The sequence below is a fragment of the Pseudomyrmex gracilis genome, unplaced genomic scaffold (genome assembly GCF_002006095.1).
Source record: "Pseudomyrmex gracilis isolate BER0280 unplaced genomic scaffold, ASM200609v1 scaffold_112, whole genome shotgun sequence".
NCBI lineage: Eukaryota > Metazoa > Arthropoda > Insecta > Hymenoptera > Formicidae > Pseudomyrmex > Pseudomyrmex gracilis.
The window spans coordinates 347,362-409,729 of record NW_018020696.1 but is presented as its reverse complement, the minus strand read 5'-3'; the positions used below and the strand labels follow the sequence as shown (position 1 = coordinate 409,729).

Below are 62,368 nucleotides of genomic sequence, written 5' to 3'. Positions count from 1 at the left end.
ATTTATTTATTTTTATATTTATTTTATATTTTTATTCTTATATTTATTTTTTTCGTAATATTTTAAATTAGTTTGGAGTATTCGGGATCCTTCATATATGTGATGAAATCCTAGCATCCTATATGATTTTAAGAATTGAAATCTCAATTCAAAAAACTCACTCGTAAAAATTTACTTGTGAATACATATACATATATATATATATATATAGGGTTGTAAGAGCCGTTTATATTTATTTTATTTATATTATTATTTTTTATATTTTTTTGTATATTTATATTATTACTTATATTATTCTCTTTATATCTTTTAAAGTATATATTATAATTTTTTACAACAACTTTTCTTTATTTCTCTCTTTGCAGTTCCTTCGGATTTCGCGGCCGTTCTACAAGAGTACACGTCCGAAGGTTACCGAGTGATAGCTCTCGCGCACAAATCCCTGAATCGTCTTCCGTACACTAAAGTGCAGAGGATAAGTCGCGAGGCGGTCGAGACCGATCTGACATTCTTGGCGCTCATAATCATGGAAAATCGACTGAAACCGGAAACCTCACCGGTTATCGCCGAGTTGAATACCGCTTGCATCAAGATGGTGATGGTAACCGGTGATAATATGCTGACCGCTCTCTCGGTAGCCAGAGATTGCGACATCGTGAAGCCAGGCACGCCGGTGATCGCCGTCTCGGCGATCTCTCTGTACAATCAGATGAAACCGCAAATCTACTTTACGAAGAGCGACAGTCAACCGTCACCCGCGTCGCCGAACGGTCAGGCCGATCTCAGCGAGATGACAGATTTGAACAGTGTCGTTAGTCTGGAAACTGTCGAAAGTGGTTCCTTTGGCAACACCAAGCTCGAAAACGATATCAATTATCTCTCAGATGAGTAAGTACTTCCTCTTCCAACACTGTGTAATTGAATTTACTAGAATAGAGAGACAAACATAAATATCTCACGACTTGTTCGTGAATAATTGCAGCGTGCAATATTCCAAGAACAAGTATGCGTTTGCATTGACGGGAAAAACGTGGGCGTTGATAAAGCAGTTCTACCCGGAACTAATATCCAAGGTGGTTACTCGCGGTGCCATCTTTGCGAGAATGTCACCCGATCAAAAGCAGCAGCTGGTTCAAGAATTGCAGTCCTTAGGATATTATGTCGGTAGGAGCAGAAATCTTTCCTCTTAAAATACATCACAAACAAAGCACCATGAATAAATGTAATAAATTATCACTTGGAGCGATTGATAAATACCCGAAATGACGCATAGTGACAGTAGTATCACATTGTTGTTGATAACGAAGTTTTTTTATCTTTCAGAAGAATGTCAATGTCACTGCTGGCTCATTATCGGACGTAGTGTGACGGCTCGCCTATTTACGACATCGATGACTTCATTGTTGCTCGAAAATTTCTTTCCACCGAGCCATTTTTTCGGAAGTAAATCGCATCGATATCTGAACGGTCGAGACAGTGAATTCGAAAACTCATAAATTTTGTTCACGATTGAAGCGTGACCTTTTATGTTTACAAAAATCACTGAAAGCTTCCTCTTCGAACGAGCTGTCACTCAAACACTACTCGTGCGATAATGAGCCAACGTTCGACATTTGTTCTTCTGAAACTTGTCAAGAGCAATATGCGATATCGCTATCCTATGCGCGTCGTTTCGGATAACAATCGCGTCACGTACAAGTTATTCTTAAAAATATTCACGTACCTGGACTAAAAAAAAAAAGTTCTCGTCTTAAAGGTAATCTGATAAAAAAAAACTTGATATTTTGTTTCTTGCAGCGATGGTGGGTGACGGAGCTAACGATTGCGGCGCGTTGAAAGCGGCGCATACCGGAATCTCTTTATCAGACACAGAATCTTCTGTTGCCTCACCGTTCACCAGCCGCGAGACCAACATTTCCTGCGTTCTGACCGTGATACGAGAGGGCCGTGCCGCGCTAGTGACTTCGTTCGGCATCTTCAAGTACATGGCCGCTTATTCCCTCATACAATTCATCTCGGTGATGCTGCTTTACAGCATCGAATCCAATTTGACGGACATTCAGTTTTTGTACATCGATCTCTTCATTATCTCCATATTCGCCTTCTTCTTCGGCCGCACCAAGGCTTACGACGGCCCGTTGGTGAAGATGGCACCGCTCAATAGTCTCATCAGCATGTCGCCGATTCTCAGCTTGATCACCCAGCTCGTAATCGTAGCAATCTTCCAGTCTACAAGCTTCTGGCATCTGCAACAGATGTCCTGGTACGTGCGGTTCAACGCGAGCGAGACTGAGGATAAGGACGACGTCGCATGTTTGGAAAATTACACAATCTTCATCGTCAGCGCCATGCAATACATTATACTGGCGGTTGCTTTTTCAAAAGGTCCTCCGTACAGGATGTCGCTCTTCACCAACTACGGCCTACTCACCGCTTTTGTGTTTCTAAGTCTGTTCTCTATTTATCTGGCAGTGTGCCCGTTCGCGTGGTTGGCTAACTGGTTCGAGCTCGTGCTGCCCGACGATATGGGCTTCCGTTTCATACTCGTCGGCTACGGTGTGTTGAACTTCATAGTCGCATTGCTGGTCGAACATCTGTTCGTTGAGTACCTCGTATTTGGCAAGTTGCGCTATCGCTGGCACGACGTGGACAAGTCGCGACGAAAATTTCTGGCGATTGACCGCGATATGGCGCGCGATCTCAAGTGGCCGCCGATCTCTCAGGAACCACTGCCGGAAGCTGTGCCGGATCTTCCGTTACGGAAGCAGAACGTTACCGAGATCAAGATCGAGAAACGGATAACCGAATCGTGCCTTCCCGCCGACAACAGCTTCATTAACAACTCGCCCATCGCCGGTTTCAAGCATTTTGGTTCCGCTCGCGAGGTCACTCTTAATCCTCGATCTCTCTTCAACGATTGTCGAAATACAGTGTCGATGCAGACTGTGCCGTGCTTCGAAGACAAGGACTCGTCGTCGAAACAATCGACCGCGGAATCTCCCGTTAAACGACGACACAATTCGGAATCGGAGAACGGAATCAATCGTTCGTACGAGAAGCCCTACAACATGACTCACAACACCAATCCCATCGCCACTCTTCCCAGAAATCCGAATACGACTCTGCAGCCGCAAAAGCTGAAGGATTTTCGAGACGTCGTGGTGCACAAGAGCGACGACCAAGTGTCGCCCAACACTCAGAGCGTGCTTGAACTGAACACCATACCGTCCTGAGGACCGAAGCGCTCGCGAGATCGGTCTAATGGTAGCTAAGTATTTTGACGTTAACAATGTTGAATACAAAGTATTACTGTTGTCGTTTGATACAAAAAAAAAAAAAAAAAGTATTACCGGAGGTTGTCTTCGCATATGTGATATCAAGCTCCGTTTTCGATGAGCGTATGATATGAAGAACGGCAGAGTGGCGCGATACATAGTGATCGATAACAAAGATTCTGAACGAACCTTGTCCGGCAGTTACGTAGTACGGGTGCTCCTGTAATAATCTCGATTTCTTAATAAGCTCTCCTTCTATCCGGTGATATCCATACCATTTATGATAATAAATTAATAATATCATATAATAGGTAATGGCGCTTGGCTCAATCTTGATTATACAAATTTTGAGTCGATGCATTTAGGGTTTCTTTTGCTGTCGCTGCATTCACGACTTGGTGACTGATGACGTTACTTAAACACAACACGAGCGATAACATATGACACGAGCCGAATGTTGAAACGATACCGAATTTGCGGCTAATACTTTTCTAGTTAACAGAAGTACAAGTATTTAATTTTCTCTCGCTGTCATAAAGTCTTTCGCACGTGTGTTTTGTATAAACCGTTGATACTTACCGTTTGTAATTTATATAAAGTTTATTTTACCACTGCGTATTTATTTATATAGATATTATTAAAAAAAACAACGTAATCGCATGAATAATGACACATATTTTTACCGCGAAGGCGCGTGATTTATTTTAAACATCGGCTTGTTTATATTTATCGACTCGGTTAACCAGGGTCCCTTTTGACCCAGTCCTTCTTTGTTCTCTCGTCATCTTCTTTCTCCCAATTTATTAGTATTTGACAGCAATTTTCAATATAGAGAAGTATTATTGTTATTTATCTTAGAATGTGCATATTTATTTTGTAAAAAAAAAAAAAAAAAAACGGAGGAAGAATCCTCTTAAAACGGAGCGCGTATCTTAGAAACAAACACACATGTAGATAATTAACATCTATATAGATAGATGTTTACACACAGGATCTTAGAGCTAGAAACAGAGCTCGGCGTGATAACATTTGTCTTTTTTCACTGCGATTTCAAATGGAGATACTTAAACGAGAATTTGTTTAATTTAAAAATCAACCAATCTCTGTTAGCCGCTGCTCTTCCCGAGCGCATCAACTCGTTTCTCAATGCATTTGCGCACTTTTGTATTTATTTGTGTGTTGTTTTTCTTTGTTTTTTCGAACTAACGCAATTAGTTAATCATAATAAGAAATATGGATATGTGCATTGCATTTTGCGGAAAAAAATGAAATTCGATCGCTGAATGTTACAAATATACTTATAATTGCTAACGAGTCACACGGTGACTTTGTAATTGCTGCCGCGTTGAAAAAACATTCGCCTCGAAAATCATTCCACGCGACCACTTGAAACTGAGAAACGACGTGTGATGTTGTCGAGGAAATCGGCGGCTGCACGAAGTGCGTGTGTTACGTATTATAATAAAATAAATTTCGGATTATATCTTGAATATATTTCGCGATATATATTAAAATAGGTCGCAAGACGGAAAACGATAAGGTTAATGCTAGCACAATCTTATCGCGATTCGTCAAAGAGTCGATTCGTATTGTTAAACTAACTGTATCGAGATAAATGTGTACTTACGAAATATGCGCAACGGAAATAGATACTTAACGTGTTGATTTAATTGCGGCGCTATAGCTTGTGTTGAGACGTAGCGGTTGTAAAATAAAATATGTTTTTAATGTAAATGCTGTTTTTTTTTATTTATTTCACCGTGATATCTTCCTTACTTATTACGTAACGAAAATCGTGTTCTCAAAATAATATCTAAAATTTTGAAAAAATTAATAATATCTAACATTATTTAATGCTGTTTATATCATCGCGTTATTTGCCCGTTTATAACTTTGTCTATTAAAATATATTAAAATTTAATTGGAGGAATTAAGAATCAAAAAAATAATCATTTAACACTGAAGTCGAAAACATAGCATTTATTAATCGCAAATCCATACATGTGTCATACACGCTTTAATTTACAATACATTCGCAACGGTAAAATTCAGCACACTTGCGCCGCCCGCTTGTGTCAACAGAAATACTTACGTAATATCATGGTACATATATGGAATGTCGATTCTCTTTATGAGTTTTTTTTTTCTTTTTTTTTACGTGAACAATATTAACAACGCGGAATCGCACTCGCTAACATATCGAAGAAAATCTTTTCGCAACTTGCGCGACATAGATTTTATTTAAATAATTTTTACATTTCTGTAAAAAGTAAAATGGCTATGATAACTTTGTATGATGTGTGACTATAACCTTGTTTAAACAGTTCTTTCTTAAAAGTCATTTAAAACTACTACGTTCTTGTTTTAAACTCGACCGTCCTTACGTTATTTCTCACAATCAGTCGCGATCGCAGGTCCTAAGAACGTTCTTCCTCTCTCTTTCTCTCTTACTCTCTCTCTCTCCCTCTTTTTTTTTTCTCTCTCTCTCTCTCTCTCTCTCTCGGCACGCAGAATGCTCGAACTTCGTGTCATACAAAGTTCAGCTCAAACAAAGAGAATATTCAGGTTTCTCCTGAGAGCAACTTATCCTGTGGTCGACGGCTATGAGTTTATGACGTACGTGATCCAGTCGACGGTCTTGGCCACGCGATGATAGATACCTGGTTGACCCGGTTGTGCGCAAGAGTATCCGGCGGAAACGATGCCGATGAGATACCACCGACCGGTTTTCTCTAACATCAACGGTCCGCCGCTATCGCCCTGCAAGGTTTAAGAGTGGCTCGTGTTATACCGCGTGCTCGAAGAAAGAAGGAACAAAACGACTCATCGTTCAAACATAACACACCCACGTGATGATGACACCGCTCACCTGACACGAGTCTTTACCGCCGCCGCGGTAACCGGCACACATCATCTCGTCGTAAATGACAACGTTGATGCCGTTGGATCGATGCCACCGCTCGCAAACGCGATTATCGATCACGGGCACGTCCACCGCCTGCAGCGTCTTGGGTCGCAATCTCGAACCTAAATAAGGAGTGACATACACGAAGAGTGATATAACAGATAATTTAAAATAAACATTTATGCACTTTATTTATTTATAAAATAAAGATTAATTTTCAGTTGAGGGTAATGTGTCATTTTCTATATTTTTTCTTTTTTTCTTTCTTATATATTCAAGAGATTTTTATATTTTCTGAAACAATTTTTTGTTTTTAAAATTATATGTTTTGTCACATGATGTGTGTGCGAGTAGAAAATATAATTTTATAAATAGAAAATTACCGGCTTGCAAAGCGCCCCATCCAGCTGCCCAGCCGTACTGCCCCAAGAAATCTTCATTCTTCTCTGGTAAGCATATAGGTGCTATATGGGGCAAATAATGAACCGGTCGATCCAATCGAAGAACGGCCACATCAAATCTGATCGAAGTAAGATACGAGATTTAATGTGTTTTCACAATATAATACCACAAATTAATAATATCGAAATTAATATGGAAATATTAATAATTGTTGATGTACCTAATAAAGCGCAAAAACATACCTATCCGCTTGCGGTGTAAACTTAAAGTACGGATGCACTCTGATTTCACGTACTCCAAAAGTGTAGGCCGGCAGAGATTCACTCGCAGAATTGACTACGTAATCGCCGAGAGTGACTTGAACTTGTCGCGCCGACGCTCTAGAATTTAAATTTGTCCAATACTTTAAATATATATCGTATAAAAATTTCCTTATAATATTTCTGATACTCTATTTATAAAATACAATTTAATATTTAAAATATAATATTTCAAAATATACAATTTTGTGCTTTACTTACTTCGCAACGCAGTGCCCAGCGGTGACAACGTGAAACCGATTGACCAGAGTGCCGCCGCATCTACTGGATCCGATGCGTATATAAGCCTATCGAAACACAAGCAACATTTTTTTAACGACAAAAATCCCGCGAAAAAAATCAAAATAAAAAGTTGGCTCTATTGTCGTGTCTGACCTGCCACGGAAAACTACCGAAACCGGCGTCGTCGCCGCCAACAATCCTCCTCTGAGCGATTTGCTTCGAGACAACCGGTATGCCGCAACCTGCAAAACATGCAATTGTCTGGATTCACGCGAGCAGTTAAATTTCTCTCCGTTATAATTTTACGTTGTCATCTAATTATTCGGAGCGACGAAAATTGCGCGGGAGTTGCCAAATGTTCTGTTTTACAAAAAGAATTTTTTCTTTTTTTCCGGGAATCAAACGAACGAACGATATTCCGTGCGCGTAAAGAACTATTTAACAATATAGTTAAAATAGTATTATTTTATTGTGATAGCAAGCGACAAGTTTATAATTTTTACAGAAGATGTTAAAAACAATTTTTGCTAAAAACTCTCTTTAAAAAAACGCGAATTATATCAATCGAACAAAACACATTTGGCAATTCTAGCTCGGCCGTGTCGAGTAAAATTAAATTAACATGCAATTGCTTTCAACTCTCTCCTGCACTTAACGACTTAGACTCAACAACTGGCGCTGCGAATGGACTACAAAATTAAGTTTCTTTCTCTCTGTTTTCTTTCGTCGCTGAAATTCTGAAATTAGACTTGGAGTGATACGATGATTCGATTAATATAGCGCTCCTTCCACAATTGTCCCTCTTTTCGTGAAAACCGCACGGCAGATGTAAGAAATATATCGTTTGCGGTTTTTTTTTTTTGCAAATGTTAGCCGTTAGGCGGAAGCTGCTGATGAGAATAATCTCGAGAAAATAGTAGCAAGCATGATGTACCGCATTAATACTCATACCTGTAATTTATATTTATAAAAAGCAATATAGAAATAATAATTATTTTCAATAGCTGACAGACGCATAATATTTTAACGATAATTATTACAATTTTGTATATATTTTTGTACAAGTCATGCAACGTTGTTATTATCTTTCCTTTAGATATAACGCATTGAGAAGAGCAAGAATTCAAAATCTATGTTAATTCTATTAGTAAATCAGAGAGAAGATCCACGATTAATTTACACAACGATAAAAACCGCAAAAAACAACGTCAACTGTTTTGATTCGTTGGATTATTAGAAAATTAATGTTGTCTGTTTTGTTCAGTAAACGTGTTTCTTTTGTCTTCGAGTAAGTTGTCGTGCGCTTATTGGTAGTGCTCGTCGGCTTTGTACAAAGTAAAAGTGTTCTCGTGCAGAAAAAACGGGTGTTGTTGCGAATGCAACGGAGCGTGTTTTCGTCGCATCGAATTGAATGAGACGAGAAAGAGACGAAAATGCAGATGCGTCCGATGAACTCAATCTTGCGAGTCAATTCTCAACAGAGAAACATTTGTTGTTTGCGTTTCTCACTGTCAAGAAAATTGATCCGCGAAAATAATGACGGTCATTATGACGACGTTGATATTTACAGTCGCGCGTTTAGCTGTGATTTTCGTCGTTTTTGATGTTTCATTTCATCGTGCATTTGACAGCACATTTGACGTGCACACCTTCGTGTTTCAGGCTAATTTCGTCTATAAACCGTATCTTCACGTTTGCGGCGAAAAAAGTGGGATCGAGGAAAGTTGGCTTCTTTTACAGCCGTCGTAAAAGGCGTTTACGGGGATTTGGATGGAAATAATAATAATAATAATGTGTGTGTGTGTATGTGTGTGTGAAAATACATTCACAATATATATCGATGCGAGTAATCTCCGGTCGATCATGCGTGGAGAGACAAGACGCGTTGTGTGTGTATTTAACGTGCCCGGATTGTAAAAGGAGAAAATTGGAGAAAACGTGAATTTTATTTTAGTTAATATTTTACAAGAGAGAGAGCATGCTGGTGGTTTAAAAGACGATAAAACAAACGAACCCACATCCCGTGAATTTCCGATAAATTTGGGATAAAAATATTGTGGAAGAAAATGATTGTGGAGCACATGCTTGTGGTTTACATGCTCGAAGTGTGCGTATACACGTACGAGGAGACAGCGGAAAAAAGACTTCTAAAAGTGAGACGGTGAAAAACATGGGAAGAACGCGGGGAACTGAAGAAACGAAAGGAAGAAGATGCTCATGCTTGCGAAGGTGCGAAGGTGTGAAGAGAATATTGGAGGACATGCTTTCCAAAGGAAGGACTTACGATCGTCGCTCGAGGTCTCCGTGTACAAATCCAGCGGAAGCGGCCGAGATTGATCTCTAGGCGACTCGATCAGGTTATTATCATTGAGAGCTTTAGGATCTTTCCGGTGACAACACGCGAACATAATGCCGCCGCAGCTGCCGTCCAATAGGCCAGCAGTCATCCAGCACATTAGAAAAAATTCGCAGCTCCGTCCGTCCGCGCACAATGTATCGTCGCCTTTCCACAGCGGTCTTTTTTGTTGGCGCGTCTCTGCAGAAAATATGGAAACCCTTGTGTCTTTCGCGGCTGTCAACGTTACGTATGATTGTCCCGCGCGATGCAGTTGCACTTCCGGTCTAGTCGGGAAAGTCCGTTTGATAATGCGCGCTATATTGTATAAGTTACACTATTATACTGGTGGTTACGCTCTACCATGATGCGGTTACATTATCATCGGTATTGTGGTCACACTCGCGCGATCTGTAGAATCGTTCGTATCATATAATTTTAAATCGAAATTTAATAAATAGAATTTCTGCGAATATTTTTTACTCTTCTCAATCAAACGTTATTTTTGTTACAAAGTATGTGTTTATTTACTAAAAATATGTTTGTTAACTAATAATATATATACATACATATATATATATATATATATATATATATATATATACATATGTGTATATAATCAATCAATAGTCGCAGGCAACGCGCAGCTGTCAAATTACTCCAAGTCTAAGTTCGGAATACGAAAACGGTTGCGAATTAAAATCCAGAGTAGATTTGAAGATTAAACGTAGAGTACAAACTGATATTAAAAGTTAAATTGTTTGAAATTATTATAATAGACATATTTTCTAATTAAATTAGACGTTTGTCCAAATTAGACGTTATTTATTCTATTTTTTAATTAATTTGTTTTAATTTTTAATTATCTTTCTTTTTCAAACATAATAGTTACAACAATTGACTCAAACATATTTCTGTATTCTATCATGTAAATCAAAGAAATCATGTAAAATAATTATCATAAAACTTTTTTTTTTTTTACTTAAATACTGAGAGTTTAAAATTTAAAGACTTAGGTCGTTTCTACTGAACTTATCACAGCGGAAATGCAATTACGAGGTAATGAGTGCGATCGATGGAAAAAGCGTTGATAATCAACTGGCACTTGTTTCTGTTCGACAACGGGCTCTCTTATAGGCGTTTGGGTAATTGCAAGAGGGCTTTTCCCGTACCAGCCCGGCATAATGACGATCTATCGTTCGGCGGCAATGTGCAGCGTCGACGATGTCGTAACGATTTCCGTGTCTCGAACACCGACGGAAATCGTTGTGGATGTGGTGGAAATAATTTTCGCGCACCACTATTACAAAGTGGGACGTTGCGCGACTAACTGTCGAATTTTTGCGGAGGTACGGCGAGAGGAATCACTGGAGCGATTAAAATCCTCGAAATGTAAATGGAAATCGGGAGAGCGAACACTTGGGAAGAATTGAAAGTTCTCTTAAGCGATATCGTTAAGAAGAAGTCAATTATTGGTTTTCCAAATCCTCGTCGACTAATTGCACATACCTGTTTCTAGTCTGGGATAATCCTCTGGAATCTGCTTCCGGTGATCTAAAATAAGAAAGGTAAAAAAATATGAAGTTTTTTAAGATCGTTTCTGATAGTTTTAAAAAGAAGTTAAAATTAGATTTCTTTAGAAAATATAATTAAAGTAAATATAAAATTAGCGCGCGCGGTGTTTAATTTAGAAATTATTATAATAAATTGTATTTATCGTTTCATAATTATAGAAAAAATTAGAGCAAAAAACTATTACATATGTGAATAAATTAATAATTTTGTTCGAACTTGTTTGTCTCATTGCATTCACACGTATTTTATTTATAATCGCGTAATATTTCATTTGATTACATATATTTTAATTGCTCTTAAAATGTTTAAAAGTTTCGTATAATGTGCCGTCATTTACATTTGCACGCTTCTCTAAACACCATTGACGAAACGCTATTCACACATCAAAGAGAGGTTTACAGAAGCAATAAAATTACGCGAGCGCGTAAGGAAAGTGAGAGCGAAAAGTACTTAAAAGGCGCTCCAACGAAAACAAGAGATAAACACGTACTATTATGTTAAACGATTCAATCGCACGGCATAATGTGTGCATAATTTTAAATATTGCCGCTCTTTATGAGCAACATAACACACTATATCTTTGATGAATATTTCTGCTCTGAACTATTACAAATTAAATTTATTAAATATTAAAAATGATAATATTTAGACAAAATTTTGAGTTGTGTTTTAATAAAAAAATTTTTTCTAAAAATTACGATTTAAAAACAAAAAGAATAAAACAAAGATGATACTTATGTTACAAGCTGTGTGTAAATGTGGGTTAAACGAACAAAAAATTATTAAATCGTTAAACCGAACAGAGAAAAATGTATGACATCTTACCTCTGGCATCATCTTCGAAATCCGGTAACTGATTGGTCTGTTGGAAGAAGGAGGCGGTGTTACCTCCGATCGGCGGCAGGAAGTCGTTGTCGCGAAATATCAGTCGCGGCGTCCGATGGGACATCACCGGTCTGTTGTAATCGGCGATCACGGGGCTCCTCCACAGAGATTTATGCTGCCGCCACGAACCGGGGAACTGAGTTTGCGGAACAAGACGCCCCGCAGGATGTGGTCCGAGATTTCTGCCGGTTGCCGGACCGCCGTCGAAGAGATAAGCGGGTCCCGTGGGAAATCGCACGTATCTGCGCCGACGAACAGTCGTCACTTCTGTGCGATTTGTTTCATCTGTTTGTCCTTCAACGGCCGAGGAATCTAAGCTTGCGAGTTGCTGCTGCTCGCTTGCCATCGAGCTCGAAGAGACAGTCAGAACGACCGCAGCGAGAAGCCAATGACACGACCTCAATGCACCCATCGTTTTACTGAAAAGTTAAACAATAAACCGTTCATTAAAACTTTATTTTAAAACAACACCATACACATATAAATACCGCTTGTTATTATAAACATATAACGTACTTGATAAATTATTCATGAGGTTTCTTTGCATTCGTAGAAAGATATATTGTTGCGCTTCTGTAACAAGACCTATATTTTACGTCGGTACAGTGTCTCAAATATATGTACACACACACACACACTTACATGCACGCGCACAAAAGTGAAACGAGACTAAGTGATGTTCTATGTATATGGAATAATACTGGGAACCCATAATACAATCGTAGGGCGGAGCTGAGGTGAACAACTTTTACTCGAACTATTGTAAATCTTCACACAATGGATTAATGAGAATTGTTTGAAAAGGTAGAATATTTATCGAGGTCAAGAAGAAAGCATTCGTAGATTCTTAGACTATTGCGTACATAGGTAAAAATGTACGTTGAATAAAAAAAAGTCAGAGTGATAATGTGTCTTAGCCATGAGGCACACTGAGCTACCCCGTAAAAGTTGAGATAAAAAAATAATTTGTCTAATAAAATTGTATGTAATTTTAAAAAACAATAGAATTAAGTGTGTTAATCAAATAAATGGTAGAAAGGCAGAACGAGCCAATATATACACTGGATGGTAGTGTATAAATATATTATTTTTGTTAATTACAAACTTGGACACCATCAGTCTTGACTTTCGTTTTGTGATGTGAAATGTGCGTTGAGTAGTAGTGAAAATTTATTCTATTCACGATGACTCTTGTCCGCACTTCATTGGTCGAGACTCACTGCCGGCAACTTTTTCATTATTATTTATTCTCAGTGTAGCCACTGATGGAAGATCCCACTCGAGAATCGAAACGTTTGGCAAGTTCAAGTTTGTAATTAATAAGAAAAAATGTATTTATACACTACTATCCAGTATATTAGCTCGCGTTTTCTGCCTTTCGTTTATTTGAAAATTTTACGAGCACATCTTCGTTTATGTATTAATCAAATCTTTAAATTAAAAAGTTTTGATCTCTTATTTATAATAATCTGTATTATATTTACATATAAAAAGCTTCATTTAACAAGAATTAAAATAAAAGTGAAAACTCAACGTCTTATAAATAAAAATTAAACATAAAATATATCGTGAAATTGTTAATACGTTACGATGTAGATAAAAAGTAGTTTATCAAAAACAAAAAACAAAAAAACAATCTCTGCGGTCAGAAACAAATGAACTTTGAAACACATGGCCCAATCAGCTTTATATCGATGGTGGTTGACATATTTTTTTATAACTAATTAAAACCCGGAAATAAAATAGCAACATGAATATTAAAGTTTAAAAATATACTAGTAACTTATGTTAAAAAAAACTTCTGATTTTAATCAATTTTAATTACCACGTAGACTAGAACAAACAGATCTAATAATTTAGTGCAAAAAAAAAAAAAACAAAAACAAAACGCTCGTGTTCATCCGTTGAAAGCCAGACGCAGACTGGCTTGTGCAGCGTAATAATCTCTGTCTTCGCGCTTTTTTTTTAACGCAGATATCAACATGTTCGTACGTGTATCAGTTATTGAGATAGTCTTTGCAAGTCGCAACTTGTCCGTATGCGCGCCTATAGCTCTACTCGTCGGATCCGACTGATTTTCTCCTCGAGTTTCACGACTCGTTAATCATTATCGAGAGCCATTAGATCGGCTGATTCCTAGGCGAAAGGAAATGCGCATCGCTCGCGACCAGCTGAAGAATTGTCGAAGATTCTGGTTCGACGTCGAGGAATGCCACCGCTACTCGCGCTCACAATTATCGGTAGCGATTTCACGTCGGCGGACCGACGGAGAACTTTCTTTTGGCACGTACCGTTCGCGAGCCTCGCTTCTTTAGTATATAAAACAATGAAAATAATGAAGCGATCTATGCAAAGTTCAAAGAAAACAAGACAAACCAAAGTAGGAAAACAATTTAAAGTTAAATCGATGCGTAGTTAATGAAGTAAGTAAATAAAACTTTAATTAAATTTACACAAAAACTTCATTTATATAAAAAGCTCATCTATTGATATTTGAAACATTTGATTTGTTAAAAATCATTTAAAACAATTACTTGCATCACACGCGTGCGTTTTACAATCGCTTCTCGTTTACAGAGAACCACCTTGACGGTGAGGTAATCGTTATTTAGTTTTTAAATTTGAAGTTTGTCGAGTTTCGAAAAAACTAGAGAAAGAGAGAGAGAGAGAGAGAGAGAGAGAGAGAGAGAGAACGTATAGATAGAGAAATCTCTCTACAGTAAAGTGACACCTGTGAAGACAAACAAAGTGAAGTCGAAAAACAACTTCCTCGTGGCCCGTCAATTCCTCACGCGCGACAAGACGAAATCCAGTTTGCGTCACGATCCTCCATAACGAGTGAAAGTAAAGAAGTTTAACCGGAACCGAATCGTGGCATTTAAACATCAGAAGATTCATTGCTCGCTCTTAAATCCACCGACATTTCTGTCAAATAAAATTATTGTCCATCAATAATATCCAACAAGAGAAAACCGCGACGCGGTTGCAAAATTATAATAGACGCTGTTAAGCTTAAAATCTTCGGGACTGTTACCAAGTTTAATTTTTTTTTTTTTTTTTAATTCAATTTCAATCAAATAGAGTCGTCCAAGCACACACTCAAGCAGAGAAGTAAAAAAAACAATAAATTTTTTTCAATTAAAGTGTCTTTTTTATAAGCCGAGTTTCTAAAGCTTGCTCTTTGTGTGTGTGTGTGTGTAGATATCTTTTGCAAGTCAAAGGGGCGATTGACGTTGATTGATCGTTGCCTCACGTTCGACCTAAACTGGGCGGCTTTCGAAGCGTCGGAAATGCCAACAAGAGAAAAAAAAAAAGGTGGAAGGATATAATTGTTCGTTGGATAATCTCCGGTGGACGGCCTTGTCCGGGCCATCACCAATCGCGGTGACGAGGTGAACGGTTCGATGTGTTAGTAGGTCATTGGCTCTCCGCGTCGCGTGGACGATCCACCAGAAGTGAAAGTGCACTTCTTGCGTGCACGACAGTGTGAAGTTCACGTTCACGCGGTGCCCATCCGCCGCCCTGGCGGCGGCGGAAGTTACGAGTCGCTGTCTGAGTTGTCCCGCCTTTCGTTCCTTCTCTTTTTTTTTTTTTTTTTATCAAGTCTTTGTTCTCCCCGTGAAAACAACAACGTCGCTACAAAACACTATGCGAACGCGTACGAATCAGTCGCGCATCATGAATTTTGCATCGTGAAAGTTTCCGATTATTACAACTCTTCTGCCTTGATCTTCGTACATATAGATATATATAATTTCCGGATTCTGTCGTTTTCTTTTCCTTGCGCAGGCAGAGAAACATAGTAATTTTTTTAATTTGCAGCGCAATGTCCATTCATCGCGTGTACGTGACATCTTTGTTTGTGACTCGCGTTTTTTTTTTTTTAATTGAAGATTAAATTACTCTTATCTTGAGTCCCGCGCCGCGCGCGCGCGCGCGCTTGAGGTTTTATAATTTATAAGCAATTTCGAAAACAATAATTATTAACGTTCGCGCGCCCGCGCGATCAAACCAATTAAGTTTGACGGAATCGCGAATTTTGACCGCGAAGTCTATACCGGTCGGAGACGTCGCGCGTTCCCAGCTGTCAGTGAAAGCTCGCACGTGCAAAGTGCACCCACACGGATTCGCGCGCGGTAGCTCGCGGGATCTCGAATTCCGCGTGAATCGGCATTTAAGAGCTTCGAGATGAAGGCAGGCGGATCCCCCGTCGCACACACTTTCTCCCGGCGCCGGGGGAGCGGCGCCATTACTTTCGCCGAAATCGAAAAAGGATGATGATCGCGCCTCTCGTGACGCGCGCGCGCGTTTCGCTGCTGCGCGCTATGATCGGTCGCAATTTTCCGTTGACGTACCGTGCGTGAGTGTGTTGTAGACTTTATAATAGACATTCGACGGGAGAAAATCGGCCGAGCGTTACGAAAAAAAAAAAAAAATTGTAGCACGCGTCATCGAGCCATTGATGACGATAATGCACGCGCTCGCGTACGTCCGGAATTACATAACAAAACTAAATAAGTAGTACCGTCGCCGAGCAAAATAAAGCGCGTATTACATTCGCGGGCGCACGTCATTAAACTTACCGCTGTACATTATACCTGGACACGCGGCAATCTTCGATATTACTTATCGTAATGATGATTTTACGATCGAGTGATTATTACAACGTCACAATCGCATGTTATGAGCGTTTTGATAAATATTACTGTCAATATCCCGTGTTTGAAGTCCATAAATCAATATTATCAGTGAAGATATTAATAACACGTGTCCTGGTATTATTGCAAGTTAAATAAATGCTCAGTTATTTTTACAGAGTAATTTTGTGTGTGTGTCACTCCATATTAAGTATCTGATCGTATTTAATTAATTATTACATATATAATATTGCATATATTAAATAACTGATTAATTAATCTGAGAATTAATTACTCTTTGTAAAAATTAAGATATATTTTTTGTAAATTATGCGAATTTGTGCGTGTGAATAATAATGTTTTCTCAAGACACCGATATGTGCGTTCAGAACAATTTCTCGTCATTTCTCTCAAAATTTCACCAACTTTGAAGGTTGTTTTGCGGTAATACGCCCCTAGTGTTTTCCCCGAGCGGATGCATTTATCTCCGAGACTCTGCTTCGTCGTCATATTCAAACCGCATACTACGTCTTTGTTGCTCACCTCTTTCGTCTTTTCAGTCGGAATCGACTGATAAGTTCTTCGACTTTCATGTTCGCAAACGCGCGTATTTTTTTCTTTCTCTGTGAAAATGCATTTCGGAAGATATAGAAACCGGTTTCTTATTCGGCGAAGAAGAAATCTTGACGTCACAGCCGCTGATCTTATTTACGGCCTTGAAAAGAGTAGGCATTTTCGCGGTCTAATTCACCGATATCTTTCGTGACGAACACTTTCCATTGTGTAACGAATCTTTTCTCGTCGGCCGCTTCGTTTCTCCGCGTTTTCAGTCTCGATGAATGTGCAATATATATAACACAAGCGATTGCTTTTCGAATAAAGTTAAATCGCGAAGAGTTGCGCTCTCTGCGGAACGTCAATTAAAGAAAAGAGCCACTGCGAGAAAACGTTTTCGTCGAGAGTTTGGCTTCGCTCGAGACTTGTCAATGTGCTCATCCGCTCTCGCAATTTAACGTGAAAACGATTTTGAAATGAAAGAGTCGGAGTCGCAAGGTTCTTCTCCGTGTCGCATGACTCTTCGGATCCGCGTTTCTACGTAAATTTATTTTATTGTCGAATTTCGTTGCCACGTTACGTAAAACGACGACGAGTGTACGGGTGCGTACAATGTTTGGGCAACGTGTGTACAATGGTACCGAAGCGTGCCGTCCTCGATGTGCCGTCGCGAGCGTCTCGTTTTGAGAAAGAACGGAAGTACTTTCACTGCCTACGAGAATGGCAGCTTAAAAAAAGTCTTCGCAGAGGTATGATATTCTCTACTATGCGCCACGTGTGACGCAGAAGTTCGTGCTTTGAGCCGGCGATCAGCCGCTTGCGAAACTTCCTTCCGAAATCAGCGCGGAAACTACATTTTGGCACACGAAAAGAAAACAATATCTTCTAACAATAAAATATCTATTGCCAGTCTATTTGAAGTTTTCGAGAAGTCAATATAACATCTTGGATTGTTCAAATAAAAGAGAGATTTTTTTTAATTACTTGGAGAGATTTTTTTTAATTAAACCGTTCTCTTTCACCTACTGATCGATTTAATCGATCGAACGATCTGCCCGTGTTACTTATTTGTAACGGCAAACATTTTGACTGTATGGAGAATCAGGCGAAGTATTTGAGATTGACATCCGAACGGGGTCGTTTGTCGCGAGATATCGAGTTTCTTCGTCATTACGTGCGCGTCTAATGTGTGTACCACGAAAACCACTAATGCACTGCGATTGAACGTAATTTACGTTCGGACGAACTTTTGAAATCTCAGGCTGAGAAACGAACCCCGGTATGGCGCACCGATCCTCGCCTCCGCGCATCAAAATCACCGCACGCGCATCGACTTGTGTTTCTCGCTTAACACACTTTTTATACGTAAGAGACGGCTGTGTGATAGCCTCTCTTTGGGAAAGATAGGTGTTCTTTCACGACGCGGCGCGCGATCTTGCTTTCTCCCTGCTTTTATATAGTAAATGCCGTTTAATCAGACGTTTAAGCTTAACGAAACGAAACGGAGCCGTGCGCGTTCCGTGTCTTCACCCATCGGTGCCGTTCGCGATATACGGCGGTGTGTATCGATTCTAAATTTGATCTCTGCTCTTGAAGAGAGAGAGAGAGATGCATACTTGTATGCGCGACGATTTATCGTTCGCGCAATCAAACACGCGGGAAAAGAAACACCTAAAGAAACATCGTGGGAGAAAGTTTTCGAAGCTGAGTCGATCGCTTTAACGCGAAAAAAACACACACATACACACACACACACACACACACACACACACACACACACACACACACACATACGAATGTCCGATCCAGAGATAGAGAGATTCTTCAACGCGCGTCGCGCTACGTTGATAAAAGAAAACACCTGTTCGTTTGTTTCTCTGTGATAATGAACTGCACACACAACTGCCAGAGTGTAAAACCTTAAATTGCATTCCTTATTACGGAAAAGCAACACTATTTTCTCTCCCACGAGAATTACTGTTCTTCCATTAAAAACAGCCAATGGTAGCTTCCCTTGTCAATCAACCTGCTTCCTAATTAGTTCGGGTTCAACCGTTGTTCTTAGAACGATAATGACAAAAATTCACATGTGACAAATTCTAGTGACATTGTCACTGGTGATTAATAATATTAAACATATGATTAAATATTTTTACATTATATCTTTTACTTCCCGAGAAATAATGAAAAACGTGTGCGATCATGTGGGATTATATATGGGTCACACACAGGTATGGTTTTATATGATCATATAAGATTTTATTTAAGTCGGATGTGATTTCGCGTAAAATCGTGTAAAATCAAATCTTCGGCGCGAATTTGATTTTATATGATCACATATAAATATAGAAAATCGTGTGTGATCATATAAAATAAGATCCGAAATTTGGTGCGATCTGATCACTTATATATAATCTCATATGATCGTACACAGAAGAAAAAAATGGAGTTGCTTCAATTAAAGTTGACGTCACGGGTTGCCACAAAAATAAATAGTTCATTCAATTGCATATGCGATTAATTTAATGTCTAGATTCTTAAAGCAACTATCTGCTGTGTATAGTGCAATAATATTGACGTTGCATCAACAGGATATATTTCAATTAAACTGATACTGTTGATTTAACATCATTTTTTTTTTTTCATGTATGCTTTTATCTTTTTTCGGATATTATATCAAATAGCTAAAACACCTATCACAAATAAGCAGTTGTTGCGTTTTCGTTTTATTTTCTAAATACGTTCCTGCGTATTAATGTTTCACGACTGAGAGTTTCGAGATTAGAAAATCTAGAAAACGCGCATAAAATGGACCGTCGGCGATGTTCGCGCTAGAGAGAGGAAAACACAAACCGACGATGAAACTTACCGATTCACAAGAGACCTTTTCTCCTCGACTGGTCGAAACAATGTGAGCGATTTCTCAAAGCGAATCTGCTAGCGGAATGCCGCTACCGTCACCCTCTCTTCTGCGACCTCTTCGTCTGCCTCGTCTGACCGAGGTAGTCCTCAGCACCATAACACAACCAAAACTGTCTTTGCTATCCGGTTAGTTACCCGAGAGATATATTTCGTCGTTGATTGGACTTTCCCAAATTTCTGATAACGGATTTTTTTTTTTTTTTGGATATCGCGCGCACTTCCCTTTTGCTCGATCTTCTCTTGTGAACCTCTCTTGTATTTCACCGAGATTGTTTCATGTGCGCATGTTATCTCCCATGCGCGCACAATTCGCAAAGTTTCTGTTGCTCTTGATGACTAATATAACTTTGATGACTAATGTAACTTGACTTAGATTTCTCACTTGCACTAATTGCTAATTGACGCGACAAATGTTCCACCGAATGTTCGTTTTAGAGTTCGTTTTGTTTCTTGATTTATGTCACCACATGTATTTGAGTTTGAAACTGGTCTCTCCTCGACGGGTTCACGAAAAATTCCGACGGTGTTCTCGCGGACGGGACCGATGAAGCGTGTCGGTTCACCAACGCGCGGTGTCGAAGGTCCGCAGCACCGTGCGGAGGGCTCGCACCATTTCTACTATCCTCTCTTCACGCGAGCAGAGCCCCGAAGAACGCCTGCCTCTGCTCGTCGCCCGTCGGTCGCCGCTACTCACTTTCTCCGCGGAGTAGTTTCATTTCGGTACATACATAAACTCTCTCGCGCGAGGTTCCCCACCACGTTTGCGGTTTGAAGACGACCAACCATCTCCACTTTTCCGTGCCGGGAAAAAGCTAACGATACCGACACCCACGTGGGGAGGATTATCTACTCATTGTGATTTTTTGTAATCGTTTCACCCATCAGTCTCGCTCGATCTTCCGTAACGCTCGGTTTTTAAACCAGATAAAGATTTCCGAGAATTATATATTTGCGATATATTTGCGACAAGCGATAATAATTCGTATGTAGATATGTTTGCAACTTTTTCAATATCTATTTTTATAATATTTTTATAATACCTAGTAATAAATAATTTTTTCCATTAATACACAATTTATTTGTATAAAATATTTATCAGATTATTTTATTACGTTTAATTAGCGACAAATGGTTGATTGTTGAAAGAAAGCGGGTTCGAGATGGAACGACATCTTTTCGAAAACTCGCCCGCGACTGCCTAAGAAAGGTGAACGACACTCCTAGTGTCACCGAAACTCGCGATGAACTGCCTAATCTCCCGCCGCATTGTTTCTTTGTTCGCTAATGACTTTCATAGGACGAGCAAGGTATCCCATTTCGTTTCAACGTGCTAGAAAGCCTCGGACGCTTAACACATCCGTTTTTTTTATTAATTGAAGTGAGAGTTCGTACTCCAAAAAAAAAAAAAAAAACACAAACGAAAGTACACCCTGCAAGTATTATTATATGTGTAGAAACTTTTTGTATGTCTCTCTCGTTTTTTTTTTATCATCAAGGTGCAAGATTTAACAGGTAATAATAAATTATCTTGTACGATAATTAATAAAGATAAAATCTTGAGAATTTTATTATAATATATTAATAACACGTTCGTGTTTATACATTGAAAAATCCAGAAAACTTGACGGACTTACGATTCGCGCGCAAAGCTTCCTTTACGCTTTGCTGAGCTGCCGCAACATTTAGGAAGTAGTTAAGAGAATTAACCGCAGCCACCACTTGATCGTGCTGTAAATGAGCGCGGACTATTGTTTTATCGCGAAAGAGCACGAAAAAAAAAAAAAAAGAACCGTGAACTTTGCGAAATTCTCATCAAAAAATTGGCTCATTTCTATTGTGTGTAGCATTTTGATTAATATAATCTCTCTGTACAATCTGCGCTCTCGTTAATTAATAAAATTGTCGTTTACGCGATACGCAAACGGTTAATTTGATTAATATCTTGTCGCTCAATTGTAACACGCGCGAAAGTTTCAATTCTTTCTGAAACCGTATCGTCGATACGCAAGATTCTCAAGAGACAGTTTTTAGACAAACAATTCGACTCGTTAAGTGAAAAAAAAGACATCTTTTTTTTTTTTTTATCCGGGCCACTCTCGTTTTTTGCGAATTTACGATGTCCGCGGGCATCAGGAAATCGTTGCGCCGTGAATTATTATTTAAGCGCGACGGTGAAAGTCGGTGACAAGCCGACGAGTGAGGTGAGAATTCGTCGATGGGACAATCGCAATGATATTTTATTTTTCGGTATGTCATCGCGAAGGCTTTAACACGCGTGCCACATTCACGCTCGTATTTTTCGCGCATCGAATGATTGATCCGGAGATACGGAACAGGCCAGAGAGATACGCGCCGTAATATCTCGCGGAACGATCGTCTCAATCAATGACGAATCGTTCTGATCTTCTTCTCCGGGAGAGAGATCGGTCGATTCGCTCCGATGATTGTCATTACATTCTTACGCGCTGATCGTGCGAATTGCGGAACTCGCGGATCCGTTTCGATAATAGCGCGATCGACCGCGCGAAAAAAAACGTCAAGTGAGAACGCGACGATTAACATTTTTCACGGCGCGATGTGTTTAGAAAAAAAAAAAAAAAAACAATCATCAGCAAGCAAGTATCTGATCTGATGAAAATGAAATTGTGTGTACGAGTTACATATATGTGTACGCATGATTCATGAAATTGCAACTTTGGTATCGGTAACGACGACGTTTGAGTAAAAAGATCGGCATCTACGCGCGCACGACGATGAGAATGCTGAGAAAGATCGTAACAGCGATATGGTGGAGTATAAAGCCTGTGATTTGCGCGTTCTAATGTTTATGTGTGTCGAAAATGTATGGAGATTTTATTCTAGATGAAAACGAGAGTACGAAGGCGAGATATACGTCATACGCGCGCGTATTATACGTTCAACGCGTTTATTAACGCCTTTCTCCTCTTTGACACCTCTGACACCGAGACATCGGATTGTATCCTGTTACACCAACTATCTCTTTACGTAAATGATCTGACCACATCAGATTTCCAATAAAAACGTTCGCGAGAGCGAGAGCGATAAGATGAATCATTAAACACACGCAGAATCGGATTTCGGACGACGATATCGAGTAACGAGTTTCATTTTGTCTTCTTTAATTAAAAAAATTAAAAAAAAAAAAAAAAAAACGTGACACAAACTTGCCGTCGTTTCTTTCTGACATGTTTATTCTCAAATGTTACCAACTATCCGAAAAAAAACCAGATCGTTCTTCTGTGCGCATCGAGCAAGTTTGCACGCGCGTAGATTAACGAGACTCATTAGCAGATGCCAATTGTATACATTAGAAAGAAAGATCGATACAGAGAACGCGTTCAATTAAGATCGAAAGTGTTCGGTCGACGAGAGTCCCGGCCGCGTAGAGAGCGAGTTCTCGACGTAAAAATGTCGCGGGCAGGGAATGCGTGCAAGAACTGGGTCGAAATCGAGGAGTACGTACCGATCGCGCGAGATCATCAATGATGCTCCTTTTATATTTGTCTAGATGTGTTGCCTAGCGCCCGCGCCGCTATAGAGTCAACCAGGTGTAACTTTCTCCGTGAACTTCGAAAGTCCGCCGACGTAAAGCGTATATCTATAGCGTATTATCGCGACTCCGACGGTGAACGCGGCGGCTTTGCGAGCAAATTATGGTTTTCTCATCGCCGGAAATCATCAGATTTCTTCTTCTAGTTTCTAAACAGCCGGTGACAATTATTACTCCGATTTGTGTAATTAAGTTATCTTTACGTACAGTCACTTTAAACAGCGCGTATTATGTGTAATAACTGAACGACAAATCCCAACACGCGCAATTTTTTTTATTTATTTTTTTTTAAATTTTATTATAACATTAGAACAACGTTAAATATATGGATACATCACACATCTGTCAATTAAACGGATGTTTGAAAAAAACATTTTATTTGTTATTATTTTTAACATCGTTAATAATTAAGTTAATCAACAAAAAAGCTAAATAAAGATTTCTAATATTTTACACTTTATTCTTTTTATAAAAAAAAAAACTACGCAGAATAATTTTGTAATTCGAGATAAGAAATCTGAAGTCCATTATTTTGATCAGATTTGGTTGTTCTAGTATTAGTAGAAACACTTTTCTCTCTTCTTAGAAAAATTAAATTTGAAATATTCTTTGACTAAAATGTAAAAGAAAAGTAATTATTTTGCCGCGCGGTGCTTTAGATATTTCTTTTTCTCTTTCTCTCTCGTAAATTGTAAATTGCGACATTGGTGCACTTAACATTGGAACGTTTTTCAAACCCACGTAACTTTGTATACATTAGCGCGAAAATATACTGAAACCGCAAAAAAAATGGGACTATTGCGTATATATCCGTTGCGCAACGCCGAGGAAGTCCAAGATGTCGAGATGCAATTAGGCGGTAGCGTTGCATAGTCTTTTGCGTACGCGAGACATGCGCCCGCGTAACTATAATTGTGACGTGAATAAATACTGACGCGGAATGCGATGGCTATCAACCAAAAGGAAAGGAATGTTACAACGTCGTAGAAAAGCCGTGAATGAAGAGACAGTCGATGACAGTCACGTCACTAACTTTGACGCATTGACAATTATAGAAAACAATTCAAACGGCAATTTTCTCGAATATGCCACAAAATAGGGAGAACTGCTGATTAAATGCGGTTTGCGTACACACGAAATCTCTGATCGACGTGTATTTGACTAATCAGATATTACATATTAGAGAAAATTAATAGATGAGGTAATCTACGTGTTACTATAGCAGCGATTATCAGTTCGCGGTTCCCGTCATATGCGTCAGGGATTTTAATCATGTGGGTGATAAGTGTCGTGTCAATGCAGATAGAAAACAATAATGAGATTTTATAATTGTTTTAAATGTCAAAGAGAGATAATTCTTTCGCAAACTTAATTTTTTTGCATCGTGAAAGTTACTTTCATCGAGTTTTTGAACTTCAAATCTTTTTATTTATATTGAAAGTATTTGAGAAATTTGCATATGTACAATAAGATAAATATCTATTTTCGTGTTGCAGAAATTACAAAGCGGTTTTATAAATAGCTAACTGCTGCTGTGTATATATAATACACAAGTATGACGTTAATTAGAGCGCTGTTAATCAAGAAGTCTGCGCGTAATCTTTCCCACAAAAGAAAAATATATCGTGCAATCGTAAATGAATTCTTACTCATATTTGCTCTAATAATTTATGAACCTGTTTGCGGAAAATTACAAATGATGTATTACACACACAAACATACGCACAAAACTTGTAGAAACTTTTATAAAATGGTACACCAATGCTAAACGTAACTTTCAACGATTGAAATTAACATTGAATTGCGATATAGTTTAGATTTGAACATTATACTTAAATATACATATCTTTTGTTTTTGACTAATTACAGTTTATATTCTTTGCTGTTTTAATAGAACTAACATAGGAAAAATAACAGTTTTTGAACTATTAATAATAAAAGTATATAAAAAATTATGCAAAGAAATCAAGGTAGAATTTTTTTTTTGCTTGTACGTTATTGGTTACATTAACTTCCTTTCGCGACAGATCGGCGACCGACTTGGAGAACATGCACGACGACGCGCGGCCGCGTATGTACGTTGGCGCGAGTATATACGCAAGTATACATCTCTATGCGCGAAAGGGACTTTACTTTCTCAAGCACGCGACCGCCGTCACTCCACCAAGCAGCTCCTCTTACTTTCTCTCCCGCACGTTTTAAAAGTAGGTCCCAAATAGAATTAAGCGATCTTTGAAGAGCCTTCGTGTGTTGCGCTGCCACTGTGTGTTGTGTTCGCTGACCGCAAGCGCGGTTAATTCGTATCAATGAAAATAATCGTGCGTAGGCGTGTGTAGACGATTTCGAAAAGTAATTTTCGAGAGAGAAAGTTTCATATAATGATAAGAAAACCGCGTGTATTGAAATATGTTCTTTTTTTTTTACCAGGAAATTGTACAATCTAAAAAATGAAATCAGTACGCGGTTTGTTTAATATGTTTCACACAAAATAATTGCACAATTCAATTTTTTTTATGTGTCGCATATGTGTTTGTTACATCGATGAATAAAGAAAGTTCGCATTATCAGTGAACGAGAGACTCTGGTGTGCGACCCACAACAAGAGTTTCGTAATTACCACATTATTTTCCAGGCTGTTTTTGCACTTAATACAAAATTGTTTATTTTCGTAAACATTACGAAAAGGTCTTCGCCAAGGTCTTCGCGTGAAATTCAACGCGGAAAACTGATTAGATCTTGATTAGAATAAGAAAAACTTGCTCGCAAAAATTGAAAAAGTTCTACAAAAGTCCGTCGAACGAATATAATTTCTAAGAAAGATAATGTATATAATAAATCAAACACAATGCGGAGAATGTGTATTTTCGATGCATGTTGCTAGTTACACGCAGTATCGGCTTTCTAATCGATAAGCGCGCGAATCTCAGAGGGATAACTCTGGCGTGCGCTCCACTTTATACGTCTTCACGCCATTCTGGAATGGTCAATTACCCTTTGAAAATGTATCACACGACCACGTATTCATAAAAATGCAATCTTCGTATATTCATCCCGTTGCTTGCGGCGCGTATCGCGTTCCTGGATTTTTTTCAGGAACTGTTATATCAGAGAGAATTATCTCTTTCTTCTTCGTTTTAATTCTCATTCTTCTTTTGTGCAAATATGGGATCTGCTCATCCCGTTTCACCATTATCGTTTGCGCGATCCACGTCGCAATTTTTATTGTTGAATTCGCAAACAAAAAAAGTTTACTTACTTTTGATTACGTTCACGTGCGCCACGCGATGTGAGAATTTCGGAATGCGCAATTTCAGAACTGTTTTCGCGCACATCGCTCTTTACATCCGACTTGCCCTCGCTTTCATTAAGCGAAAGTGAATGAGACAACGACGTTTCTAATCGATTGATTCCAAGTCGGAAACTGTTTACGCGTTCGTAATCGCGATGCTATATCCCTCGAATACAGATTCTTGAACAACAGATTATAAGTTCACAATAAAATCTGTTATAAAACACAATAGAAAAATCAAACAAAAGTTGAATGCGAAATGATATTGTAGAATATAAAAAAAAGATGTAAAAACAGATATATAATGTATAATTAAGAGTTGATGATAAAAAAAAAATTTATATATATATATATTTTAAAGATAAATATATATTTTATTGTAATATATATAATTAATCTTTTAAAATACATAAAAATACATAAAATTTAATGTTTTAAATATAAGCAGTTGTTGTATTTGTTTTTATTAGAATAAAATTTTTATCTATATTATTTCTTACACACTTTTCTCTGTCTTCTTTCTCTCTCTCTCTCTCTCTCTCTCTCTCTCTCTCTATTTTATATTTCATAAAGTTTTTTTAATCAGGATATATTTATTATATCTATAAAAAGTTATTTTAATCAGGGAATATTATATTACATCTATAAAACTCAGAAGATATTATATTACATCTATAAAAAGTTTTTATATTATATCTATAAAAAAAGTTGTTTTATTATATGCAATTCTGCAATCTAGATATTTTGATTACAAAGATCTAGTCTTATAATACAGATTAGTATAATGTAATAAATAATGTATAATAATCGTTAAACTTATAATCATTGACAGTTGGTCAACGATACAACGACGAGTGTTTAACAGTATCTCATCGACGTTGAGAGAGATGGCGCAACTGAACAAGAAGCAAAAATAAAAAAAATATTGTTAAACATCATGAATTATCATTTTATAATATCAACTGTATCGAACACTGCTCAGCTAACTAAACTACTAAGTTTGAATAACTATGACGTCACACATCACATGTCACATGTCAATGGAAATGGAGGATTTCCTAATAGAATTGGCAACACTGATCGCAGCTGATCTCGTGCGCCGACACACGACGACGATGCGACGAGCGTAGTTAGCGTGACTGTTGCTTTCGATTTGTTGCTTACTCGAACGTGATCGGCAATTTAACAAAATGAGCGTATTAAGCCGACTGTCGCGATTCGCTCGTCTGCGCGCTCTCTATTGTGAAAATGTAAGTCACGATAAAAAATAAACGTCACAAAGTTTTTTGTTTGTTAATCCATTTTTGTTCCTCATCTTTCTGTTAATCTAACCTAACCTAAAATTGTGACCCAAGAAAATATAGAAAATTGAGAATAGAACCAAACAACAAAAACACGTTAAAAATTTTATAAAACTTATGAAAAAGTGTACTGAAGAGTTCAGCAAAAGACTAAAAACCACGTTAAACTTGAACGCCATAAAAATTTAAATATCCTCTCTTTTACACGTTTATATGTATATATTTATAAGTAGAGAGATAATTTTGCAGTAAACGCCATATAATAACTTTATAATAAAACCCAAACTTGATTAATTACTGATTTAATTTCTATAGTCTTCTTGTAAATAGAGAAAGTCTCAAATCATTATGATAGTAGTAACCATAAACGTGCTCTAGTACTTTTTTCGATCTGATATCAATCTTTTTAACACGAGCAAGTAGAACAAAAATCGTATTATCTTTTCTACTTAAAATTAAATTTCATATATATTTTTTAGCTTATTTAGTATCAAACCGGTAAAGAGTTTCTCGATCAATGTGAGTGCATGTCATGCACTGGATGTACGTGCGCGAAATATATTTTTAAACATGTACATTATTACACAATAATTCGAACCGAAAATTCATAAATTCGAAAATTCATATCGAATGCTTCATATTGAATGCATGTTGGATGCTTTATATTGTTTTGTATTACATATGTATAAATTTATCTTTTCCGTTTATGAAATCTAAAAAATTGCGAAACAGAAATCTCGAATCCAGATCTTGCGCATTTGTACAAACGTCTGCCGAGGTGTCTTTCGCAATAGTTTTTAAATTTCATAAAAGTGAAATGAGATGGGTAATTCATAATGTGATGCAAAACCAGCATTCAGTATGAATTTTTCGAATTATTATATGTAATAATTTATACGTTTAAAAATATATTTCGTGCATCTGGCACATGGCTGACATTAACCGAAAACTGCAAATTTAATTTTTAAATATTTTACTATTTATTAATAATAATATGTAAAGTAATATGTTATTAAATTATTAATTATTAATAATAATATGTAATGTAACATGTATTATAGTATGTAAAGTATGTAAATTCATGTATATATCGTTCTTTTCTCTTATTAACAAAAATAAAATGATAAATAAAATATTCGGGTCTCTTATAGATTGGTAATATTTTGTCATTCCAGGTGTCTAGTTTTTGCACGAAAACTAACGAACCGCCAATACCTGAAAATCCGCTAAGGGAGGTCTTCGGTGCCTCTTCTCAGCCCAAGAACGGGGTAATATACGACAGGAAGCCGTTTAGAATACATCTCAAAGCCGGCAAGAAGTACGCGTGGTGTCTTTGTGGTCAAAGCAAAAGTCAACCATTGTGCGATGGTACGCACAAGGAGGTTCATTTTAAAATTACCTTGAAACCTGTACATTTTATTGTTCCCGAGACGAAAGAGTATTGGCTGTGCAACTGCAAGCAAACATCAAACAGACCTTTCTGCGACGGCACTCATAAAAGAGAAGACATACAGGAAGCAAAAAAATATAATTAGATATGAAATCTTCGAGATTGTATTATCTTGAGAACAAACTGAGAGAGAGAGAGACTAATGCGATGGTAAACAAAATGTCTCTTATAAGACGTACGCGGCAATGTACATATGATACGTACATATATTATGCGAATCTTGTTATTGTTACGCACAAACAGTGCGGTGTGTATCACGTTCAATATTTTAATAAAACATTTTTCCCGTGTAAAAATCATGTGTTGCTCCTTTACCTTCTTTTTTAAAAAGTTATTAAAAATATAAAGAGTCCCATAAAAAAGGTAGCTGAAGGCACTTTAAAACCAGAATAGGAAAAAAATATAAAGAAAAATTAGAATCTATGAAAAGTGAACACATAAAAGGCATAATAAATATATATTACTAAATAAGATAACAAAAGCCGTCGATTCAACGGGTGGTGGTGGCTGTAGTATGTTCTCTCAAAATTTGAATAATTCATATTTAAATGGTGAATTAATGGTTTCGATCATTTATTTTGATCTTCATCAGTTGTAGCGCAGTACTGTACGTCAAAATAACGCAAATAATAGTATCTTTTTTTAATATTTCAGTCACTTAAATGTGAATTATTCAAATTTGGAAAAAATACTACAGCTGAATTGCTTTTTGGTCTTATTTAGTTATCTTTTTTATTCTGTTGAGCCGTTTTTTACATAAGTGTTCTATTCACGCTGAAATGAAAAATATTTCGGGAAATAAAATATCCAGTCACGCACGATCGTATTCCACATTATGTCAGATGTTTGTCGGATTTTTTTTGTTTCCTCACAATTATCGTGTCAAATTGTTTGATATTTCCGGAAGGTCGGAAATCCGTAACATTCAATTTTATCGTCACCGAAGTGTGATACGGAGTAGTGTTGAATTGTAGCGCGCACAGTGCTGCACGTCAAACTAACGTACAATCGTATGTTTTTTAAATATTTCAAATTAAATTCTTTACAAAAAAAAATGCCAAGCACCGACATACTGTTGTTCTCACTAATTGCGTGTGCGGTATGTTCAATTGCCTGCGATCGCTGCTGTGAAATTAATTACCGCGAATTGCCGCGTTACGATCTAATAAAGATCAATTCTCGCTCGAATCAACCGATCATATCGCGACGGGCGGTTTCCAGTTTGAGCGAGTGCGAGAAATTCGCCGCGTCGAAGAAGGCCCTCGCCTTTAATTTTGTTTCCGCGAGGAACCGTGCCGGTACGCGAATTAATGCGAACAATTAAATGTAATTGCGACGTACAATTATGATAATTTTACGACACCGCACTCTCGTAATTACGGCGGTAATGTGCGAGCGCGCTTTGGCGCGCCGCAATTAGCGCGTTCAATTAAATGCAATTTAATTCAATATCAACGTACGTAAGCGTTTTGTGATAATTTCTCCGTTTCTTTACATTTATTTCTTTATCAACACACACAGGAGATCGAGAGAATGCTTGTCAAGCTCTTCAATGTCCCGAGGATCACAACATGACCACTCTTGTGCCCGCGGCAAATTACAGATATTACAGCATGTACCCCGTTTTCGTTCCTCCAGGTAATTATAATCACAATTATTCGCATACATATCTCGTGCGCATTTCTACAAAGATTGAAGTTTCGCGCGTTGAGAAATAAAGCAATTATGACTTACACGTACACATATGTATATGCACGAGTAGTTTGTGTTTGCGAATTAAATAAATTTCGGAGAACGCACGTTGTAATTTCATCAATTTCGGAGAATTAATTTTAACAGCAAACACCACAACGGAGTGTATTCCGAAGGCTGGAGTGTTCGTGCTCTCGTCCGAGAGATTAAATTACACGCAAGCACGAGATTTCTGTCGAGATCAGAACGCGTCTCTCGCGCACGTGATAAGCGAAGAGCGCACGGAAGGTTTGGGCAAGTTCGTGTCGCGCGATCTTCCCAGTTTCGTGGGTCTCAGCAATAACGACAAGGAACGAATCTGGAAGAACGAATTCGGTATTCGCGAAAATTTGTTTTCAAAAATCTTTCTCTCTTTTGACAATTTAGAAACACTGTGCGCTTTGTCAAAGGTGAGCCCCTGTCCTGCTTCGATTATCGAGCGTGGGGTGCGGGAGAACCGTCGCATTCCAAGGGCTGCGTCGGTCTTGCGAATCCATCGTCATCCGCCGCAAGTGACAACCTGCCGTTTTGGAGAACCGTGCCCTGTTACACATCACTGCCGTTTATCTGCGAAATTTCGCCATTGTCTCGACGTTCGTCATCGCGACGACGTCACAGAAATCGTCATAGCGCGTACAACGTACTGTGATAGAACTGCGTCACAACCACGCAACATACTCATCCTATGTTACTTGCGTCATTGTTATTTATGACGTAAAATAAACTTAATGACGTAGTAAAATTTCGTACGCACGCTAACAAATGTTCTCGCTTCGCGTTCACGTGGAATGATAAGGTCGAAATAAATTAAAAGAAGACATTAAATATGTACAGAGCGATTTAATGAAGGGAGATAATACAGGATTTTCTCTCTCCCGCATAGTGTGCGCACGCAGAGGAAGAGAGAGAGAGAGAGAGAGAAAGAAAAAAAAGAAGAGAAAGAGATTTACTCACAAATGGCTTTATGTACAGATATGAATTGTTAAATCCGAATATATACCGGGTGGACACAGTTGTGTGATAAAAGAGGGGGGAAGGGGAAAAATATATGACTCTCACTCGGTCGTTGCTTATACACGTATATGTACATATATAGTAGGTCTAATAACATTAAAAATCGTATGCGGTTCGCTCGAGTCGTTTTAACTCCAATTTCCTTACATTCTAGAGCATGCTTTCTACAGCGATATCACTTAACAACTATGTAGCTAACAGCCGCTGTTGTTGTGCCGCGACGGCGCATATGTTGTATATTTTTCGTTCGAAGCTTCTCAATAGGACGCTTATCGAAAAGGCAGCCCGCTCCGCATGGTGTAACATACATAAAAAATTGTTCCTCGGGCTTCCGATAAGATTTTCGATGTCGAAGAGCAGCAACAATAGAACGTAAGTATAATTAATTAGTCGTAATTAATTAGTCTTCGTACATTTTTCTTCGCGCGAGCGACACTCGTCGCGTCGCTTTAGCGCCGATAGAGTTTGATCGAAAGCGTACAAGGAATGGGTCGGTATCGCGATTACAATACATTGTCGATTACAATTGTTAATTCACTGTTTGCGTTAGTATAATATGCCTGGGACGCGATTACTTTTTTTTTTTTTTAGAATGAAGATTTCAGTTACACAACTATGTGTAAAATCTCTCGCTCAATATTTTCTCACTCAAACACGCATAATTAATACTCAACGTTGTTGTGTGTTTGTTTGTTTATGTGTATATACAGAGAGATTAACGTTTACACAACTATGTAGAGATGAAAAATTCAGATTTTTCAAACGAATTCTGGAATAAGTTTAATGGCATACGTGGAAACCGCGTTACAAAATTTAAAAAAAGTTCGTTTAAGTACAGGCCGTAACTTAATAAATGCGTTCTATAGTTTTTTTTTCTTTTTTTTTCTTTTTCAAATCGGTGTTCGAGCGATTATATATGTGTTTGTAATATTAATTGAATCGCAAGAGTTTGTTATGAGGGAAGACGATGATGTACACTTGCAAGAGTGGCGTGAAACGACGATCAATCGAATTGACTTTAACGAATACAATTATGCTCGTTGTAAAAACATCTTTCAAAAACACAAAATGCAACGGAACAGTTCAATTGAGAGCTTCTACAGCAAATCTCGACGCTACATGGTTTTGCTTGAGTAGAATATGTACAATTAGTCGAAAAAAGAGATTTGTTTTGTTTCGTTTTCTTTTTTTTTTTTTTGTTTTTTTTGTTTGTTTGTTTTTTTTAACTAACTGTAATGACACTACTAGTTACAAAAACAGCAAAACTTGTTTCAACGTTGCTTAACAGCTATTATTGTCACACATATCTCTGCGAGAGTGTGCATGATTGTGTCATTTCGCAAACCGAAATCTGTACACGAGATGAGTAAACATATAGTCATCACGCAAAGTGTTACATTCAAATGACTCGATCAGTGTGTTAAATATAAAAGTACAAAATATGTGACTTGTGTCATCATCATATATGACGCATGAACGTGAACGTTCCGTTATGGTCTCGTTTAGCTTAATTTCTGTTTGTTTGTTTGTTTGTTTGTTTTTTTTATTAGTATGGTCAGAGTTAAAGCCAATTTAAAAAGTTGCCTCTCTCTTTTTGAGTTTGTATTAAAAACAAGTATATAAAATTTACACCACAACCAAAAAGTCGAGTTTGTGTATATAGAATTACAATAAAAGAGATGTCACAAAGTTATATATTTGAGATATTCTACTTTATAAAAAATACAAAAAGTTGTAATACCTACGTCGTTAAAAGCCACTGCATTTGTTTTCGTTTAATTATTATGATTAGAGCATTGTGTGTGTGTGTGTGTGTGTATGAGCGAAGATACATCTTGCGATACAAAGTTTTCGAAATATACAGCACATACGTGCGCATTATTAAATACACGTATTATCAAACTATAATATATAAATGCTGTGTGTGTAGACTACAATAAAAATAAGTTAAAATAATACTTTATTTCGTTTAAAAAAATGAACATAAAATCTGTAATATATATAAATAATTCAATTAGATGTGTATGTATATAGCCTTATGGAAATCAAACCAACTTACGCAAAAAATCGCACGTTTACAAATTTCTTTTTGATGTTCGGGGACGGATTGTACGCGAAATAAAGATTTATACAGTCGAAGTGGTATTTCTTTTTTTACACAAAAATGCGCGATAACAACAATTATAGTTGTTATTTTTGTGAAATTTGAGAAATGAAAATACATTTTATTTTGTAACGTAAGTATATAAACGTTCTTCTTGCAATAGTGTTTTTTATTGTTTTTCTTTATCACGGCTGTAGACCTCAACACATCGAGTAATTCTACGAGACATTATAAGTGAATGAGTCGCCCGAAAAAATATATATATATATATATTTTTTATATGCACAAGTAGTATACTGATGAACACACTATTTTAACAAATATATACATTGAATCAAGTGGTCAGACTATATAATAAATATACTGCTTTCGTAAGCCTGTTGGATTTTGTAACAGTAGTTCTTAAAAAAAAAAAAAAAAATTGAGATGAAGAAGAGCGAGAATAAAAATCATTTAACTATACACGCGCATATAATATTCAGTTTATGAATATTTGCATAAAAATAAAATATATATATTTATATATATATTTATATATATGCTTTACGCGTCAATCTGAATCAGAGGAAACTTTCAATCCGCTATTGTCAGCTAAAACATTAAATACATTTCGTAGAATACTGTTATAAAAAATTAAATAGCGTCTCGTTTTTTCTCTCTCATCTCATTATCTATAAAATCTTCGTTATCATACGTACTTTTTTAAAATTTCATCTTTTTTTCTCATATGTATAAAAAAATAAAAACTTTTCTTTTCATATTCAACACGATTTCGCAATTACATCGAATAAAGCTGCTAATCTGTTCGTTCAAAGCGGTTTACAGTTCATCTACTAGTCAAAGTTTTATCGTCCTGTTTCACGATACTTTCACAATTAGGACAGAACAGAAGTTTCGTCTTATCAATTTTCTTTCGCTGCCTCATTATTTATTACAGTGTATTACAACCATGTGAAGCTACGATATATCACATATCGCGTTTTTCTTAGCACCGTTTCAGAGACATCCATTGGGAAAAAAAAAAAAAAAACAGAATACACTCTGACAAGCGAATGGAAACAAAAATGGCTCGACGAGTTAAACGTATCGATTCATAGTCCCGTACGAATCTCTCGTATCTTTCTTCTCATTTGGATGAGTAAATGCTTAGAAAAATGGGAAAAAAAACAAAAACAAAAATCAATCAGCTTATTTCTATATTAACGAATGAGGCATTATACGGGAATGCCAGTGAACAAAATGCACATTTGCATTGGCACATAGATATTAGTAAAAAAAACTTAATTAAAAAATAAAATCATCACACACTTTGTCGCGAGGCAGCTATGTTGGATAAAAAAACGATCACATATCTCTTACGCTCTATAAATCTACGAATTTAAGTACCGTTACATCTCGTTACATCGTCTACTTGTTTTTTCTGTATAATTTTCATATAATTCGTGAATTAAATTTATAATATAGTATCCACAATCTTTCATAAAATTCTATTAAAATCTACACGTAAAACAGAATAAGTAACGTAAGACAACAAATGTAAAAAAAAAAAAAAAAAAANAAAAAAGACACAAAATACAAAAGAAAAACACGGGCACCCACCTGAAAGGACACTTGCGCTAGATTTTTCTTTCTATTTTCTTTCTTTTCGGAACTTCAAGTCGCAAGAGAGATTTTTTTTTTTTTTTTTCATGGTACTTGACACATAGAGGAAGTTTTTCGTCGTTCAACAATCTAACGTATGTGCAAATATACATTCGACGATTTTTGTGTCTTACAAAGTTGTGTGATATGTGTTGTGAGTTCGAATTGAAAGGAATGAATTTTATATAGAGACGAAGGAGGGAATTTGTTTTTTTTTCTTTTTAAAGCTGCTGTGTGTGTGTGTGTGTGTTCGCGGCTGACAAACGCGTAGCGACATCCCGTAAAACCAAGTATATATATAATATATACGATTATACATATCGAGACCGATGATGTGAAAGTATATGTACGGCAGTCACACACAAATGAGATCTGTTTCGAAACATTGCAGACCAAGTGAGGAGGAGGAAACTCGTAGTGACAAGCGTAGAATGTCGTCGTAACATACATATGGAATGTTGCGTTTTGTTGTTTTTCAACCAGCCTTAATCAGCTCATCGAACTACTGCGTCTCGACGTGGTGCAAACAATAAACGAATGCTACCAAATGAATAAATATATGTATATGTAACAACGGTAGTAGCAATAAACGTTATACATGCTATGTATATATAGCAGCGGTATTAGTTAGTTCTCGATTTCTCATTGGTGACGCAATGAGAAAAACAACACCGTGGTGTAAAATGTCGGCCTCCACACAGACAGACGCCTCTAATCAAATTCTTCTTCCTTATTATGCCGCTTATGTTGTTAATCTTTGCGTTCGGAGCTCGATGACTCGCTCGTTGAGCTCTTCCACTTTTTCCTCTAACGCCGCGACCTTGTTTTGAAGCAATTCAAATTAATATAGCGTGTGCGCACGTATTACGCAATGTGCCGAAATGAAAAATTGCTTATCTGTGCGGATTATCGCGATAAATACTCACCCTTTCCAACAGTTTGCTGTAGAGAGCATATGGAACGTAGGCAGGTTGTCCGGACGCGCCCGGACTGTGATCAGCGTGGGGGCTCGTATCGGCTCTCGGGCTCTTATCTTTTTGTTTGCTATCGTCGTTATCGGTAGCGTCCGGCTTGTTGGCGGAATCCGCGACGTTGCCTTGCGTCATTAACCTATCGACCGATAAAATTACAGCATGTCATGCATATTCATAAAATGTGAACAATCTGTGCTTTTTTAATTTTCGTCAAAAAGTGGATTGAAACATACCGTGGAAAACTTCGTTCCTTCTTGGCAACCTCCGGTTTATCGCCTCGGTCGGCGGCGGTCTTTCTCCTCTCCATCTGATTCATCTTCAATTCTTCCACCTGCAGACACATTAACGACAATATTAATAACGATAAGATTAATAGCAATCTCGTGTTGTTTTTATCTCGAACACAGCGATACGTTACCCAAGGTGCTTTCCTCCTCGCTTTCGCCGCGAGTCCGTCCGTCTCTTCATCCGGTATCTGCTCCAGCGCGGTGTCGGTGCGTCCGTTAGACAAATTATCTTCCTACAGAACGCCGAAGAAATTTGGACTTTTAAATCGCGCACGCGCGCGCGCATACAAAAATTAATAATTAAAATTATAAAATTGACAATTTTTTGTTTAAATATACCAAAAGAGTGCTGGGAACAGTAGGCAGCGTCGGGGACGCGCTTATATTGGCGGATCCTGTGGCGTGATGGCGCAGATGTTGCGACGACGGTGGACGTCGTCGGGGCGCCTTGGCGCGAGAAGCCGTCAGATGCGAAAGAGGCGCACCCTCCCCTCGCTCCACGCCGTCTAATTCCTCGCGACACTCCGACGTGACACTCGTGACGTTGTTGATACCGTTATTGTTTCCCACATCGCTCACGAGACGTTTTAGGCTCGATATAATTGAGTGGCTGCCAATCGCCTTCTTATCGCCGCTTCCACTGCCGATGGACGACAATGACGCCGAAGTGGACGATGTGGTAGATAGGCCTTTTTTCGTGGTGTCTATGGTGGGAAAGTGATCTGTCGGGGCAAAAAAATTTGTATCGCGCGTCGCAATTATATACGAGAGAATATATCGTTGCCTCACCCGCGAATATGACAAAATATAAATTACCCGATATATTACTCGAATGTACATTCCTGGTGTCGAGACTTTTTCTAACGTGCGCCTTCTCGCTCTTCTTCACTTGATGGGAATGTCTAATGCTCGATTTGCCGCTGACCGACGTTACTTCGTGCCACTGGGAATCTTGATCCTGGTTTTCGTTCTTCACGCCAATCACTTCGACGAAATTGTCAGGAAACAGACCTACTTGTCCCCTTAATTCTCCTTTCCACCAACCCTGAGTCAGATCATTATACGAATGTTAGAAATGTGTGTTTGTCAAACTTTATTATCAATGAAAAGCAGTCGTCCGCAGAAAGACTCAAGTTTTTTTCGATTTCCAACTTAGACGTTGCCAGTATTAACATTTTCCGTGTATTAAATTAATAATATAGTCAATTTATATGCGGCAGTTAACAATTTGATCTACTTTCACGTAAAGTCTCTAAAATTATGATTTAATTTTCACTTAATATTTATATGATGCCGAACAGATTTAGTTTGAACCTTGTCTGGCGCGTCTCTGGACAGAAGTGTAATTATATCCCCCTCGACTAGGGTGAGCTCGTCCTCATTAGCAGCCTCGTAAGGGAAAAGTACTCTACATATTTCCTTCTTTTCACGATCTTTGTGCCTCTCTTGTTCCTCGGGTGCGGGAGCAGTGACGAAGTTCGAGGGAAACACTCCGACTCTGCCTCTGAGACGGCCTCTCCACCATCCCTCCTCAACTTCTCCCAGGAACTCTATCGAGTCTTGTGGCACCAAAGTCAATTCGTCCTCGTTACAAGGATCATAGCTAAAGAGAACTTTGCAGAAACGTCTGCCGGATCCATTTCTCAAGGTAACTTCGTCAGACTTTGTGCTGTTTAGAGTGTCGCTGTTGCTGCCTCCGCTACTTCCGTTGCCGGTTGTCGAAGTATCCAATACCTGTTGTAGTAAGCAAACATGTTGATGATTATGATAAAACAAAATGAAAACAAGCACAGATGATGAATGATATGACGAATGCTCTTTGTGTGTTTAATACCTTGACGAAGTTATCGGGAAACATGCCACGCTTGTCTCTCAGAGTACCCTCCCACCATCCGCCGAGCATCACCTTAATCCCGGTGATGATGTCACCTTTTCTCAGCGTCAACTCGTCATCCTCTTGCGCCACATAATTATATTCCACTATCGCCTCCATACTCGAAAACGGCGTCAACTTGGGCACGAATTGTATCTGCGAAAAAGCGGCACGTTCGTCTTACCATGCGACAACGAGGCGGCGAGTTCGATCGGTTCGAACTCGTTCGATTATCTCGGCGATTAAATATGCCGATACGATTGACGCGAGAACGGATACTCGCGAAAGCCGGAGAAACAGTGAGAGAGTTCACGTTTTTTAAAAAAAAAACAGGTCGCACGCAAGCGAACGTATCGTAACGCCTGTACGTACGCGAGTTACGATGTGACGTGCGTTCGCGGCAAACGCTCGCGCGTTCCTAGGCTGTCTCGGTGCGTTTCTGTGCTAACGGTCCGGAGCGGACTCACATGCGTGCACATCGCAACGCGATTTAACAGCAACGCGTACAACGAGACGCGACGCGCGGCTTCGAAATGGCCTGCCGCGTGGTTTTCGATTTTAGGCGGATCCCGGGTACAGTTGACAGCTCCTCGTATCTGTCACCGCGGCCATCTTGCAGCTCCGAAGATCTCGGCGGACCCTCCGAACTCAGGTCACTAGTCACTAGAAATCTTCAACACGAGGCTGGTTACTGAAATTCTAGACCAAATATGGCGGCGGCACGAACTTCAAACGACAGGTGCACGACGAAAAAATTTGTTTTAAATAATAGATTCGGATTTGCGATGTCGAAAAATCGTGTCGGGTGCTTCTTTGACCAACAATTTGTCGAATACAAAAGCGAACCAATCAGAAGAAAGTCAGTAAGTTTGAACTTTGAGTTGTAAACTTTTACGACAACAAAATGACACCCGTGCCACCTGTCAAAAAAACTGTAAACTTGTCGTTCAAAGAATCGTTTTCAGTTGTTGCCGCCGTGTTCGGTTGAACGACGTGACATATGGATATGAAATTGTAATTTTTTTTTTTTTGTAAGTCTTTTTTATAAATTTGATTGTATTTTTTTTTACGTTTGAAAATAAACGCGATTGAATTTTTTAAATCAAATTGAATTCGAATTCGATTTCGATTTTTTTCAAGTAAATTTTATTTTTTGCTTTAAAACTGAGATTTTCAAATATCTTTATTATTCTCATTTATTTCAAATACCGGCATCTTGTTAAATAAAAGGAGCGTGACAGAACTGCGCTTTCCATTCAAGCGCCACTATAGAACGCAAGATGCGTGTCGCGCATCTAAGTGATTCACTCTCGCATTTGCATCAATGGGTACGTTGTCGTATGTCACAATCTGAGTCATCACGCGCCGTGAAGCGCACGTGTCTCACAAATCAACGATGCGTACAGATACCGCTATTTTGTCTACACCGTGTTCTTTCTTTCTTTTCATCATCAAAAGAAAGTTTAGTTCAATGACCCAAAAAGTATCGAAACTACATTTTTTTTTGTTTTTTCTTACACAGACATTTTTTTTTGTTTGCAGAACTTTATCTAAAAAAATATTAACGAAGAACAACAAAGACCAACTCACCCGTCATCTGTTCAGATCGATTGTGTCTTTCGAGATCTTATTGTACAACGTCACGTAAAAACTCGTACGGATTTGTTCTGATACAATCTGCCATTTATTGTATTTCGATTGTTAATACAATTGCGGAGCTCTGACTGTCAAATGTGGCACGACTTGCTGACACATTTCAACACGTATCACGGAGGGAAACTCAATTATCGAACGTGACAATCCGCTGACGCGTGTCAGTTTTAAACTTCGACTGACGATGCGAATTCGAAAAACTCGTTGAGCTTGTTTCGGATTCTGAAGATGAAAAACTACCGACGACACAATGAGCGTACGCACCTGTCAACGGACGCGCTTCCTTGTGCGTTAGGTAGGTTGTGTGTAGGTATCGACGATTCGAACGTCGAGAACCTCGGCAACGGAGCAATACGGTGCGCGTTGTCCTCTATTTTCAAGTCGCTGATTCACTCCGGTAATCGCTCGCGTCTTATCGCTGAAGACTATCACGTATTGGCAACGCGCGCGACGAATATTGAAGTGCTTCGCCACATCGTGCCGCGCAACATGTGTGCCGCGCAGTTAAGCAATTCATTTGACACACTTGTGAAGCATATATTGTCATGCTAGCGAACAAAGCTTCACTTTCTTGTTTTCCTCAAGCATGACTAATCCAGATGTTTCTTTACCGACTGATTATATTTTATTATTCATGAATCGCAAAAAATTTTGATTTAATTTTCGGCAATTTGACGCCGCAACGCTCGCTTAATCGTTGTGTACGATTCTGTTACGGGGGAAAGAAGAAAAGACTAGTCGTAAGTAAAAAGTGTGTATTTTTATTTATTATTGATTCAGACATCGAGTTGAACAAGTTTGTTTCTACGAACGTAAAAACTTATACACTTATACATTCAGATAATTGATCGCGAAGATCGAAGAAAATTACGTAATATGATGCACTTTGTCGATGGTGAGAGGTGGTGACGTAATGACAAATGAAACGTTGTAAAAGCTGTCGTTATATCGTATATTTAACATCTTCTCAATTATTTCTTCGGCTAATCGGGCAAAACGTTTCATTTTGCAATTGCAATTTAGAGAAAGTGTTTCTGCACTATTGTATTACATAAAAAGAATTAAATTTAATTACGTTTAAAGATAGCAGATAGCTGAACTACTAGTTAATTAAGTAAAAACATTTTCAGATAACGTTGCATCTTAGAAAAATTAAATTTTGTTTTTCGCATAAAAACAAAATGTCACGTTGGCGAAACTATTTCGCCCGATCGAGCTGTTCTATTTTTTATTTCTATATATTGCAACAGGATTCGTAACAAAAACATAGCTAATACCTGTCGAGAAACTTTCATCATATCGTTGAAAATCGCAAGATCGTTGAAAATTCGAGAGCTACGTGAGAGAATTCGCAGAGCCGTAACTAGAACATAAAATAAAAAAAAAAAAAAGAAATCTCGCGAAGCGGAATGAATGTGTGAATTATTTTATAATATCTTCGATTCACACGAAAAAAAAAAAACACAAGAGCGAATATTTTAGCCAATTTATGGAGAAGCTCCGAAAATCTCGATGATCTATAGATCTAAGTATGAAAATCTTTGCGAATATACAAGGTGAAAGGATTCCCGCGCAAACGTGATCCTGACAATTCGTCATTCGCCTTCATTGTTATGTGGAATTCCAAGGACAGAGTGTGGGACTAATTATAGTAAAGCACTGCCTGTACACACACTTGTGACACAAAACAAAAAAACGCTAGTTACGGCGCTGCACGCGCGCGCACATACGTGGCAGGCTCAACTAAGTCGTATAAAAACTGCTCTTCTGAAAGACTCTTCAGCCGAAGACCAGCTTCGGGTGAGAAATCAAGCACTTCGATGAAGGTAAACGAGCCAGCGTTCTTTAAAAAAAAAAAAAGAAAAAAAATTTATACAAGCGACTCCTACCGTCCACGTGGGCGACGCCGTGTTGCACAAATTGACTTCTTTTTCTTTTTTTTTTTTCTTATTTTTCTCAATTTTTTTCCCGCGAGAAACAAGCACCCGCATTTTGCATAGCAATCGACTTCGTTAACCGCTATTTGTGTCGCGCTGAATTTACTGCAATCGAGTTTACGTCAGAAATCCTCAACGCGATTTTCTCTCTTTTTCTCGCAAACAACTTCGCGATTAGAGAAATTTAGTTTTTTTTTTTTTTTTTCCCCAAGAAAATTGCCAATACAGGTGCTTCTCCTCGCTCTCAAACCACACCGCGAAATAAAACTTAACGATAGTTCTGACAAATCACGCGCGCATCTAAAGAGAGTCCTAGATCGAGAATAGAGAGATACTCCGATTTCTCCGTAATCGCATCTGATCTCCGCTAATTCAAGGTTTCCCAAACTTGAAAAATTGTTACCTCGCTCGCAAAACTCGGTAATTGAAGCAGTAGTAATTAGATTCGATTAAAGTTATCAAATTTCTTATATTGTATATCTCTTCTCTGATAAGCTACACCTCTCTTTCTCTCTCTTCCTCTCGATTTTTAACACTTTATATTTTAACACTTTACATTTTTCACTTTTACATTTTTTTTTTTTTTTAAATCACATTTTATTTAGAATTTATTGTGGAAATATTTCAGTTTCGTTGTACATGAGTGTGCGGTGTTGCAGTTTTTTTTGGTAAAACGGGCAAGCGATATAGAAATTATTACACAAATGCTCTCTCTCTTTTATTTTAAGTCTGGGAAACCCCGCGCTAATTAAAGATCGCGCAGGTTGCTTAGCAGACGAGACAAATCGAATTCCGTAATGTATTTTATACAAATACGCCGCGATTTATAAATATACAAAAGCAACAAATATATATATACCATCGTATCATGTGTGTATATATATAATATATGTGTATATATATATATATATATATGTATATATATATAATGTATATTTTTATAATATCATCTTGCACAAATGGTACAAAGCCTATTTGTCGTAAACTATTATGTTTATAGGATATGATTGCGGCTGAAAAAAAAAACAAACATCGTGTTGCGTTGTCGATCACTAATCTATTAAAAAAAAAAAAAAAAATCCGTTGCGCGATTTGCAGAATGATCTCGTTTCGTCGGCATCCTCGTCTTTGCGATGTCGATCGATTGCGCGACAGATGTATAACGCGGTTTCCGTCGAGTGCATGCGCTCTTTCGACTCGATTGTGTCGCGATGTGAACTTCGCTTTCGCGACCGCACCGAAGCAAAGCGTAAGCGAAAAGCGCGAACTGAATTTTCGCGAAGTTTTCTGCTAGACGCGGTAAACTCGCAAGATTGCCACTCGCAATGCGATTTACACATTGCGGTTTACACAGGATCTGACGATTGTGCTTGTGTATGTGACGATTGTGTACGCAAATCAGAAATCACAGCGGTGAATACCGAGATATTTTATATTGTTGTTTTCGTCGCGAGGAGAGAAAAAAGAAATTTAGAATATATATCTCTTCTAATGTAGATCCGTCGATTACTCGCGTGATTCCGAGAGTGCGAAGAAGTTGCCCTCCGGAAAGTTGCTTGAAGTGAAATTTTAATTGGAAACTTCAATCGAGCATCGCGCGCGTTACAGTTACTTCTCTCTCTCTCTCTCTCTCTCTCTCTCTCTCTCTCTCTCTCTCTCTCTCCACACATTCAGAGTTCACTCCGATCGATTTACAAAGCGACTCGTCACGATATCTCGTGCAGCACGTATCTCTTACGCACGTCTTTCTCTTTTCTTTTTTTTTCTTTTTTTTTGTTTTAGTGTTCTCGCGCTTCATCTTTAATCTTTTTTTTTTTTATAGTTGATAGGCACAATAAAGGCTTTTTGTGTTTCTGCCAGCGTAAACGAGAATTATACGAACGTGTGAAAGTGGGGTCTCTCTCGTCGAAAGGGCGATGATGACGATTTGTTCTTCCGATGATTGTGACACAAAAAGTGGTTGTGCGCTTTTGTATAGATTATAATAAATATATGCTGAGATATATATATACATATAACTTTAAACAATTATAAAATATTTCTTGCAACATGTGACAACGACTCGTAAAAAAAAACGTAGGATTGAAAGTTAAATCGAATATCGCAAATTTAAAAACTTAATTGTTCGCTCGTTTTACTCTTTTTGTGTTGTTAAAAAAAAACAACAGTCAATCTTGTACGTGCGCAAGTGGTTGCAATATATTTCTCACAAATGTGCGTTCGATTCATCTTCCAGTCCCGTTTGCTGTACGTGGCGCAAGTTGAATTGAAAAAAAAATTCGTCTTGCAAGTAAAAGCGCCGCACGTTTGAAAAGTGTCTTTATTATATAACATCGAGATATATACTCGATGACCGATCAAGAACTCGATCCCGTATCGTATAAAAAAGCTCTCTCAACACACACTTTTTGAAATTAAAAAGACTCGATCTCTCGAATAATTTACACACCCTGCGTTAAAAAACGTGCACGTGTTGCAGCGTGTTATAGGTATGGCAGCTAATTTCTCGCGGTCTACACGACCGCAAATATGGCCCATGAAAAATGCAAGAACGCATTAAGTGCTCCTATTTTTTTTTTTTTTTTTTTTTTCACGAAACAACGTTTCTGAGACATCCCGCGGCAGAATGCATTGCCGTATAACGCCGTTCATCGATTATGAAAAAACAGACGAAAGTGTTTCCATTACGATTCTCTCGAAGCGCAATTAATTTAAGCGTGGATTATTATCACGTGTACGTATCGATATGAAAAGTTTGATACACAAATGTCAAGCGTTTGTCGATTTGGCCTCTGTTTTTTCGAAATTTAATTTCAACTTAAAATATCGTTTTTGTTTTTTTTTCTTAAACGAAAAAATATCAGTTTTTCTCTGACAATAAATATCAAAGCCTTTTAAAAATACGATTTGTGTTACTTCCTTTCTTTCAATTAGAAGAAAAATTTAATTAACGCTTTCATTTCTTTCAAAAAAGCTCTGCGTGTCACAATAAATATAGCAAATTCCTTTGTCGATATATTTGAGTTAAATTTAGATTTATGACAGATAACACGTTTCCGTATTTTTATCTTGGAATAAAAATTAATTTAATATTTAAAATTTGATTTAATTTAATTGAATAAAATGTATTTTAAACTTTATTCGATTACTCATTCTGATATTTTGGTTTTCACGCGCGAATTTCACTTGTCCCGAATCCTCTACATTTCAAAAACAACACGCGCACACACACATTGGCATCTGTGCATCAAATAATTCCGACGTGTAACAGCTAATCGCGCAAGCTCTTCCATACGGGAAGAGCCTCCCTGGTCCTCGTTAAGAGACATAGATGACAAATCGCAAGTCTCGTAATAGTATAATGTCGTTTTCAGACGAAAATCACAATGCGCTTGATGATGTCTTTCTCGCGTAGACATACTAATTAATATAGTAATACGTCAAATTACTGCGAAAAAGTGTCGCTTCATTAGCATCGAGAGGATGTTTCTTTTTTTTTTTGGTTTTTTTTGTTTTTTTTTGTTTTTAGTTAGTTAGGCCTTATCAAATACTTCAAGCGAATCTAACTGCACGTTTTTTTTTTTTTTTTAAACTGCCTATAATAATCCAATGACTGCGTCTGGCAGACTAACATCGACGAGATTACATGAGAATTGTACGAAAATCCAAAATCTCGCGATTCCTTTCGCCGACTCTCCGTCACCCCAGTAACAGTTCCTTCCTTTTCTGAGAAAACCGAACTGAATTTCCTTCGCTTGCGCGTCATGCGTTTTCACGCGTCAAAAACTTCGTCATCGATTCATCTTTTGCAAGTAAACCGACACCGATGAAACCGGGGCCTAACAATTGAACGTATCTACGTTTCTCGCGCGACGACGCGTTTTCTCAGGCGTTTCGATTATCTCGCGGCAATAATTTTTTGCCGACTCTACACTCGCACGTGCGTGACTCGAATTTCTATGAAGTACATATCTACGACGTAGGTATATATAATCGCATATCATAAGATAAGTTCCGCGATAAATTTTTTCCGAAACATAGTTCGCGAGCTTTAATGCGTGTACGTGTGTTTCCGGATTATCAAAAAGCGAGAGCCTTGCTGCTCCGTTTATGAGCGAACGTTATGTTTCGTCTCGTGTTTACGATCGTGCACACACACACACACACACACACGTATATATATATATGTACCATTTGATTCATGGTGGAATATTATCTTCACGTCGTCTCGCGTTATGTTAACACCATCACGCCACGTGTCCTCACTGTTCGGCTCTCGCGTGTGACAGAGAGTGCAGGGTTTACGAGATAATATATATCTAAAACAACATCTCCGTTGCGATTATTGCAGATGGTGTACTAGTGTGGTGAATACTTGCCCCGTGCCACCTTCGCCACGTAATTCGAACACCTCTCGCGTGTCCAGGTCGATTTTTCCGCTCGACGACCGCTTACTCCCGGTCGCGGTGTGTATGTACAGGTAATAGAAACGAGCGCGTCTTCTTCCCCCGTGCATATAAATAGACGAAATCCTCTGTGCCTGGAGCTGATACATGACCGCCGTCCAACCAGCCGGATAGACCTCCGATGAGAATGCGAATTAACAGGTGCATCTCCAGGCGTCACCCTGCTGAGACGGTGACTGCGCCTTGATTATACTGTCCGCGCCTTCCCTCTCGGAAGCTTCGAACAAACTGGCCTGCAAGAATTTTTTGTCATACCTGAGAGAAAGTTCGGTCATGTTTAATAACTCACGGAATAAAAAAAAATCAAAGGAGGAAATAGAATAGAAGAAAAATTCTGTTAGAGAATTTCTTCCAATTTTTTTTTTGAACTTTTAAAAAAAAGATCAGAACGTGTATAAATTATTTTTTAAATCGTGTAACGGTTGGAATTATTTCCAATAGACGGATATATTTTTCGAGAAAAATATATAATAGAGATGTTTTTTGTAACAACAAAGTAAACGGGAATGAGTCTTACTCGACGACCCCGTTGTTCCCGTATCCTTCTGGCTAGAGTGAGAAAAGCTTCCTCGATGTTGATGTTCTCCTTGCACGACACCTCGAAGAAGGGCATGTCGAAGTTCTCCGCGATTTTCTGACCTCTCTCGGCGTCGACAGCGCGATGCGCGGTAGCGTCGCATTTATTCGCTGCCAAAACTTTTACTACATCTGGTGACGCATTCTGTCAATGCAAAACGGTGGAATTGCTCGTGATTCACGCTGTCGTGTATACATATATTAATCATATACCGACTTCGAGCCGGTCGGTCGCGGAAAAACGTTTCTCTTTGCAAAATCAATAGCCGTCCGTGCGTAGGCGAAGTAAATTTTTCACAATGTAACCTTGAATTTACGGGAAACAAAGAGGAGAAGTTTGCAGAAAAAAACTTAAAACTAATTCTTCAATTTATTAAACGCTAGAATTTAATAACGCTTAAACGGCCGCGTTTCGGTTTTCACGTAGATATAAATAAATTTTTTAAACGTTCCCTTGCCAACACTTTCTTCAACGATTAAAATGTTTAACTTTCGACGATCAACTAGAGAGAAAGAGAGAGAGAGAGAGAGAGAGAGAGAGAGAGAGAGAGAGAGAGAGAGAGAGAGAGAGAGAGAGAGAGACTTCCGTTAAACACTTTGTTAAAATTTAAAATCCTTTTCCGAGCAGTGTCTTTTTAAACGCGGCCACTTAAGAATTTATATAGGTACATGAACGCGATCTTTTTCCAGTTCATAACATTCTATCTTTAGAATCGACTTCAATCTTACTTCTTGAATATTTCGCAGCCAGTAAGACAGATGGTTGAAACTCTCCAAACTAGTGACATCGTACATCAAAAGGATACCCATGGCACCGCGATAGTACGCCGTTGTTAAAGTTCGAAATCTTTCCTGGCCGGCGGTATCCCTTTAAAGATACACAGATATATTTCCTGCCACGCTATATCTCTTCGTTTTCTTTCTTTTTTTTTTTTTTGGTACGAAAACTATTATTTTACATTCAAACTGTGTTTTTTTTTTTTTATGGAAAAAAGACTTTTCTCAGAATTTTCTTCTATCGTTAAATTTTCCAACGTGACTCTTTATCGGAATTAATCGAGATCATTTGTTTATCGAATACTCGAAGAAATTTTTAAATATTACTCACCAAATTTGCAATTTAATCGGTGTCCCGTCTAAGTTAATAATCTTCTGTTTGAAATCGATACCTGCACAGACACATTTGGTTTTGATTTTTTTTTTGTTTTTTTACGTCTAATGTGAATGCTTACATCTTTCAAATTAATACAAAAAATTAAGTAAATGTCATAATACTTAAGTAAATTGCGCCTGAGAGTGTACATTACTTTGTTTACGTTTGTGCGAACTGTCACGCAACTATCGCTAATTATTACGTAACTGGTGCGATAATTTGCACGCAAAAGTTTCGTGTATTCTCACACCGGATACAATTAAAATTATTACGTATTATCCATATGGAAAATCAAGAGTTACTTCGATAACACACACGGGAAACAAACGACACTCGAAATGAGACTATAAAATATTTATTTCTACACGTTTGCAAAAATGTGTTTCCTCGATACGATATAAAATACGGCAATTTATATCGGGAAAAGTGTCGCGTATAAGAGTAGTTCGGCTAAATTTAAAATTGAAACGTTGTACACAGCGAAACCCGAGACTCTGGGGCGGATGCAACCAATAATCAGCTGATCGATGCTATCAATGCTCAACACACATTTTGTGAAATACATAATTAATTAAATAACTATGGCAACAAGTATATCTGAAAGTCAAATAATTTTCTCGCGGTATAAGCAATTTTTATATTAACAAATTAAGCGACACGTATGTGCATTATGTTAAAAAAGAATTATTTTCAATTAATAAACTAGATATTCTCATCAAACACAATATTTAAAAACTAAACTGAAGATTGCTTCTGGCATTTCTTTTGACGATAAACGAGATTTATGCTCGGACAAACATGATCTCATCTCGCAGCAGCAACAAAGGGTTAATTAACTAGTCGTCGATACGGAACGATACACGCGTTCGTTGTGTTTGTGAAGAAAATAAAACGTGGCGATTAATTGTTTTAGAAAAAAACTATTAAAAAAAAGTTGTCACAAAGCAAACCCAACTGGCACCGAAGATGCGTTGTACGTGTGATCATTTGAACAATGAGCTATCGGAACGATTTGATTTATTATTTAGCACACTACTTGGGGTAGCTGTCAGCCACAGGTAAAACGGAATATCCGGTATACGTCACGCAGATTTATTTGTGTTTCTCACCTATTGTCGAGATGTACGTGTCGTAGTACCGTTCGTCGCAGTAGCGGTGCACGATGCAGGTCTTGCCGACGTTCGAGTCGCCCAGCACCAGAACCTTGTACGTGGCTGCGAAATCCAACGCCATGTTGCAACGTGAATACTTCGGGGTGGTTTTGAACTGTTGTTGGGTCGACAACAGAGTCGTCGGCCGGGGGTTGTTCTTCGCGGACGCGTTGCGTTCTCCCGGGGTAGGGGGAGAGGGTGGAGGATCGATTCCAGGCCTGCGCTTTGGTCCCCCCCTCGCACAGACGCGGGGGTTAAAGGTGTCCTCACAATCGTGAGACTTTTCGTCGGTCATGCGCGGCTTTTAGAAGGGTATAATATGCAGCGAGGTGCAGCGGTCGCGTGGTGTGAGATGCAATGTAATGCGTGCGTATGTGGACGAAAGGTGAAACTGTGTGCGTGTCGCGTGTGTACGTGTGTGAAACAGATGTGAGTGCTCACGTTGGTACCGTCGGCACGCGGAAAGAAGATGAAGTCGAAGACGACGACGGTGTCTACGGGGAGCAATATGCACTATAGCCACACAGCCATATATGTACATGCAGTATACAGGAGGACACGGAAAGACTTTCTCTCTTTTCTTTTTACGTTTCCCCGGGATATTTCGCGTCCGGGTCGTCTTCTCTCTCTCATGTATAATAAAACTTCGTGCGTCTTGCCGAATAATTCGATCTGACGACAGCAATTCGAGAATCCGCAGAACGATACGTGCAGTTGAAGACGTTAAATATAATTAAATTAATAATACACACGTGATATTGGAAATTTATATAGGCCGGTTTTTTATTGTATTGCATTATCGGACTATCTACATATTTTGTTTTTCTGATCAAAGTTGTTTCAATATATATATATACACGGATAATTGTATATATTTCTCTTTTATACAATTAATAAAATATCGGAATTCAATTCGCAAATTTTGCGGTCGTTAGAACCACCATTTAATATTCTACATATTGTAACGCACTATTTTGTCTTTTTCTTTTGCGAAACAAGATTTTTTTTTTTTAATCTTTTTTTTGTCAGATCCATGCTGCAATTATGTTATAATATTCCTAATCATATAAAATGACGTAATGCATATGACTATTCAAATACTTTTCGGAAATGGCTTTGTCACACTATATGTCCTACGATATATTGTGTATATTTTCTATAATAAATCTTTTTTAAATAGATAACAATATATAACAAAATCGGTTTTGATAAAATGTAAGCTGCTTTTTGTGTTTCTTCATTTTTTATCCATTTCTTAGTTAAATTTCTTTGTTAAATTATTTTTCGCAGTTTTTATCTAGAATACCTATAAGATATGTAATTCTGCCGCATAAATAATATCGCATATAAACCGCGTTAAAGAGTCTATTAATAAAAATATAAGCTTATAATTATATATACCAGATTAGAGGTAAGAGATCAATAAGTTAATATTACATTATATGACGATAAAAAACTAGTTTGCAAATATATTGTTCGCAAATCGATATATTATATTATTATTAAATTACGTAATTTGTTTCAAATATAAAATACATTATTCTGAAATAACGAGAACAATTGCTTTTGCTGTTTATTAGAATTACGCAAAATCCGGGTTTTGTTTTGCAATTAGTTATCGGCTTATTTAACAAGAAATAAGTATGTAAATGATATATGTTACGTGTAGGCACTTCGAAAGCATATTATAACTTGTATGAGAACACTCTATTTTTGGTTAGCATTTTGCCTGCAAATTGTACAATCTTGCGAGTCGTCATAATATAACGTCATATTTGTACAAACTATAAACCTACGTGATATGTTTGAGAGTTCGCACTTAATGTAATAATAAATTTGTTTGGACTTTAGAGTAACTTGAGAGAGATGTTTTATCGCTCGTAATCTCCTCAAGTCCTCAGTCTTTGTAACTTAGTTTATACAATAATTTTAACACAATGAACAAAATCTTGTACTCTTAACACAGTTTCCCTCCTTTATGCTCATCTCGTAAAAATTTTACACAAAATATGCTCGAGAAGAAAACATTGCAGACTTATAAATTATATTACAAATATTTTATAAATAAAATATAAAAATAAAATAATATAAACATGTTTATGTACAAAAACAAAATAATAAGGTACGAAGTTGAACGAAGATGTGGTAACTCGATAAAAAAAAAAAATGACAAGCAAATTGCGTTTATTCAAAATGCTCTTGCACGAAGCATTTGTCTTTCAGTAATGATAATATATCACAACGCATGGTTTTTTTTTCTTGTAGAATGTATCTGTGTGATATCAATAAAATTTATACAGTTTTTCCTACGGACGAAGTAACTTTGGCGTTTTGCGTTAGACCGAGTTTCACATTTTGCGGAGTTTCGCATCGAGGAAGAACACGACCAAGAACGGAAGGGTCATCCTCGTGTTAGAAAAACCGGGTTAATCTTACATTATGCTTCTCCCAACAATATTATCGAGTTACAGTAAAAATGACCAAATGCATAATCCAATTGCTACAATACTTGACGTGTACGCTAGTGAATTAGGAAGATGGATAGTATAAGCGCTCTCACATTTAATCAGCCACAACGGAACGGCAACGTGGAGGATATCCGGTATCATGAACCCCAGATCGCGTATAACCTTTGTGTAAATTAAACAGACGAATTAAAAGAGGGAAACGTCGCTATCTCCTATATTTATATGTTTGCGAATGCTTACCTGATGCGCATGACCTTCTCCCTTGACGACATTCACAAAGAATTGATCCCATCCACCAGCCGTAATATGCAGAACAGCTATCGCGACTATCCCAAACACCTTCCTGTGAGTTATGGGGTTCTTTCTGTCCGCCAGATGAATGACCCAGGCGGTGGATATCAATTCGGTGATAGTAAAGAACAACTGATGGTACCACTGGGAGTAGAAGTCGTCGTTCCAGTAATTAATATAAACCCACCACGAGTAATAATGGGAGAACAGTGCGGTCGAAAAGAGGAGCATCATTGACTGTCTGAGTCTCTGTTTGATCGCTAACCTCGTCAGATGCTTCATCGTTTCGTAAAGCGCGATTATACCGACGACAATCAACATCCATATTTTCAGCATGTTACTCGTGGCGTTGAAGTACATGTGTTTGTAGGGAGCAATGCCAGATTCGTATGAGCCTGCAACAGAAATTTCAATGATCCGGTAAGACGTCTCGCAGATCTTTTATTGACAATTTTACAATTTTGTAGAACATTTAAATTACTTTGTTTGCTGATCTTACCTTTAAAAACGGTGTCCCAACACGAACAGGAGCAATACCGCTTGTCCACGACTCTTGAATACTCTTGCCAGAAATAATACAAAGTTGCGATTTGCAGCGGTGGGATTGTCAGAGGTCCCAGGATCCCCACGAATTTTGATCCACATGTTGCAGTATTTTTGCACATAGCACGTCTTATCATCTTCAGTACAGCCATTGTGTTCAATTAATACGTTGAGAATAGACAGAAGAGAGAGGAATACTTTTTTTTGAAATTTTACTGCTCATGAACAACAAACGCAATATTTTTTGCCAAATATACAATGCTGCTCTTTATGAATAACAGCGTTAATATAGCAAACAGTATGTGTACGTAGCTGCACCGCATTGGCACTTGAAAATTTTTGTTAAGTATACAGATTAAAAAACATAGAACAGTGAAACTATGTGCTTTTGTACACAATTTTGTAAATACATACGACTCCAATTTTCACTCAAAAATACAGTTTATATAAATAATGTATACATATCTCTTGTAAATCTCTGTATTACTTTTTTTTTATGCAAAAGTATGAGAGAGGGTTTTATTTGATATCTCAAAATTTTAATTAACATACAAAACTAAGCAACTAAATTTCTATCACGTGATAAACATCTCTTGATTTTTCTACATCAACCAGTCTTTCGTATGTTAAACGGCAGATGATACAAACAAAAAACTTTGAACAAAAAATCGCTTTTTAACACATATTTATTTCAACAACTCCGTATTTTCACGCAGTGCGCATTATTGCTCCAGTTGCTCCATGCGCCCACGACGCAACTGCGGTGTGTGAAAAGTCAGAATGCCTTGGTTGTTACGTCATGGCGAATTAACGTATTTGTTTAAGCAACGGCAGCGGGCTGCGTGAGCAGCCGTTGTCCGGTTGCTCGCCGAGATAACACCCTCGTTTTCACATGTCAACTAAGTGGACGACTTCACGAGCAGATCTTTAACAAAGAATGAACGACCTCGTAAACAATTTCCTGCAACAAGGCGCCACCTGCGCGCGCTAAGTTGCTATCAGATGCTTAGTGAATGAGAATCGGTTGAGAATGATTATCAAAAAATAGATGCTGTCCGACTGCAGATCGGAATTAGATACAATAATATATGTTTTTATTGATCACTTAAATGCATAATTTATGTTGTATAATGCACATTATAAAAAAAATCCGTAACACAAATTAAAAATTAATTTGTTCGTAGCATTTGCTGTGTTAAAACACCTGTATTTTAAATTTTTGTAAGATAATACAATATAGAAGATATTTATAGTAGATATCAAAGAAATTGGATTTGTTAAATGAGGATAAGAAATTTCTTTTGAAGTATACCGATAACCGTTAATTCAGTATTCTGTTTTCCTGATGTGATGTGATCAATAAATTATAAAAACCGTTATATTTATATACATTTCTTATATGTGATAAATTTTGTGTTCTGCAGTAAATTATATTGTGAATTTTTGATTTAAAACTTTTTTCTATTTATGTCAACAATGTAAATTTAAGAATGAAACATCACACAAAACTTACAAATCGTATCTGAATATTGCTATAATTTAAACTCAGTTTGTTGCCGTTAATTTTAACCTCTTGAATATACAAATAATATTATTTTGTAAGAAATGTCACATCGTGTAACAAATATATCACGTTGTTTCACGGCTTAGACACAACACAGTTTTACGTTAGACAAATTTGAACGATTGTTTTTATTTTTAGAAGATTCAGACGCAAACATGCCACCGAAGTACGAAGCCAAAAGCTTTCGTTTGTGTCATTGTTGCTGCAAGTGGCGTTGTCAATGTCTAGTGCCACGAATAAGAAAACCACATCCTCCGTTTAACAGCGGGACGAAGCAACGCGACACGACAAATTTGCATCCAAAACTGGTAGTGATTCCGGCATCACCGCCCGTGGGTTCCTACGACCCTCGACTAATTGAGCGCATACCCGGAACTATTAGGTTTAGACATCGAACTCGATTTATTCCAAACTAAGATTTTTCATAGATTCCGATACAAAGAAAATAAAAAAAACTACAACATAGTTGGAAGAGACAACAAGACGCAGAAGATTTTTCTGCCACAATGGGCGGTCTGGTCGGAAAAAAAGAAATTGCGTTCCAAAGATTTCTGATGAGAACTGGACTCGGGCCAGGAACTCACGAGATACTTCGTTGGCCAGAAAATATTTTGGAAGCTACCTGTAAAATTTCGCGAGAGGACGTTAAGTTTGGCACCGTTCCGCGGTTTGAACCGGCTTATAAATCCACCACACCCGGTCCAGGTCAATAAAATTTATTCTTTAATTATCAAAAACATCAATATTAATTATTTCAATACAGCATTTTTGTGTATACATTGAAGAAAAAGTGTTTGTAAATTATTTATAAAAATTGAACACTCAATATTTCTCACGTAATTATCTTCTCTTAATGTTTCGTAATTCTTTGTATATAAAACTTTCATTATCATTTTATTTTCTTTCTAAGGATACACGTTAAGAACGCATAATCCGTTTTACTACTTGGAACAGAAAGCACTGAAAGGTTTTTCTCAAGTACCTACTTTTGAATTCGACGGCTTAACATCCAGATTTCGAGAAACGAGAAAAAGTTGGTCTTTAGCTTGCAACAGGTAAGAAAGGAAGAATCGACGACATAACTTGCATATCTGTCTATTATTCTCTCTTAAGTCATTTTTTATCATTTTTATATACACTCACTCATATTATTTCAAATCATTTAAAAGAGTTAACAAAGGAATTTTTTCTTAACAGATATAACGTAAAATATCCAACCTCGATGCAGGCTTTCCTCGAAAAGGTCACAAGCAAAAGAGGACCTTACGATCTTTTCACAGGTGTGACAAAATAATATTTTTAAATATATATTTTTGGTACATATACCTATTTAATAAATTTCTTCTGTAAATAATTTTTGTTTTAAACTTTTATTTTATGTATATTACATATATTTTTTATTAAACCTTGTATATTATACGTTTGTTAAAACTAAAAAACAAAGTGATATTATCTGCGCTATAAGAAAGTAATAAGTAAATATAAAATATATTTATTTACAAGGACCGAGAGATGAGAGTACCATCAGAGGATACTGGGCACGCGCGAGAGTACAGGATTATGAAGATTGGCCAAAGAAATTGCCAAGCGAAATGGAGAAGCTTTCGAGCAAATCAAATTATTTCAAAGGAAAGTGGTCTACCAATCCTAGGTATATGTTAAAATTAGTTAGAACAAAAACTTAAAAGATAATAACAATATACACGTATTTTCTCAATCTATAAATCTATGAGAAGAAATTGCAAACAAGTTATTTCGAAACAAACAAAATTGTTTTTGTTTTTACAGATTTATTAAGAAACCGGTCTCGAGAATAATGTTACAAGATATCAATACGTGTTACAAGGATCCCGATCAACCAGGTCCCGGTCATTATTATCTTCGTGCGCCACGAAAACCGAGTTCGCTGAAAAAATATCCTTTCGACAGTAATGTCAAAATTATACGACCACTTCCATCAAGAGACTTTCTTCCTGGACCAGGTAGATATAAGATCAAAGAAGACTATCGTATAAAAGGATCCGGATGGACGTGCGTTTTCAAAAGCAAAGTGCCCAGGACAATAGCTAGTTTTGTTGCGCCGTCATATAGTCACTTCTAATTTATATTAATTTATAAACTTTTAATTTTTCTATGAACATTACACGGCCAAAGTGCATCTTAGTTAATTAGAATGTATTTTTATTAAAAGAAATATATTCTTTTTAATATTCAGCGAAACTAAATTTAATTGTACATATAAAATTGTGAATATACACAATTGAAATAATTAAATAATTAAATTCGGAACTCAATGCAAAATTTCGGGTATGTGTGCGCGTTTCATCGGTCGTAAGCGTCACGGGAGCGTCCCGTGCAAAGTTTACACGTGATCGCATAATGGCACCTGTCCGTGCGATGAGAGAGACCGACAAATGCTCTACGCTAATTCAAAGATCCAACGATCATCGTGATTTATCGCGTGGATTAGTCCGAGCGGCGCGCCGACTCGTTGTTTTTTTCTTTCTTTCGACGATGTTCCTCGAACGCCGCGAGATTTCGTGCCAGCTGGGGAACGGTAACAGGAGCCCACACGAGATAATGACGCACCTAGTGATTATCCCCGGCGCTGCACCGAATGCATAATTCATACGTATACACATGAACTTTGAACCGCATCGCGGCGCATTCTATATAGGTTCTGCACACGCGCATAATTGCATTTAACCGTTTTACAACGACCGCCTCTTTCGTTTCAATCCTTACCGCACACGTCATTCGTTTGTTACAGAACGCCCCTCGAGAGGGTGGGCTCCTTAATTGCCGCAATAAATCGAAACGAAATTTACTGGATCGTGTGATCGCGACGCGGCTAAAAATCGCTGCATCTGCGGCAGCAACAGTCGCGCTTATGCAACCCTGATGCAACGAGCGAATCAATGAACCGCGCGAAAGAAAACCTCTCCGAAAAGGTCTGAAAAAAAAAAAAAAAAAAAAAGAACTAAGAAAGAAACTTTTACTTACAATTAGATAACGCGCACAAATTGTTTTGCTGTGCAACGCGACGCGAAACACAACGCAGTATTATTTTTTAAAATTCTCTCTCAACCGATTACACATTAAAACCAACGAACTTTGAGCGAGAAGTGGACGCTACTGAGCAATAAAATTTTTTTTAGAGTAACGATAACAATAAGAAAATCTTTTCTTTTTTTCTTATAAATTACGCAACAGTATTTACTTATGCAAGAATTACAAATTGCCACGCCTGGTACCTTTAACTGTAGAACCGGAAACATCGCACGCGTATGGAGGGTAAAAAATGAGAAAAATTTCTCGCGGAGTGCCATATGGTAGATAATTTTGTAGATTGATGGAGGATTTCACGGAGCAACTGACACCAGTGCACGCGTTCCCAGAACGCGGGTGCTATATAGGTACGTAACTATTCAACGCCTGCGGTGTGGGACGCTCGCATTAGTTACAAGGGCGAATTAATCGGGATGCAATTAGGCGTTAATAACTTTCTAATTTACGGTCGACACCGACGCGTCTCTCGCAAGAACGATCTATTCCGCTTTAGGTTCGTTCACTTCTGTGTTGCAAGTGATAAACCGCAATAATAAATATCGAACGATGTCCAATTCTTTTAAAAAAAACAAATGATATGCTTCATTTTTTGATATTAAATTAAATTGTTATATTTATTGCTCTTTACAAATTGTGTTAGTTTTCTTTTTGTTTAAATTATATGTCTTGCACAAAGTCGACGGATGTTGCACGTTTTCGAAGAAATAATTTAATAATCTCTTTTAATAATATTCTTTTTAAACTTTATTTTACTATCTTTCTTCTATTTTCAAAATTGACTAGATAGTCTGTTACACCACGCAGTTACAATTTTGTAAGGTGTGTAAAATTAAAATTATTTACAATTTTTAGTTATTACAGACTTATGTTTAACAACAACAAAAAAAGAAAAAAGATCAAAAACAAGCCGAACAAATAGACGACTCACTATATTTAAAAAGCAAATTACATATGCTAAGGCATTATACAGAGCGAAACGTTTCGAGCACTAACGTGAGTTTTTATCAGCCGTAATACACATATAAAAAAAAATTCAAAAGAAACAATAAGATTACAGAACAAAAGTTGAAATAAGAAGTACAGTTGAGTGTCTCTAGCAGAACGTGCCCTTCAAGTAAATTAAAAATGTCATACATTACATAAGAGAAGGCCGCGAGGTTGTCCATGATGGATAAAAGGTTGAAAAGTAAGTTCTGTAATGAGAGCTCACAAAAACACCGAAGATAACGTAAAGAGATGGTAAACCGCAAAATATATGAGGACGCAAACATAAGTCCATTTACTTACAATATATCAATGTACAAAGTCAACTGTTGAAAAAAGAACAGATACAGCTATTTATATATTTATCTTTTCCAAAGAAAATTGTCAAAGATAAAAGATCGTTGCTTCAAAATCAATGTTTCATTCTGCTTAAAAGTTCGAAATAAGAAGTCTAACATTTCAAGATCATTAAGTAAATTGAGATCATGAGATTGCATCTTGATATAAATCATTTCAGGGACAAGTCTCTTGTAGAAATTCGATTCGTGGTCTAAAATTTCAGCATTGTTCCAATCGAAGGAATGATCATAGTCCGATCTATGTTTTAAAACAACGGATAATTGTGGAGTGCGTATGTTATTTATGTGTTCTTTTATTCTAGTACGTAACTGCCTTCTGGTCTGCTCCACATAAAACGCATTACAATTATTACAATTTAATTTATAAACAATGTTTGTATTAAAATTGTGAGAAGCACTGTCCTTACAAACTCTAATTATTTTGTTAAGTAATTATTTTGTTAAAGCGTTTATAACCGATTAAAAGGATCTGTGTTTTTAAAAAAATGTCCAACAAATTCGGATATATCCTTGATGTAAGAAAAAACAACAAAAGTTTTTCTCATCAGTACACTGGATCGCTCCGTCACGAGCAGCCTTTAAGTTTAATAAGTTTTTTAATTCTAGTATTAATACTCTTAAAAATCAACTCGAGAGAGGATAACCATTGTTTAACAAGATGTTTGTGCAAAAAATAATGTTGTTCTCGTAGTGAGTCCCGATGTGATAAAAACAGAATTATGTTTATTTTAATACTTTTGGTAAAGAATATGGACAAATGTGTGTATTTATACTGTTTATATAAATATTGGCTGAAGATGATCGAACTAAAATAATCGTTTCATCGAAACGCGTTCCATTTACATTTAAAAGTATAATTCATTTTTACAATAAATTAACCACTATCACCGGTAGACTTTCGCTGTGAAACAAATCTGATCAATTTTGTTTTTGAATTTTTTTTTAAATTTGTTTTTTTTTTCGATTAATTCTTTTATTTGCTTATTTTCCGCGTTTTATATCTCTTTTGATATCTTAAATTTCTTCTCTTTGTATTTGTATTTATCTCGCATAAATCTTCGAGTAGTAACTCGAAATATAATCTTCCTAGCTATGTTAAAGCACCTACTGTCAGGATATTTTCAAACACTTAGGAAACTTTTAATTTTGACTCGTTTAGTTTGTAAGAGTGCCTTTTACTTTATTATTACCCTTGGAATGTTTTAAAGCATTTATTTGTCTCATTTCAAATGGCAGCAAAATATTCTTTTGCTCTCTTATTTTCGCAAAGGCGTTGCCTGCTAAGAACATTTTTCCCTCGTCTTGTACAATCAGTCGTACAACCGAAATCTCATAAATCACCACGAAGAAAAGATGCATTTGCAGAGTATAACCTTCCGTATCCCTCACTACTGTTTACTGATTATGAGTTGGGAAACGTAAGATCCTTGTTCGATCGGACATGTTTGTGACGTGACTTGATCATGGATCTTTATATTTTTTTTCATTCACATTCTTTTTTTTCCTATAATTTTTAACTTCAAGGTTTTTCTTCATTTAAAACTTCAATTCATTTTTTTTTTTTTTCAAGGACAAGGCACGAGCGCCTTTTATAATACCTACTAGTGACCTAAAAACCTAGAGACACCAAGTCTCCAAATTTCCAACCCTGTATCTTTTCTTTGACAAGATTTTTTTGTTACAATGGCACATCCATCTCTGTCAAAAATTTGTATCGAATTAATACTGTTGTCAAGGAAACGGTCTAGTACACTCCTATATTCTTGTGCTTGTGCGAGTTATAAGGGCATAAATTTTCAGACTAGACACAGACTCTCTTCAAGAGAGTATCCCACTGATCTACATTTCTGAAGGCCATCGTTCTCACCACAACGGTATAACCGGAAAGCGGTATAACTCGCGAATTTCTACTATTGTAAATAATAATGGAGTGATGGTTCTTCAAGGTCAAATTGAGTGAAAATAGAAAAACGATTTCTTGAGAAGACTAAATCACATTGCGGCAATTCCATAGAAATTAGAAATTTTTCGAACCAGACCTTGAAACTAAATCTTCCAGATCAGCCTGAAAATATTGTAGACACGGTGAACGTACATGGAAACTCGATCGAACGGAAGCGGCGGTCACGCATTACGCACAGAAGATTATTGATGCACACGTGCCTTTTGTGAAAAAATTCCGGCTCATCGGTCCCCGGGAAGGCCGCCATCGAGGGAGGAGGTGTGATACGTTACAGCTGGTTAAACAGCTGCGGGGTGAAAGGATAACCGTGAACGTCCGCGACAAATTTTGGCAGCAGCCTTCAGAAAGACCGCGTATGAAATCGGAGACCGTTCTCTTTTTTTTTGTTTTATTTTCCGTCTCGTTTGAATATTGTACGTATTTCTGAATGTGTTCGCGCGTGATAAGATCAATGTAATAAGATAAACCCAGATAAGACGGCCATAGTTTTTTTTTTAAAAACAGACCGTTATTTTTTAATATTGTTTTTTTTATTTCACTTCACTGAAGCTTAAAGTAATAATAACTATTGAAATTAAAGAGAAAACACTTAACAGAAATTTAATATTACCAAAATATTAAAATATACGCATTGGCCATCTTATCCAACTTTTAGATGGCCATGCTATTACAGGACAGTTAGCCATATATGTTTTTTTGGTAAAACTGCAGAAAAGGGGAGCAGCTTCCGATGACCTTGAGCTTAGGATATATTGTCAANGTCGTGGCCCCGAGTAAGGTTCCGCAGGTTTTATCCGGCGGTCATTGTTTATAAAAAAGTTATGAACAAAAAAAATTTCATAAAAAAATTTGTTTTCCCGACATCATGTACATTTTTTTTATGTTGTAAGGGTGTAGGCAGGAGGGGGCTGCGCCCCCCCTGC

The 62,368-nt window shown here is 37.5% G+C and overlaps 8 protein-coding genes across 20 annotated transcripts in view; 4 read left to right on the top strand and 4 right to left on the bottom strand.

Moving 5' to 3' along the window:
- LOC109856276 (probable cation-transporting ATPase 13A3) overlaps positions 1 to 5,001 on the top strand; it is a 15,928-nt gene extending 10,927 nt beyond the window's left edge. For both annotated transcript variants that reach the window (XM_020431354.1, XM_020431353.1), the window contains exons 9-11: positions 366 to 888; positions 983 to 1,164; positions 1,798 to 5,001. In XM_020431354.1, coding sequence (XP_020286943.1) covers positions 366 to 888; positions 983 to 1,164; positions 1,798 to 3,233 — 2,141 coding nt within the window. In that variant the 3' untranslated portion in view covers positions 3,234 to 5,001. The remainder of the gene's footprint in view (positions 1 to 365; positions 889 to 982; positions 1,165 to 1,797) is intronic.
- A 239-nt stretch (positions 5,002 to 5,240) lies between these two features.
- Positions 5,241 to 20,705, bottom strand: LOC109856277 (trypsin-1-like). 3 transcript variants are annotated; one of them, XM_020431356.1, is made up of 11 exons: positions 17,100 to 17,114; positions 12,436 to 12,504; positions 11,860 to 12,338; positions 10,969 to 11,013; positions 9,409 to 9,660; positions 7,278 to 7,366; positions 7,104 to 7,189; positions 6,825 to 6,962; positions 6,564 to 6,700; positions 6,145 to 6,302; positions 5,241 to 6,035 (listed from the first exon to the last, which is right to left on the bottom strand). In XM_020431356.1, exons 3-11 carry the CDS (start codon positions 12,329 to 12,331, stop codon positions 5,877 to 5,879), a joined length of 1,536 nt encoding a protein of 511 aa, XP_020286945.1. In that variant the 5' UTR covers positions 12,332 to 12,338; positions 12,436 to 12,504; positions 17,100 to 17,114; the 3' UTR covers positions 5,241 to 5,876. The 3 variants fall into 3 exon arrangements, with proteins under 3 accessions (XP_020286945.1, XP_020286944.1, XP_020286946.1); XM_020431355.1 differs by lacking the exons at positions 12,436 to 12,504; positions 17,100 to 17,114 and adding an exon at positions 19,981 to 20,705; XM_020431357.1 differs by lacking the exons at positions 9,409 to 9,660; positions 12,436 to 12,504; positions 17,100 to 17,114 and adding an exon at positions 19,981 to 20,705.
- Positions 20,706 to 27,990: 7,285 nt separating this feature from the next.
- On the top strand, positions 27,991 to 29,928 carry LOC109856257 (CDGSH iron-sulfur domain-containing protein 3, mitochondrial). The gene is made up of 2 exons (XM_020431312.1): positions 27,991 to 28,143; positions 29,370 to 29,928. Exons 1-2 carry the CDS (start codon positions 28,084 to 28,086, stop codon positions 29,727 to 29,729), a joined length of 420 nt encoding a protein of 139 aa, XP_020286901.1. The 5' UTR covers positions 27,991 to 28,083; the 3' UTR covers positions 29,730 to 29,928.
- A 1,287-nt stretch (positions 29,929 to 31,215) lies between these two features.
- On the top strand, positions 31,216 to 32,024 carry LOC109856265 (C-type lectin domain family 4 member E). The gene is made up of 3 exons (XM_020431330.1): positions 31,216 to 31,282; positions 31,484 to 31,711; positions 31,786 to 32,024. The coding sequence occupies exons 1-3, from the start codon at positions 31,216 to 31,218 to the stop codon at positions 32,022 to 32,024; spliced, it is 534 nt and encodes a 177-aa protein (XP_020286919.1).
- Positions 32,025 to 36,135: 4,111 nt separating this feature from the next.
- On the bottom strand, positions 36,136 to 41,270 carry LOC109856268 (SH3 domain-containing kinase-binding protein 1-like). Of its 3 annotated transcripts, none has more exons than XM_020431335.1 (9): positions 41,186 to 41,270; positions 39,230 to 39,424; positions 38,710 to 39,129; positions 38,212 to 38,440; positions 37,735 to 38,117; positions 37,527 to 37,628; positions 37,342 to 37,439; positions 37,061 to 37,244; positions 36,136 to 36,954 (listed from the first exon to the last, which is right to left on the bottom strand). In XM_020431335.1, exons 2-9 carry the CDS (start codon positions 39,386 to 39,388, stop codon positions 36,877 to 36,879), a joined length of 1,653 nt encoding a protein of 550 aa, XP_020286924.1. In that variant the 5' UTR covers positions 39,389 to 39,424; positions 41,186 to 41,270; the 3' UTR covers positions 36,136 to 36,876. The 3 variants fall into 3 exon arrangements, with proteins under 3 accessions (XP_020286924.1, XP_020286922.1, XP_020286923.1); XM_020431333.1 differs by lacking the exon at positions 41,186 to 41,270 and adding an exon at positions 40,859 to 40,948; XM_020431334.1 differs by lacking the exon at positions 41,186 to 41,270 and adding an exon at positions 39,641 to 39,725.
- Positions 41,271 to 41,581: 311 nt separating this feature from the next.
- Positions 41,582 to 57,218, top strand: LOC109856269 (lymphocyte expansion molecule-like). 7 transcript variants are annotated; one of them, XM_020431336.1, is made up of 8 exons: positions 41,586 to 41,661; positions 42,052 to 42,747; positions 55,209 to 55,452; positions 55,537 to 55,775; positions 55,981 to 56,125; positions 56,268 to 56,350; positions 56,574 to 56,721; positions 56,859 to 57,218. In XM_020431336.1, exons 3-8 carry the CDS (start codon positions 55,226 to 55,228, stop codon positions 57,169 to 57,171), a joined length of 1,155 nt encoding a protein of 384 aa, XP_020286925.1. In that variant the 5' UTR covers positions 41,586 to 41,661; positions 42,052 to 42,747; positions 55,209 to 55,225; the 3' UTR covers positions 57,172 to 57,218. The 7 variants fall into 7 exon arrangements, with proteins under 7 accessions (XP_020286927.1, XP_020286925.1, XP_020286929.1 ...); XM_020431340.1 differs by having other exon boundaries at positions 41,650 to 41,672; XM_020431338.1 differs by lacking the exon at positions 42,052 to 42,747 and having other exon boundaries at positions 41,582 to 41,661.
- LOC109856270 (ras-related protein Rab-8A) lies at positions 44,909 to 50,521 on the bottom strand. The gene is made up of 5 exons (XM_020431344.1): positions 50,163 to 50,521; positions 49,009 to 49,069; positions 48,630 to 48,768; positions 47,842 to 48,045; positions 44,909 to 47,557 (listed from the first exon to the last, which is right to left on the bottom strand). Exons 1-5 carry the CDS (start codon positions 50,497 to 50,499, stop codon positions 47,459 to 47,461), a joined length of 840 nt encoding a protein of 279 aa, XP_020286933.1. The 5' UTR covers positions 50,500 to 50,521; the 3' UTR covers positions 44,909 to 47,458.
- LOC109856271 lies at positions 52,648 to 55,217 on the bottom strand. Of its 2 annotated transcripts, XM_020431346.1 has the most exons (4): positions 55,020 to 55,217; positions 53,463 to 54,431; positions 52,913 to 53,358; positions 52,648 to 52,834 (listed from the first exon to the last, which is right to left on the bottom strand). In XM_020431346.1, the coding sequence occupies exons 2-4, from the start codon at positions 53,656 to 53,658 to the stop codon at positions 52,670 to 52,672; spliced, it is 807 nt and encodes a 268-aa protein (XP_020286935.1). In that variant the 5' UTR covers positions 53,659 to 54,431; positions 55,020 to 55,217; the 3' UTR covers positions 52,648 to 52,669. The 2 variants fall into 2 exon arrangements, with proteins under 2 accessions (XP_020286935.1, XP_020286934.1); XM_020431345.1 differs by lacking the exon at positions 55,020 to 55,217 and having other exon boundaries at positions 53,463 to 54,597.
- Positions 57,219 to 62,368: the final 5,150 nt, after the last annotated feature.

Bases quoted from the DNA above. Each gene is read 5' to 3' on its own strand.
- LOC109856270 (XM_020431344.1), bottom strand. From the start codon at position 50,499: ATGACCGACGAAAAGTCTCACGATTGTGAGGACACCTTTAACCCCCGC. The intron at 49,070-50,162 runs GTGAGAAACACA...GTGTCTGTGCAG, and splicing joins CACGTACATCTCGACAATAG to GTATCGATTTCAAACAGAAG. The intron at 48,769-49,008 runs GTGAGTAATATT...GTATCTTTAAAG, and splicing joins CCGATTAAATTGCAAATTTG to GGATACCGCCGGCCAGGAAA.
- LOC109856268 (XM_020431335.1), bottom strand. From the start codon at position 39,388: ATGGAGGCGATAGTGGAATATAATTATGTGGCGCAAGAGGATGACGAG. The intron at 38,118-38,211 runs GTAATTTATATT...TTGCCCCGACAG, and splicing joins ACATTCGAGTAATATATCGG to ATCACTTTCCCACCATAGAC. The intron at 36,955-37,060 runs GTGAGTATTTAT...CTTCAAAACAAG, and splicing joins ACAGCAAACTGTTGGAAAGG to GTCGCGGCGTTAGAGGAAAA.
- LOC109856271 (XM_020431346.1), bottom strand. From the start codon at position 53,658: ATGGCTGTACTGAAGATGATAAGACGTGCTATGTGCAAAAATACTGCA. The intron at 53,359-53,462 runs GTAAGATCAGCA...TTTCTGTTGCAG, and splicing joins TTGGGACACCGTTTTTAAAG to GCTCATACGAATCTGGCATT. The intron at 52,835-52,912 runs GTAAGCATTCGC...ATTTACACAAAG, and splicing joins GAGAAGGTCATGCGCATCAG to GTTATACGCGATCTGGGGTT.
- LOC109856265 (XM_020431330.1), top strand. From the start codon at position 31,216: ATGACCACTCTTGTGCCCGCGGCAAATTACAGATATTACAGCATGTAC. The intron at 31,283-31,483 runs GTAATTATAATC...TAATTTTAACAG, and splicing joins CCCCGTTTTCGTTCCTCCAG to CAAACACCACAACGGAGTGT. The intron at 31,712-31,785 runs GTATTCGCGAAA...GCTTTGTCAAAG, and splicing joins AATCTGGAAGAACGAATTCG to GTGAGCCCCTGTCCTGCTTC.
- LOC109856269 (XM_020431338.1), top strand. From the start codon at position 55,226: ATGCCACCGAAGTACGAAGCCAAAAGCTTTCGTTTGTGTCATTGTTGC. The intron at 55,776-55,980 runs GTCAATAAAATT...TTTCTTTCTAAG, and splicing joins ATCCACCACACCCGGTCCAG to GATACACGTTAAGAACGCAT. The intron at 56,351-56,573 runs GTGTGACAAAAT...TTTATTTACAAG, and splicing joins ACCTTACGATCTTTTCACAG to GACCGAGAGATGAGAGTACC.
- LOC109856277 (XM_020431355.1), bottom strand. From the start codon at position 12,331: ATGGGTGCATTGAGGTCGTGTCATTGGCTTCTCGCTGCGGTCGTTCTG. The intron at 7,367-9,408 runs GTAAGTCCTTCC...CATGTTTTGCAG, and splicing joins GGAGACCTCGAGCGACGATC to GTTGCGGCATACCGGTTGTC. The intron at 7,190-7,277 runs GTCAGACACGAC...GTGTTTCGATAG, and splicing joins TCGGTAGTTTTCCGTGGCAG to GCTTATATACGCATCGGATC.
- LOC109856257 (XM_020431312.1), top strand. From the start codon at position 28,084: ATGAGCGTATTAAGCCGACTGTCGCGATTCGCTCGTCTGCGCGCTCTC. The intron at 28,144-29,369 runs GTAAGTCACGAT...TTGTCATTCCAG, and splicing joins GCGCTCTCTATTGTGAAAAT to GTGTCTAGTTTTTGCACGAA.